At 38.5% G+C, this 72089-nt stretch overlaps 1 protein-coding gene across 2 annotated transcripts; it reads right to left on the reverse strand.

Moving 5' to 3' along the window:
• Positions 1-31316: 31316 nt before the first annotated feature.
• Positions 31317-43212, reverse strand: LOC149205533 (formate dehydrogenase 1, mitochondrial-like). 2 transcript variants are annotated; one of them, XM_089395098.1, is made up of 3 exons: positions 43024-43212; positions 33366-33570; positions 31317-31774 (listed from the first exon to the last, which is right to left on the reverse strand). In XM_089395098.1, the coding sequence occupies exons 1-3, from the start codon at positions 43140-43142 to the stop codon at positions 31577-31579; spliced, it is 522 nt and encodes a 173-aa protein (XP_089251224.1). In that variant the 5' UTR covers positions 43143-43212; the 3' UTR covers positions 31317-31576. The 2 variants fall into 2 exon arrangements, with proteins under 2 accessions (XP_089251224.1, XP_089251223.1); XM_089395097.1 differs by having other exon boundaries at positions 33366-33575.
• Between the last annotated feature and the right edge of the window lie 28877 nt (positions 43213-72089).

Raw genomic sequence — 72089 nt, forward strand, 5'->3', positions numbered from 1 at the left:
TAGTCTCCTCATGTTCTGATTGCTTATTTTTACAGTTTTGAGTGAAGTGACTATATTCATGATAGTTCCTGCATTTGAAGGGAAATTTTTCACAATCCAAAGGTTGCAAGTGAGGCAACCCATTTAGACAGACTTTGATTTTAGAGGAAAGCCCTTTTTCTAGGTCCATCTCCACATAGATTTGTGTACATGAAAAAAAAAATTCAGGGTTTTCCATTTCAACATATTGTTCTAGAGAATTCCCTCCTTGTTCCACAAATACATAGGTCAGTGCGGAAGTTTGACCCAAATTGAAACTGCTTTGGGGATGTCCAGATTTAGATCAAAGTCAAGGATCCATTTATTCAGATACAATCCCCATGACCCCATAAAATAGGGTTTGTTTCTGAAAACCAGATCTTTATCCTCCTTAAAATCGAATAGAAAAGTAAAAAATCCTTGTTACAAAAGAACATATCGATTCTACCTTTACAAAGCGGGATCCAATTCTGTTGCACTTGGATCTCCATTGTTCTTAGCGATGGCCAAATACCCATGAATTATCCCATTTTTCCTTGATCCAGCAATGTTAGAGCCTTCATAGTTGATGTTGTTGGATGTAACACCAGCTCTGAATCCTCTTCTAACCTTTTGACGAATGTTGTCGGTCCTAATTTTGGCCTTCCCTGGCTAGAGGTTATGACCCTGCGAAACTCCTCGATCACAACATCCTAAACATCATGTGCTTCCTCCATTCTATCGACAGTAGCATGTGTTAGGCTTCTCCAATCTTGGAGAAAAGAACCCCAATCCTATCAGGTTTAAGCTTCACGTTCCTCAGCTTGCCCCCCTTTCCTTAGTCTTCAGCCCCAACCTCAGAGCTCCTCTTCATCATTCCCTGAATTATGTATGGTTCATTTTAAATTAATATTATTATTATTACTTCTAAAAACAATTAATATATAAGTTAAACAAATACACACTAAAAATAACATAGAACAAGATTCCTAACCATGGAGATTTACCCCCACTTTAATATGGAGATTTGTAAATATTCTTTATTACAATATCATGAGCTAATACCATGGCTAATTAATGCCACATGCTGACAAAACCATAACTCATTTCATATGTCACTTGTTCATATGAAACTTTTTTAATGAATCAAAATAATTAAAAGGAAAAAAATGGCATAACTACTTTGGAGATAAATCTCAACCTTTAATTTGTGTATACTATAAAGAATATTCTAAAATATTTCATGGAAGTTAAATTCCTACTATACACCTAATAATTATTGATAATCAAATTAGAATTCTGAAAGCCTTATTCCAAGATCGACATACTTATCAACATGATTAAATTCTTAAAACCCTATTCCAGAATCAATAGGTCAAACAACATAATTAAAAGTTAAGAAGGAATTAATAAAGATGTCTAAAAATATGGCATAATTTATTTTTCGTTATTATTTTTTTAATAGAAAAGAGTATATTTGTATTTCATTTAAAATATGCGCCTAGTCATGGAAACTACCCAGGAGTTACATTTATAGATTGCTCCTAAGAGTGTAGGATGAGATTTAATGTCTTCGTGTGGATTACTACTCTCCACAACATATTTGACAAATACAAAATCAAGGATTTTACAAGGATAAAGCTTGCAAAATTGTCCCAACAATAGCTTAGAAAAAAAGTAAATAGTACTTACCTGCTGGAAATTTCTTTGTCTTGATTACCCTGAGGTTCTTCTTGTTCAAGAGCTTGTCCCTGTGCATTTGAATCTTCTTGGAGGGGAATTTGTTTGACTCTCTCCTGTGTGATCTGATGGCACACCCATATCATTAATTTTGCAGGTTGTAACCTCAGAACACAAATTTCAACCTCCTGCTGCACTACTCAAATATTCATCTAATTATTTTCCTCTCTCAGAATCTCCAGTGGCTTTGTTAATTCATAAGGAGGATTCCTTGATGGCTCTCCAATTAGATAGCAAAGCCATAATGTAGTGCTCAAGATGTCAAGTCAATATGATATTGCAAGCCCATATATATTTTAATAATACGACATTGATCATCCCCAGGTTGTTGTGACTTACTAAACAGAGCTCACATAGAGCACATGATCTCTGTCCTATCCTCACCTTGAGGTGTTCATCGCACAGGGGGTTCCAATCTACATGGGCTCTCAAAAATCTGGAGAAGGAATGAAGCTGAACATGAACCAAAAAATTAAGACTCGCCCCTACATGACATTGTGAGAAATGGGACTCCCATTGTAGAGGACTTCTCTGCTCCAACAACTTCCAAGCTTCCCGCCTTATTGTAATAGCTTGTTTGTTCCTTTCTTGATTTTCCATCCCACATTCAATCCATTGGAGCCTTTCTTCCATTAACTTATTCCCCCATGGATTTGTCACCTTCTATGTATAAAGAATGCTTGGGATAAATATCTCAATGCTTAAGCATTTTGTCAGTTGGCATAGATTGGGCTTCTTATTTAATGTGAAATGATCATGGTGGATTGTAGGGTTGATCACATCTATGTTTGTCACAGGGAAATGGTCTCTTTCCCAACAATTTTTTCCTTTATAATAGTCATCTTTGGGATCAAGAAAGTTCATTTTTTAGGGGATGGGAGAGTGCTTGGGTTTCCCATTGAGAGAGATCCCCCTGATTCATTTCACATTCTTTGTTGGCTAGTTTGTCAGCCTCTGCATTATGGATTCGAAGAACATGGTAGTAGTATTTTGTCAAGAAAGTCCTTAAAATATTCCACTCTTTTCATAATTTTCTCCAAGATGTTGTCCTTTGGTAGTGTATTCTTGATGAGATGTTAGATTATGAGGAGAGAGTCCAATCGGATGATGATGTTGGATTATGAGGAGAGAGTCATGTGGGATGGCGATGGTGATTATGAAGAGATGTTGGATTATGGAGCTCGAGTCCCCATGCAAATTTGATTGATAAATTTTTGTAAAAGCATAATAGTATTCCTCCCCCTCTTACCACCCTTAGATTACCCTTTGAAGCTCTGTCAAAAAATAGGATCCATCCCTGTTGAGAAGAGATCCAAGTCTTGAAATCCCTTTCCATAATTTTGAGTTTCCATTTTTCTTGTTTCTTATGATACTTCAAATTGTTGAGCTGGTTGAAAGGCTTATACATTGACAACTTTTGGAGCCACTCTAGTTCAAGGTTTTCAAGATCTGGAGAAAGGGACATGTTGATCCACTTTTGATCCAAGTATTTTATGCTGAAGGTTGTATGGTTCATGGTTGTGCTTTGAGGAGGAGGTATCATTTCATTAAATATTGCCCCATTTCTTGCCAACCAAATTTGTCGGCAGAGGAAATTCGGTAGGGTGTCCCAATACATCTTAAGAAATGGTTTTTGAGTGAAACTTCCCCTATATCAATTCCTCCACGAGAGAAAGAAGTCTACTATTTCTAATGGCCACAAAATTCTTTCATACATAGGAGTAAGAATTGCTTCCCATACCTGTTTAGAATAGTCACAATCTATGAAAAGATGGTGTATATGTTTTGCCTATTCCTTACATAATGGGCACTAATACAGACCAACTAATCCTCTCTTGGTGATATTCCTTGGGGAAATAATTTCTTTTTGCACCAACAACCAGCAAAACACATTGACCTTTGGATTTTCATTTAGATTCCATACTCATAGACATATGGAATGTTTGGGGGGGATTGCATAATAGAATAGAAGTTCCTCATACCCTTTATTCACAGAGTACTCTGAGGCTTACCGGCCAAGATTATCCTTCTCTGTTATAATTTGAGGAGCACACCCTGAGAGAAGGTCACATAGTTTGGATGCAACCTAGATGAGAAATCGGGGAGATGTTCAAGGTCCCAGCTGGTCCAATTTCCATCATCATGTCACTGCACGGTGTATGATAAAGTGAGCTTGTTCGGTCTGCTAAGGTATTTAGAGAGGGTGTAGTTATTGGCATCTTCCAAGGGGCTATTGATGAATGATTTTGTCAGACCAGAGAATAATTTTTGCACCATTGCTTGACTTCCAATAAAGTCCATCGTGAATCAAAGAGGATGATTAGATAATTAATTTCCAAATCGACGAGCATCCTTAACCATTTGGATGGATTCCATGCATATTTTTCTATCCCCTGGTGCATATTTGGACTTCAATATTGATTTCCACAGGTCTTCCTCTTCTGTGACAAATCTCCAAAATATTTAAACCCCAATGGCTTCATTCATAAACAACGAATCTCTAATCCATAGTCCCCCATGTGATTTTGGGGCCTTCATCGCCCACTAAACCAAAAAAAAAAAAAAAAAAAAAACTCGTCCTTGGCACCTTCCCAAGACATTGAGGGGAGCCAATAACATCAAGAATTGGTAGAGTAGAAAGGTAGAGAGCACTAGGCTTGATTAGGATTTTTCTACTTGTAAGATTGGGCCACCTAGCCCCCCAAGAGGAGAGTCTCCCTCTAAACTACTCTAAGGCAACAACACATGCTTGAGGAGAGTGCATTTTAAGGGAAACAGGAATTCCTAGATAGTAGAATTCCTTCCATGAGTTTGCTATCGAAAATCCCAATATTCTACTTATTTGATGCTTTTTTGCTATTGTGATATTCCAAGTATAGACTTGAGATTTCCCTGAATTTATTCTTCCACCCATGGCTTCCATGAAGTGTTATAATACCTTCTTGAACATGTGAGCAATAATGGTAGATGCCCCCCTAGCAGCAATGTATCATCCGTGAATTGTGAGTGAATGATGTGTTTTATTTATGAGGAAAATTTGATTCTTGGTAAGGATCGACATCTTCTTCAAACTCCAACATACAACTAAGATAATTTTCCATTAGAATGTAAAGAAATGGGTAGGGGGTACATCCTTGTTGGAGCCTTCTTAAGGCCCAAAAGAAACTAGCAACCCTTCCATTGACTAGAGGGTAAATCCAAGGCGATTTAATGCATAATGTCACCCAATTTATATTAGAGGAAATTTCATCTTAAAAGTGCCCATGAAATTTTCATGTAATTTCCATGTTGTAATATGTAAACCAATAAAAACATTTTAACTTTAAAAAGAGGTACATGTAAATATTTTAGAGGGAAAAAAAGAAAAGCTACTTTTTTAAATTGTATTTTTGACTTATCTCCGTATAGGTTTACTCAAATTTCGAGTGTATAAACTCGATGGATGTTGAATAAAATTCCACCCAACAAGTACCCATTATGCATATTTTTTAGAAGACACGCATTGATAAAAATTTAAGATACATTAAAAGAACATGTTGAACACATTTTTTGAATGTATCTTCAATTTCTATCATTCTCGGTCTTCTCAAAACTATGCATAATGGGTAATTGTTGGATATGGAATTTAATTTTGTATCCAAAGAGTGTCTACACTCGAATTTTGAGTAAACCTATAAGGAGATAAGCCAAAAGTATAATTAAAAAAATTAGTTCTTTTTTTCCCTCCAAACTTTATATCTCTTATTTTATTCTTTTAATTATTCTTTTATTATTTTTCCTTAGGAGGCCACTTTTAGGCTGAAATTTACTCTAATGTAAATTTCTAATTGAAGCTAAATTTTGCCATGACTTGGAAAAGGAAATCAAGACTTAACCGATCAAAAGCATTCGCCATATCGAGCTTGATGATCATCCCTTTGTCCTTTCTTGGCTAACTAGAGTTGATTGCTTCTTGCACCAATATGATATTGTCAAAAAATTGTTGTTGATGTACAAAGCCTCCTAGGTTATCAAAAATAAGCCTTGGTAAGAGAGGTTTGAGTCCTATAGCTAGAATATTTGAGATCACTTTATAGGAGACATTACATAATTATATTGGCTAGAATCTTGAGAAGGTTATCAGATTGGACTCTTTTGGGATCAGTGCAATAAATGCATTAGAGAAATTTCAAGGTATAAAATGAGCCTCAAAACAAAAATGTATAGCCAAAATCACCTTTATAAGAACCAATATGATTCAAGATGATGATGCCAACCATGGGCGATGATTCACCATTTTTGGAATAAAAAAAGTAAAAAGATTAAAAATAAATAAATTACATTTTCAACTTATCTCCCTACGGTTTTAGTCAAATTACGAGTGGGGACACTCATTGGATGCATAAACTAATTCCTTATCCAAGGAATATGTAATACCCTCCTCCCACATTTACCCAAGTTAATTGATTCGTTGGGGTAAACATGTGACTATAGGCTACTAAAATCTGATTCAACTCCCCATGTACACTTAAGGAAGTGGAACAGACGGAACACAGATAACCTGACCTTCTACACCTACAACAGAACCCAAGGAGCCATCCATCCCATCCAAGTGACTAGCCCCTGAGACAAATTGACATTTCACTACCCTAGAGCCTCAATTTCTCCCATGCCATGGGCATGCATGCGATTGGGGCCCTCCTGTCACTCTCACAGCATGGGCATGCAAGCGACTAAGGTCTTTTTCAGCTAGTTCTGCACTTGTGACCTTGGATTTTGTGCCACTTTTTCAAGCCCAGGGTTTAAGCCACTACCCAGAACTCCATGAAACTTTCAGGAATGAAAAGTAACATCGAAACAATGATGCAAATGAAATTACTTGAACAAAGAATTGGTTGGAACCCTACTGGCCATGACAAGCATTTCGTCAAACATGTCACAAATATGCATTCTAGAGGTCATAACAACAAATATGAGCATAGGGGTCTCATATTTATCTGAGAATCACTAAGAAGCATTGATGCCTTATCACATTAGTTGCATGATCATATATTAGGTCATATATTCATTGTACATTCATTTACAAATCAAAACATGATGAGATCCATACATCATCATTGTCATAAAACATGCTCATAACTAGCATATAACCAACATAAATAAAAAGGATACATTAGCCATAAAGGCCTCATATGAATCAATACATTTTCTCATCAAATTATAAGGAGAAATTGTTCCTATTTAATGAATGATTAGGCCAACTAGGTTCGGGACTTCCACATACCACTCGACCATAGTTGAACCAAATATTTCTTGCAGCCAATCATCCTCGTGCCATATTCCAAGCATGAATGTGGAACTTATAACCAAAATCGATCAGGGCTTATCGAGGCTACACCACCTCACCCTCAACAATAGAAATAGACTTTACTACAATCCCCATTGTATCAGTAGGCCATAAACAATAAACATACAATACCAGGACTTACCACAATCCTCACTGGATCACTAGGCCAAAAACAAGCATGGATTCCATTGGATCTCTCCACCAATACCATGAGGGATTTATCTGTCCCAACCTCTCGTCTTTACTATGTATCCCTCCATTACCAGTCAAGGGATTCCTAGGCCTATGAGGTCTCCACCCTCTGGCCTTTATCGTGTATCTGATCCCAGGATTCCTAGGCCAAACTGTGGTGCAAGTAAATTCTCGGTGCAGACACAGACAATTCCTCTAGCCCGAGAGAGCGGGTCTAGCCACAAAAAAACAATCTATGGAAAATTTCCTTAAGCTAGAATCAAATAAGAGGACCTAACTCTTAGAACACTATTCCGCTTGGTGATGATCCTGTTTCCTTACTCTAGCTACTTTTCGTTTCCTTCCTTCGAATACCTGAAACAAGAAAACAAACAACAACAACAAACGTGATAGCATACAAATTTCATTCAGCCTACTTAACAGGTCAAGGAACATTAAGCCATCAAATGTAAGATAACACTTTAATGTAGGAAATCAATCAATAGTTGTATTCATATAAGTTCAGAAAGAGATTACAACCAATGCCTTGACATTGCTGGTCTCCTCCGACGTATCTGAGTTCCCACACTTCTGCTAGCATCTCATGGATAACCCCAACAATGGAATTTTTAAGGCTTCTTCCCTTTAGTCTCAAACCAAACCAAACACACTATTCTCCCTCAAACATAAACTAGAGAGCTACAAGCTATAGATGTCTTGCTGATTATTCAAGCTCCAAAAATACTAAGACTGAAACTAGTGTAGCTTGAAAAAGGAGGGCTTTAGATAGCTTTGATGGAGGGGAGATGGTTCCTCTTATCATGGGAGAAGGATTTATCTCTTGGATTGGTTCCATCCTAATAGGGGAAAGGAGCCTAAACTGACTTCCTCGACTCCATCCAGCCCAACCATTTACCAGACTTCCGTTATGAAGCTTCTAGACCTGGAAGCTTCGACTCCATATTTAAAAAAAACTTGCCAAAAGAGGATCAGCGCGACTGAGAAAAGGCTCAGTAGTGTCATACGACGCTAGTCCTGGTTTTAATCTCTGAATATCGGCACGAGAAGGAAACGGTTCATTAGTGCTAGTCTTTTAAACTAGGGTAAAAGGAAGATTCTTGGGAAATGATGAAAAAGGGAATTGTTCTGCTCATGAAGATGGACATGATGGGAGTTTCTTCATGATGGAAAAGCATGTAGGGTTCACTCTAGAGGTCCTCCAGGATCACGGAACGAGGAGTACAGGGACAATGATAGAATGTTGTGTAACAGATGCCCCCTAAAGCGTGAAGGCCAAACTAGAGTGATGAGTGAAATGCTCTACAATTAGATGCGAGGAACCAGAGTTCGTCATCGGAAGACCTACAAGCAAGCATAGATACATATACATCAGTGAAAACTCTAACAAATGATACATGAATCATGGTATGGACACAACCATCCAGAGAATGATCATGTAAACGGATCCAAGGCATGGGCACAACCATCTAATAAGGAGGATCATATCAAAACCAAGGTATGGTCTCAACCATCCAATAATGAGAAGGATCACATATGAAAACTCATGGTATGGTCGTAGCCATACATATGAAAGAGACATGTATACCAACATGATCATGTCACATCACTTTGTAACCTGGACTTTTGTAATCTGAGCCCAAGGTCTTGCGCTCCAACACGACCTGATCAAAGTACAAATTCTAACATGTGAATAAATGTGTTGAAGTCGAACATGCTAGAAATTCACTTGATTACCGGTCAATTATGTGAACCATTAACAAGCGTGAGAGAAACCACCAATAATGACAATGGCTCTTAAGGTACCAGCAGCACAATTCACGGAATGAAGATAAAGGAACTGAAGTCGAACACCTGTGAAATCACCTGATCGAAAGCCAATGATGTGAACTTGTCATCAAGTGCGAAGAACTTTCCATTAGGGCATGCAAGCTCTAAGGTACTGGAAGGGAGTCTCTCGACCAGCTTCCTGGATAATGAGCTGAAGTCGACGGGAAGTGACTGTGTCGAAGGAGGGCCATGATGTATCCCACATCATTGACACGAGACAAAGGGATGCAATGATTATGGATGATACAGAGAATCAGGAATGAGTGTAACTATAGAAGGACAACTCTTGAACATATCGGTGACACGACTCTGGAGTTTGGCAGCTTTTGGATCCATAGGATCGGAGGTCATGATGACATGGCATAGATCAAATGGAAAGCAATAATGAGCATCCCAACCCAAGAAAGTCAACGATGAAGTGAGGATATCCCAACCCGACACGAAGCAGAAAGTGTCATGTTCAAGAGTGAGCTGTTGACAAAACTGATAAAATTTCCCATTTTCCCCCACCATTTCTGGCACGTACCCCAATTATTTTTTAATTGCAAGCTTAAAGGGGATAGCATGTGCTTGCATTGTAAGTTCATCCTTCGGATGAATCTGACCTAGTAAGTTTAATGAGCCCTAGGAAGGAGAAGCTCATTTCCGTCATGGTGACGAATCCGATGTCGTTTAATGTTTTAACGAGTCCGACAAAGGTGTAACTCAGTATCTTTTTCATGTTTAGAGAGTTTGAAAATGACACGGAAAAGAAAACTCCACGTGGTCCCTTTTCGTACATTTGTGTCTCTCGAGCATGAAAAGGTAGAAAATGATACTTTAGAAAACCGCTTGAACATTTCAGTCAAGGAATACCTTTTTCGTAAATAGTTTATCCCAGCCCAAAAAAGGGGTAAACGTATACTGGGTAAACGACATTTCGTAGCCTTTAACGAGTTCAAAACGATAAGAGCTCGGCAACCTTTTCATGTTTAAAGAGTCGGAAAAGAGCTTAAAAGCGGACTCCCCATTTTTATTCTCTTTTACGAGTTAAAAAGGGAAAAATACTCGGCGATCTTTTCATTTGAGTTTTACGAGTCGAGAAAAGAGCTTAATCATGACTCCATTCAACAATCCGTCAGTTGCAGGTAAGAGCTGAGACATTTAGCTTCATTTTAATTCTTATTTTTCTTGTTTTTGTCCATTTTTCAGATTCCTTGAGGAGGATTTAGCAAAAAAAATCGACCTCGGTCGGCGCGATTTTTGGGCATAGTATCGCGCCGATCGAGGGTTATTAACTTCGTGAATTGCGGCATCAGTGCTATTGTTTTTAAAACAGTCGCACTCGCGCCATGAACACAAAAATTTCGATTTTTTCCTGGATTTCTCTGCTTTGATCCAAATTTCTTTAGCCAAGGATGATTGTTGACTTGATTTTATGGTTTTTGCAGGGAAAACACAGCGAAAAATGGTTGATTGGAGGGAACATGAGCATGAGGACATTGATTCACAGGAAATGGGAAACGCAAACAGCTTAAATGTCCTGAGGAACTGTGGGCTCCTCAAATTCTTCCTCACACCAGGTCTTCAAGCTCAACTTGAATTGCCGCAGTACTTGTTCAGTCTTTGGGATGTCAACCGGGAATTTTTTTATGATCCGAGACCAAGAACTAGAGCTGGAAACTTTCGACATTTATTTCATCACTGGACTGTCCCGAAGAGGGGAACCATTCAATCTGTATGGGTCCAGGCCTATTAGGGCAAGTGTGAACATGTTGCTCATAGAACACTACCCAGAAGCACTAAAATCAAAGAGTGGCAAGATAGATATCATGATTGTTCAGGATCTTCTACTGAAAGTGTTGTTGTTGACCATAAACAGAGTGGCTGGGGCTCAAGCACAGCATGAGTCCAACAAGTACAAGTTTCAGTATGCTATAGATTGTACGACGCCGAATATCTTCAATTGGGTGGAAGCCATGAAGGTAAACATGAAGCACCAGCTATCCAAAGCCAAGGCAGGAAACCTGAAGCAGTTCTGTTATGGTTCCATTCTAGTGACCTTCTTTTTGGAGCGGATCCCGCTATTTCACTACTAGCTTGCTGAGGTGGATCCGCCATTGCCACGAGACCCATGGATGGTTTGTTGGAGTGCATTGATGCCTAGAATCACCTGGGGAAAACATATGTCATATAAGCCCACCTTATTTTCATGGTTGTGGCATCAGCTGATCATAGTAGAGGATTGGCCCTATAGCAGTACCGACTTCAGCGGTGATCCAGATATGCCGCTCCCAAAGGGAGAATATTATGACGATGGAGGTAAAAACAAACATTTTTTATTTTTTATTGTTTTTGAAATACATGTATTCATGACATTTCAATTTTGTAAATGCAGATGTGGGACAAGAGCGTCCTTTTGGGATGCCCCTGATTATGAAGTGCGTTTCTCGGCAGTTCGATATTGCTCCTTATCAGGAAGGAAGCAATAATGAGGAGGAAATCGCGTAGAACCTCAAGGGATTGACCAGAGGTATCCTAGAGTATGCCCGGGTGGGTGACATCCCACGCCAATATTAGAGGCACACAGTGGGGGTATCGGAATGGATCTGCCAACTACTGACTCGTGTAGTTCAAGCAGTTACATGCTATCGTGAGCACAATGCCGAGTAGTCCATAGGATTAGCATTTTACATTTTTGAGGCCTGTGAGCCACGGATGTATTTGAACACATATATTATTTTTTGGGGTTTTGATGTATGAAACTCAAACATTATCGACATATATATATATATATGCTATATATCCTTGCTTACTATGGTACAAATGTTTTGTTTTTGTTTTTCACATGTTTTGCAAAGGTCTATCCAACACATAATTAGTTATTGCATTTATCAATGTATTCATATGTCTAGGAATATGATGATATGTAATGTAATTAAAATTTCTTTCCAATAGACGAATACGCACATACATTCTCAATATCTGAGGGTTTCTGACGGAATATTGCCCGTTGAGTTGAAGAACAACAAGTTGTGAATCAAGGTTGACAACTAATTCTCGAATGTCAAGAGCAATAGCTTTTGACAACAATTCGACAACTGTGCTATACTCATCAATGTTATTAGTTGTTCGACCTAAAAAATATCTTGAATATCAATCAACTCACCATGGGGGCCATAAATGGCCCATGCCACGGATGATAGATTCCGGGTACTACGGCAAGCACCATCAACGAAACTAATGTGAGGAGACATAGACATCTGCAAAGTAGGTAAAAACATAATAAGCAGGAAAGCTGCTTGAAAAAAAAACACACCAAACCACACTGCAAAAAAATGAATAACACATTATTGTACAAAAGTAGCCATGCAAGATGACCTAGGCATAGTACTTTTTGAGAGAGTCCATGCTCGAACTCGGGTAATCAATCAACACAGATGAAAACCAGAGTTTTACCATTGACATGACGAGTAAGCATCGACTCGACCAAATAATAGAGTAGAAATCATATAAGGTTATGCCCCCATGCCCCCTAGGCGAGGGAGGGTTATGAGTCATAAGATGACAACCCCATTGCAATAATGGGAAATGGAGAAAAAACCTGAATCTACGAGGAGATAAAGGTGACCCTAGTTGAAATATCTTGACAATATCAGGAGAAACTGACATGTCAATAGGCAGCGGAGAAGAGAACTTATCAAGGCACGTATACATGACCGCAGGCCAAAACCAATCCACGGGGAGTGAGAATACGTGTCGACATATGTACTTGAAACAGATAAATCAGAGGATACTGAAGTCAAAGCCGAAACAACCTCCACATAACTAATTTTGGCAGGACTCAACAGCATAACCTCGCCCCATGTATCAATGAGATCTGGTGAGGGAATGACCAGAGGATCAAACTTGACCGATATCATGTTGACAGAGGCAACATGCGGAGGGGGGAGCGGAAAAATACCCATCAAGGTGGGATCTTTAAAAAGACCTGCCCCCACACTCTCATAAGGAGCACCGATGTGCTTATAAGGAACATTTCCATCCTAGGAGGAAGAGGCAAAGAAGGACAGTTGGTCGACTGTGACTATCTTCCCTTGATGAGGAAAATGAATCACATGGAAAAGGGAGGAGGCTACAACATGCATGGCATGGATCCAGCTCCATCCGAGTAGGAGATTATAGTTAATATTTGCGTCAACAATCTCTACTTCGATGTTTACTGTCTTTCCCTCCAAAGTAACGACAAGGTTGGGAAGGACACCGAATGGCCGCGAATCGCGTCCGTCAAAAGCTTCCAAAGTGTTAGGGGACTATTTCAAAGTATGAGAACCAATTTCCTTCGAACAAGCGACAGACATGATGCAGGTAGAAGCACCTTCATCAATGCCAGTCCTATGAATGGTTTTCTCATTTATGATCACCTGAATGAGAAAGGAAATCTGATGAGGTAAATACAGAACGTGGTTTTCCATATCAAAACAGATGATATTAGAGTCAGTTGGATCAATACCTCTAATAGCCGACAATAATGATTTCCGCTGAGAAGGACAACTTTGAAGGACCTCAAGAGCAGACATAGCTGATGGTGCTTGAGCCAAATCTTCAACAATGTTATAATGTTGCGGCTCAAGCGTTTGGATTGTATGAGGACTTTCGTAGCACACCTCGAGATGGTGGTCGAATGGCGGAATCAACATTAGGTCTCTCTATATGGAGAGGACCAAAACTTGACGAGGCGGAAGAAGAAGGGGTACCTTATTACTCTTTCCCTGTTTTCGGGGTAGGAGTTTGATAATCTTTTGACCTGGTAGCCACGTTAATCGGTGTATTCATCATGAACACTTATGAACCTGAGGAAGAAAATGACTGATGATGGTCTACCATTTGGGTCTACTAGGATGGAAAGGGATCTTTCAGGACAGTTGGGGTCCCTTTGAGAAAATGATTAACTTCGGATCGTCTAGGACAATCCTTAGTATAGTGATCCTCTTCACATATGAGGCATGGATATTTGGGCTTCCATTGGGAAGCATCACCAACAGACGACTTAAGAGGGCCCTGTTTCGGGGCATCGACTTTACCCTTGCCTTTTCCTTTCTTCTTACCTTTAGAGGATTTTTCCACTGCGGTAGACTAAACAGCGTGAACCTCTGAGGTTTTACCAGGGCCTGGTGAATTGCAAGAGGAATCATTGGAAGAAATGTTGGAGACCGACTTCTATTTGGAAAAAGATTTGGCGGGGCTCTGAGTCACTAAACCAATTACTCCATCAACAGGAGGTGTAGCTGGAGACTTAGATGTCGCCAGATTAGATGATGGTCTAGGCGCATCAGGTAACATATCATATAACGTACCAGATTGTGAATAGATGAGGTCTAGATACTGGGCACGCACGATGGCTTGTTCCTCAGTGACGCATCCACCCATAAAAATGTCCTCAGCAATTTTGCTGACGAATGAGTTGGTGAACCACTCAGTCAACAACTGATCAATAATCTCAAAATTAATCAGGCAACGCCTACATCTCCATTCATGGATGTGATCGGAGATGTGGGTCATAGTGTCTTGCTTGAGTGACATTAGAAGATGGGTGCCAGTTTCATAGCAAACCAGAAACTGGAAATGTGTGAGAAAGGCCATGGTGAGAGTGTTAAAGTCATGATAGGTATTTCGAGGTAGCTCGATATACCACTTGGTTGCAGCACCTGTGAGAGTTCGTTGGAAAAGCCAAAGACGAATGGAATCATCAACGTAGGAATTCGAGGAGCACCAGAGGTGATATGTCATCACATGGGCTTGTGGATCCTCTTTCGCTTTTCCTTTAAACTTCAAAAAATCGCTCGGGATCTTGGATGGAACTAGAGGCTAGTAATGCAAATGAAAAAACAGGTCATTCGTGAGCCTAGACACATCTGGCAACTCCAGTGTAGCCAAGAACGAAAATTGGGTATTGAAAGGCATTTGAGGCCGATAAGCAGACCCAGCCAGCGGAACCCATCCCTGCTGGTAAGGATTATGTCCCCATAGTGGAGGGTTTTGTCCATATGGAATTTGATTTTTCCCCCACTGTAGGTTACCTTACCCGTAGGGAGGATTCTGACCTTGAAAGCCTTGAAACTATCCAGCCATAGGCTGTTGATAAGCAACATATGGGTTAAAAGGTTGTTGAGCTTGTTGACCTTGGACATATGGATTTTGCACCTGATGCCCCTGAGCATAAGGATTTTGAACCTGTTGCCCCTAGAAAAAAGGGTTTTGGACCTGTTGCCCTTGGACATAAGGATTTTTCACTTGCTACCCTTTAGCATGAGGATTTTGGACCTACTGCCCTTGGACAAAAGGATTATGAACTTGCTACCCTTGGATATAAGGGTTTTGGGCCTGCTGCTGCAGGACTTGACCCTGACCCTATCCTTACAAAGGTTGACCCTGTTGATATGAGTATAAGGGTTGTTGCTGCCTGGGTTGACCTTGTTGCTACAAGGGCTAGCCTTGCGGCTATAAAGGTTTTCCCTGTTGCTGCAGAGGTTGACCTTGTGAGGACATAGGCTGGGAGGATTGTTGAACATACTGCATTTGTGGCTGCATGGTTTGCTGCAAGGGTTGCCCCTGCGGTTGTTGCAGTTGTCCTTGTTGTGGCATTATCTGCCCTTGCTACTGCATGGATGGCCCTTTCTGCAATGAAGGTTGCCTTTGTTGTTGTAGAAGCTGTCCTTGCTACTGCAAGGATACTTGAACAGTTCTCGGGGTGACACCTTGAAAGTTCCCAAACTCTATCTGGCCATATCCACCAGGCGCAGCGTATGGACCAGGCTGAGGGACATAAGGCGGATTAACCATCGCTTGTGAACCATATGGAACATAAGGAGGTTGGTAGTGAACCTAAGCCACATTGAGATACTAGTATTGGACCTTACTTGACCCAGATGGACCAACAGAGTTCGGTTGTAGGTACTAGACATTACTCGATCCAGCAGGACCAGTAGGGTTTGGAATTTCACCCAAAGAGGGTTGGTTCATCCCAACCATGTGAGTTTGTGAGCCAGTCACATTGGTTGTGCCAAACATCATAGAAACATTCGGACTTTGTTGCCCAGGTAGCGGCACAACCTGTCCACTTACTGGAGGGATCGAAGAATTGATAGAGACATGACTTGAGACCGTCGATTGAACTGGATGGTTACTTGGAATGACGAAACAAGAGGATTCAGAATGGTGGGTTGCACCAGAACTGAAGTAACTGTAGAATGCACCATTGGTTGGGAGGTTGAGTTCTGAATGAACGGACCTGAGGACTTGTTTTGGGAATTTTTAGTGTCTACGGATAAATGCTTAAACCCCTAGACTAGTAGCTAAGTCTAGAACAACAGTACAAAGCATTCTCTACTTTTTCTATTACCAATAGATTAAATAAGAGGTAAAGAAGCCTACATGTAGCTTTTGCTTACTCCTTATCTCCCTTGACCAATTTTATCACTCCTTTCCATACTTAATCTGCTTGAAGAGTACTAGCACACAGACAGAAGACAAAAACCGATCAAAGCATATGATAACGATCTATTGATTAAACATAGCATGGAATCAAGTACATGATACACATATGAAAGCTTCAATGGACAATACAAGCATATGGAAAAATCTTTGAACACTTTATTAGTAAAAGGAAGAATTACAACCCAGTTTGCTTGATTCGGCATCACTCCTTCAGTTCAATCCCATCCTCTCCTCATAACAAGCAAGACATTTTGACATCATTACAATACTTGAAATCAACTCAAGTCTCATACTAACAACATCTCCCTATAATTCAATGATTTCCAGCCCCTGATCACTTAGATGAGTGGTCTTTTTATAGGTGAATGAAGGAAGTTATGTCATAAATGGTGATAATGAGTGCCCTCCCAAACTTAGAATTTAGTTCGATAGAGGAAGGGATAAAGGGATTGATGTTCCTTAACTCCCTAACTCATCCAAATTCGAGCTCAAAGGAGTAGATAAACTTGGGAAACTTCTAGATGCATCCAATGGATAAGAATATTCCCAAACCCCAATGCAATTTCGCTCAAATTCGCCCAGCAATGGCCAAAGAGGGCTCAAGTGCATTGCATAGCACCCTATCAGTGTATGGACTGCATTGCAGTGCACCCTAATGAAGGCTTGCCTACGCTGATCTTCTTAGAGGCAGTTTTTGGATGATTTCAGTCATGGAACTTCTTGGGAAGCTAGGCATTCTGATGATTGACTTCTTTAGGGAATGTTAACAACTGAATTAGGGTTTGATGGGCCCTAATCATACTGATTTGTAGGTTGGGGTTGATGTGCCCAAATGGATCTATAGCAGTTGCCCCCTAAAGCATGAAGTCCTAAATATGTATGTTGAGTGAAATGCTTTATCATGTGAAGAGGAGGTTTCGAAGTGGAAGGTGACCTGCATCAATTACAATACATATATCATGATAATTTGATTTTTCTCATGAACTTGCTGAGGGAAGGCATGCCCATGCTCAACATATAAACTTTCATTAGATGTACATAAATCAAATAGTCATTTACAGATATAGACTCATGTTTCTACAGATATAGACCCATGATTAGGATGACCATCGGTGTATGGCATGTTTGGTCTAAAATGCGGATGCAAATCAGAGTTCAATTAATGTCAACCCGAGAAGGTAACTTAGAAGTACCACCTATAGGTCTAGAAAGATTTCTAATTTGTCTGAGATCTATTGGTTCTCTCACAAGAACACATTCGACAAGATCTCTTCCAATAACTAAACAAACTAGAGAGATTCCTAATTTGTTGGAGATCTTATGGTTCCCTTACAATAACACATGAATTTTAAGATTTCTTCCAACAACTAAACAAACTAGAGAGATTCCTAATTTGTCGGAGATCTTATGGTTCCCTTACAAGAACACATGAATTTTAAGATTTCTTCCAACAAGTAGAATATCTAACAAGAATTTAAAAGTTGAAATGAAATAAAAACATAAATTAAATTATACCTAAAATAAGCATGCAAGTGAGGCCATGGGGGCCCTCCATAACTCCACAAGCACACCACTTCAAAGGAGACTCACATGTAGAAGTAACAAAATCAAAGTATGATTATTTATTTCAAAATCTCCATCATGATGTACAAACCAACTTTAAGATTACAAATGGAACTCTAAGATTACAAATGAAGATTCTAATATTACAAATGAAGGATATTGTACTCCTATTTATACAATGGGATGAGATAACAAACTCATAATGATGATCCACTAATCTCTCTTTAGTTCTATACATCTCTCAACCATCTAGACACATAACCCCCTTTTGTCCTTGATCTTCTCCATGAGGCTTATCTTATCAAATTCGAGTTTGATCATTCAAGGCCACATAAAGGTGTCTTGGAAGCTTCCTTGGAACCTACACATGTCACAAAAACAATCCACTTTCCATATATGAAGTAAAATATATTATTTTCTAATATTTAATCAAGAATTTCTCTTAAAAATGCTTGAAAATAAATAATATTTGGAAGATATAAATGAGACCCATTAATGATGAACAATAGGGAAAATGAAGTGACATGGTAGTGAATAATGAGTGATATAATGGAAGCATAGGTGAAAAATGTATGGTAATGAGTGATATTTGTATGACATTTTGAAGCCCAACAAGGCCATTGTACATTTGATTTAGTACTCTTGAAAATATCGCAGCTCGGATGGATGAAACTAGATCTGAGGTCTTCATTCTCGTTCAATCTTTTGCTCAAGTACAAGTCTAACCTTGTGAATAGATGGTCTGAAGTCGAACATGGGAAGACATCGTCTGATTACCAGCCAATGATGTAAGCCGTTAACAGACGTGAGAGGAATCACCGATAATGATAATGACCCTCAAGGTACTACAATACATTTCGCATGGTGTGAATAAATGATTTGATGTCGAACACCATACAAAGTCTTTCGGTCAAAGGCCAGTGATGACACCCTATTGCCAGAAGCGAGAAACCTACCATTGATGTATGCAAGCCTCAAGGTACTGAAGGGGTGTTTCTAAGTCAACTTCTTGGATAATGTGCTGATGTCGACAAGAAGTGACTCGTCGTAGGAGGGCCTTGATGTATCCCACATTAACGACATGAAATGAGGTAAATGATTTTGGAGATGAAAAAACCGACTGGCGACAGAAGGTTTAGGAATGGCGGTCATGAAAATGAAGGTTTACGATATTGCAAAGAATGAAGTTTGAACTGAATGACTTCTCTTGAACATGTCGGTGACGCTAAGATGAATTGGTAGCATTGACCAAAAAAAAAGTAATGGATGCTGTGATAGACCAATGATGTGATAACCATCAAGCTGAATGACCCAACACACAGAGTCATGGTGATGAAGTGAAAGTATCATGTTCAAGAGTGACTTGTTACCATAAAGTGTTTTCCCCTTTTTCCAATTTTCCCCAGTCATTGTTGACCAGTACCTCTTTATTTTTAATCAAGCTTGAGGAGGATAACATATGCTTGTTGTATAATTTCACCCTTCGAGTGAATCCATCGCTATTTGATGTTTTAACGAGTCTAGCGAAGGTGAAACTCAGTCTTGTCTAGATGGACAAGTTTGTCGCTATTTGATGTTTTTAATGAGTTTAACGACAAAGATAACTCGGTCCTTTTCATTTTTAGAGAGTCTTAAAAGGGACAAAAAGAAAACTCCACAAGTTACTTTTCTTAAATTAATCTCTCAAGTCCGCAAAAGCGTAAAATAATACAAGAGAGATATCTTTTCCAATCCGTTAACGCGCTGGAAAGGACAAGCGCTTGGCAATATTTTCATATTTAGAGAGTCTGAAAAGAGATTAAATAGGACTCCATTTTGAGAAACGAGTGGTGTCTAGGGTAGCAACTGGTTCTGGTGATGTTGGAACTTCTCAAAACATGTTGATTTATGTGAAGAGGCTAGTTAATAAGACCACTCATTGCAACTGTTCCTCGAAAAGGGTAAAACAACCAAGTGAAAGCGTATGATTGGCCAAAGGGATGGTGGCGATGGGATGAAAACAACCAAGGCTCATCTAACGAAAGAGGCTGATAGAATGGAAATCACGAGGGTTAAAATGGAAATGGGTTCATTTTTAGACAAGCTTGAACCATATGGAACTATGCTTGGATTCTATTTCATGTTTACACAAGCTTGAAACGAAAAACTATGCTTGAATTCAGTTTCATTTTTACACAAGATTAAAATGAAAAACTATGCTTGAGATTGGTTTACATGCCCCTAGCATGATAAAAGGGAGAGTCTCCTGTAACCAGATGGAAGTCGCTGCGGTGAAGCAGGATAGTTATCCAACACCTTTTTGGCTTCATCCAGATAGGGACAAAGGTGAATGGGGTGATTCCCTTCACATAACCTACAGGGAAACTTAACTTTACCATTAGGTGCATTCCCCCAAGCTTCATTACATTCACCTAAGTAGAATACTCGTGGCTATTAAGTGGATGGAATGAAGGTTCTTTTACGAGATCAAGTGAAAGACTCGACTGCGATTTTACGAGATCTAATCAAAGACTCGAATTGGAACTTTGCTCCAGAGCTCCTTGTTTCATTTTTTAATGAGCTTGACACAAGACAAGGAACTCTTCTCATACCCTTAGTTTCATTTTTTAACGAGGTTGACACAAGACCAAGGACTGTCCTCGTATTCCTTGTTTCATTTTTTAACGAGGTTGACACAAGACAAGGAACTCTCCTCATATTCTTTGTTTCATTTTTTAATGAGGTTGACACAGTAAAAAAATTATCCTCATGGACCTGTTTCAGTTTTTAAATGAGGTTGACACAGTAAAAGAACTATCCTCATACCCTTGGTTTCATTTTTTAATGTGGTTGACACAAGACCAGGAACTATCCTCGTATACCTTGTTTCATTTTTTAACGAGGTTGACACAAGACAAGGAACTATCCTCATACCTGTTTCATTTTTTAACGAGGTTGACATAGTAAAAGAACTATCCTCATGGCCCTATTTCATTTTTTAAATGAGGTTGACACATTAAAAGAACTATCCTCCTACCCTTGGTTTCATTTTTTAACGAGGTTGACATAAGACCAGGAACTATCCTCGTACTCCTTGTTTCATTTTGTAACGAGGTTGACACAAGACAAGGAACTATCCTCGTGGACCTGTTTCATTTTTTAACGAGGTTGACACAGTAAAAGAACTATCCTCATGGGATCTATTTCATTTTTTAATGAGTTTGACACAGTAAAAGAACTATCCTCATGTTCCTTGGTTTCATTTTTTAACGAGGTTGACACAAGACTAGGAACTATCCTCGTACTCCTTATTTCATTTTTTAATGAGGTTGACACAAGACAAGGAACTATCCTCGTGGGAGTTGGTTTCACGACCCATACGAGGTCATGAAGGATAGATCTGGTTCCAATGCCCCCAGTACATGATGTACAACATCACTGAATTGATAGTCAGTTGATGTAGGTATGGAACTAGTTGCCACATAATTAACCTGTGGCGGGGATGATACCATTGGTACAAAAGGACCATTTAGGGAAGATGGTTGATTGGGAGCCATATTTGGACCGGGAAATGAAAGCTAGTCAACGGTGACAATTATGCCTTCATGCGGGAAACAAATCACTCGAAAAAGTGTTGAAATAATAGCTCCCATGTCATAAACATAGTCGCGCCCTAGAAGTAAATTGTAATCTAAAGGGCTTGGGACTACCATCACATTCAGATAAATGATTTTTCCTCCCAAAGTAATAGGTAACTAAGGGAGGATCCCTAATGGTCGATTGGTTCCTCTGTTAAAAGCCAATAGATTCTAGGTAACAGGCACAAGCGGCGGCGAACCAAGCACTTGCCAAGCAGTTGAGGAAAGGATACTCACAGATGCACCTTCATCTATAATAGTTCCAGATACAATCATATTACAAACTTGTACTATGATCTGGAAAGGCACATAAGAAGGAAGACAGAATCCTGCTAGTCGATTCCAATCAAAGGAAGTGACTAGACTACTTGGAGGGGGTACCGTAGAAATAGGAGAATTAACCCCTTGAGTTACGAGAACTGGAGGATTTCCCTCTTGTCTTGATGTAACAAGAGGACTACCCCCAAGCTCATTAGAATCTGAAGAAACAAAAAGAACTTGAGTGGTATCATATTCACTCTCTTCGGGAAATGTACAATTTACTAAAGGTGAAATCGAGTCAACTGTTACCTTGACCTGTTGATTTGGGTCGGGTATAGACTCATAGGATTCACTTTCAGAGAGAATGAGTTTCACCGACGGTTGATTTTGGTCAGTCAATTCATCAACTAGTGAACGATTTAGGGAGAGTTTCCTGTAACCAAATGGAAGTCGCTGCGGTGAAGCAAGACGGTTATCCAACACCTTTTTGGCTTCATCCAGATAGGGACAAAGGTGAATGGCGTGATTCCCTTCACATAACCTACATGGAAATTTAACTCTACCCTTCTTTCCATGAACTTTACTACCACTAGTTGATGGTGTGTCACCAACATGATCTCTAGAAGTTGATGACACAGGATGATGTGAACGAGAAGACCATTCTTTTAAGATCTAAGGAATATTAGGACAATTTCGAAGAAGATGGTCTCCCGCACAAATTTTGCATGGATATCGAACTTTGTGAGGCTTGACGGATGGTTTCTCATTAGATGTTGCATTCAAATCAATGGTTGCTTGATTGCCCCTCTGCTAAATTTGCTTCTTCTTCTTCTTCTTCCCTTTCTTCTTCTTCTTAGTCACCTGGTTACTGTTATCACCCCAAGAAACTCTCCTAGGTTGTATATAGGAGATGCTCGGGAACATTACAAACTCAACAAAATGTTGGAAACGGATGAATGGAAGGTATGATGCATATTCAAGCCAGATAACCACTCCTACTATGCTTGACCCCAGACATGGTGAACACCCTTAGACTACAAGGCTTTTAACCATCAATTACTTCACAGTTTTAAAGAAAATGTGATGATGGAGAAGACTGACCACACCAGCAGATGCACACGACCCTATGATGGCTGGCCACAACCAGTTAAAAGGTCTGCAAATTCTATTTCCTAATGCACAGATAGGATGACAGCTCTCTGGTATTAAGCAAACAGAAACCTGAATAATACACTCACAGAAATAAACAAGACTTTAACACAGAGGTGGGATGACAGCCCCTCTAATGCCAAACATCAGGAATTCAAGACAAATGCATAACAGGCACAACCTAGAACAGAATAGAAGTGGAAAGTGAGTAATTAACAGCAAAAGAAGCTTGTATTAGCTGAAAATGAAGACCAGACACTGCAGATATCACAGTAGTTACAGTCTCTAGAAGTTAAACCTTACATCAAAACCAAAACCATCATCGATTACATCTGTTTTCTGGGTATATATATAGAGGTTGATTAGAAAAAATATCTGCTATGCTATGCGTGGAGGTATCTTAATGGACCATCAACCACATTTACAATTAGACATGGGCCTCTGATACAATCTGCTAATTCTAATGGACAAAATCGACTCTTTTTGGTGCTCTGCAATCCTCCTCGGGCAGATGAAGTAAATTATGGATGAAATTCCATGCCTGATAAATGCTTTTCACTGCTCGAGGTCGTCCTTTTGTCCTTCAGCCATTCTGTCTTTAAATGCAGTTGGTGAGGAGTAATGGCGCAAAGTGCTGGATCTGGCCTTCTTCCTTCTCCGGGAGCACAAAACAGGTTAAAGGCGTAAAGACAGTATGGAAGAGGCGTGCACAGGGTGAGAAGCAAGACGAAGATAAATAACAATCGTTGGATCGCAGAGATCAACGGCGGAGATCGCTGGCGGGAGGAATCAGGAAGAAACAGGCAGAGATAAACAAGAGTTGTCAAATTAGAGAGCAGTGGATCCAACGGTCATCGCACGCGAAAGATGCGCGGACGATATCGGGTGGGGAACAGTGGCTTCACGGGCAGGTGGTAAACGTACAAAGGGGTGCGATCGCAATATCGCATCGACAGAAGTCAGGGGCGTAGCCTTAACACACAGGGATGCGATTTGCAATAGCGATCACATCGCATCGATTCGCAACGCAACATCGCATCGCAATATCACAACGCGGAAGGCAAGGGCGGAGCCTTAACACACATGGCTGCGATATGCGATAGTCATCAGATCGCATCACAATATCGCAGTGGCGGAAGGAGGCAGGGGGGCTAATGTGCGATTGCGATTAGATCTCATCGTAAGGGAAAAACGGAGGCAGTGGGGTGGAAGGGAGTAAGTGAGGTGAAGGAGAAGGAGGAGGAGGAGGGCCAAAAGCTTTCCTTAAGCACAAACACACCACCAGACCCGAGTTATACCTTCCAACGCTGAAGCTTGTAGCAGAGCTAACACTGGATCCTTCTGGGGATGAGATCCTCCCTGCGAGGTCTCAAGAACCTACAGACCAATGCCTTCATGCAAAAACAACTATAAAAACGCTTGCCTAGTGTCCATTGGGCATGGAGTCAACTAAGCCTACAACAGGAAACTGTAAAAGAACTTTATTACAATCATTAAAGCCTGAAAACTTAAAACTTCAAAAACTGCCCATCTGCTGGGCCATCAAAATTGCTGCCTGTCATCTAGTTCATCATATATCAGCAAGACAGGATTTATTTGATCCTCCACCTCAAACAGCTTAGGACATTTGAGCTTGATAGGTGGATATGGATCAATTTTCATTTCCCTTCTGTATATTTTCCTCCTTGGATGTTCTTCATGGGAGCTTCTGTACACCTGCTGGATAACAATGAATGTTGTGTACTTATTTGTGATATCTGTGGCTTGCACCGTTAAAATGAATGGCAAACCAATGTACTATTGTGTGGAGGACACACAGACATCACCTACTCCAGCATCTTCTTTAGAACAGTCCTCATCCAAGGAGGATTCCCAAAACTATGCACCCTCTTCCTCTGTCATCTGGCAAGCTGCCCTTTCATTCTGTATGGAGACCATCTGAGCAGGTATCAAAATATCAAGACTGAGATGATCAACTTCAGCCTTGAGCATTGAATTATGTTCTGCCTCAGTGTTTAAGTGGCAACTGTGAGGGATTGTCATTTGATCAGACAGAGAAACAAAAGATGATGGAGAGCTTTCCTCTCCCTTTTCAATCACTGGACTGGGGATGATAGCAGGCTGGCTAATTTGCAGATCTGCATAGCCATGTGAAGATGAGCTGGCTTCGGGCACCAATTCTTGGAGGATGGAGGAAACTACTGATGGCTGCCTTTGCTGATCAGCTTGTTGTTCTGTAGCTACAAAAAACTTACGAGCAGCGCCTTTGGATAACGCTTCTTCATATGCAGCTCTGGTTAGGAAAGGAGCACCTTCCAAACCATGGACCTCCCCCTCTTCTTCGTATAGCTCTTCCTTCATGACTATATTTTGACAAAGGGTCTTCACCCTTTGATCTTCGTTTGAATCTCTTTTTCTCTGCAAAATCTGCAATTGCTCCTGTGCTCCTTTATATGGATTTGGAGCTGGAAGAGAAATGGAACAAGGAGCTCCTGCTTCTTCAGAATACTACTCAGCTTTTAACTTGGAAATTTCAGAGGCTAAAAACTTAATCATCCTGGCTAATTCATCCATCTCAGGCTCTGAGGATGATGAGGACTCACCTCCCTGACTTCTCCTTTCAGCATCTCCTTCGAGTCTCTTTGCACCCAGAATGTTCGATTCAACTTCAAAAGCTGCATCTTGCATGTCAGCCAAAGAAGTGCGTCTTCTTTCTCTTAACAGCGGGCAGAACTGAGAATCGAAGGCATTAGCATAAGTGAGCATAGCAGAAGTAGGGGTTGGTCTTATTTCAACTAGCAGGCTGTTGTACATTTGATTGAATCTGATGTTGAAATCAGACAGCAGCTCACCATCTTCTCTCTGTAAGTTCCCAAATTCATCATGATAAAAGAGCAGATATTTATTATTTCCCCAGTGCTTTAAAAATACATCATCTAGGGCCTCAACGTCTGCAACAGACCTAGGGGGTAACTCTCTAAACCATTTTCTAACTTCCCCATCTAGGCTTTGGACAAAAACCCTCATCCAGACATCCTCTTCATTGATATCCAGGTTATCAGCATAGCTGTAAAAAGCTTCTAAGTGCTCTTCAGTTGTTACTCCTTTTGCACTAGTAAACTTTGGCATAAATTCTTGATAATCTCCTGCAGGCATGGCATGTAATGGGACAGGCAAGACCAGGGGTCCATACCTAGCAGCAACTATTCGTTCTATCTTTGTAAGAGCTTGCTGACTTTCCATGGCTGAGCTATACGAAAGGGATACTGGTGGACTGAGTGGAATGAATCAATGAAAAGAATGACAGCAACAAAGGAATACGATGGACAACACGGGATGCTTCTTTCAACTGAGGTTCGAAAGGGAAATGAATGGAGAAGGAGCTGAATGAATATCTGATGGAAATACTTCACTAACAGAGATACATGGGACTTTCACGGCTTACCTAATCCTGATGCTCCTTCTACAATGTTTTCTTCTGCTTACGATCTTCTCAGGGTCAGGCACTGGTTCAGCTAGTGATTTCTAAAGATTTGTTTGAGCATGCCTCACAAACTGCGCCAGAACTTCAATGTGGAGTCGCCAAAGGATGGCCTTCCCCTAGTGGAGTCGCCAAACAGATGATTACAACCAAAATATGTGTCCAGACCTTGTCTATCATCAAAATCTGGAATTGTGTCATCTCCCAGGGAAGCTGAGCTTCAATTCTTCGATCCCCGGCAACGACGCCATTTAATGTTATCACCCCAAGAAACTCTCCTAGGTTGTATACCGAAGATGCTCGGGAACATTAGAAACTCAAAAAAATGTTGGAAATGGATGAATGGAAGGTATGATGCATATTCAAGCCAGATAACCACTCCTACTATGCTTGACCCTAGACATGGGTGAACACTCTCAGACTACAAGGCTTTTAACCATCAATTACTTCACAACTTTAAAGAAAATGTGATGATGGAGAAGACTGACCACACCAGCAGATGCACAGGACCCTGTGATGGCCGGTTGCAACCAGTTAAAAGGTCTGTAAATTCTATTTCCTAATGCACAGACAGGATGACAGCTCTCTGGCATTAAGCAAATAGAAACCTAAATAATACACTCACTGAAATAAACAAGACTTTAACACAGAGGTGGGATGACAGCCCCTCTAATGCCAAACATCAAGAATTCAAGACAAATGCATAACAGGCACAGCCTAGAACAGAATAGAAGTGGAAAGTGAGTAATTAACAACAAAAGAAGCTTGTATTAGCTGAAAATGAAGACCAGACGCTGCAGATATCACAGTAGTTACAGTCTCTAGAAGTTGAACCTTACATCGAAACCAAAACCATCATCGATTACACCTGTTTTCTGGGTATATATAAAGGTTGATTAGAAAAAATATCTGCTATGCTATGCGTGGAGGTATCTTAATGGACCACCAACCACATTTAAAATTAGATATGGGTCTCTGATACAATCTTCTAATTCTAACGGACAAAATCGACTCTTTTTGGCGCTCTGCAGTCCTGCTCGGGTAGATGAAGTAAATTATGGATGAAATTCCGTGCCTGATAAATGCTTTTCACTGCTCTAGGTTGTCCTTTTTGTCCTTCGGCCATTCTGTCTTCAAATGCAGTTGGTGAGGAGTAATGGTGCAAAGTGCTGGATCAAGCCTTCTTCCTTCCCTGGGAGCACAAAACAAGTTAAAGGCATAAAGACAATATGGCAGAGGCGTGCACAGGGCGAGAAGCAAGACGAAGATAAATAACAACCGTTGGATCGCAGATATCAACGGTGGAGATCGCTGGCAAGAGGAATCGGGAAGAAACAGGCGGAGATAAACAAGAGCTGTCAGATCAGAGAGCAGCGGATCCAACGGTCATCGCACGCGAAAGATGCGCGGAAGATATCGAGCGGGGAACAGTGACTTCACGGGCGGGCGGTAAACGTACAAAGGGGCGTGATCGCAATATCGCATCGGCGGAAGTCAGTGGCGTAGCCTTAACACACAGGGATGCGATTTGCGATAGCGATCACATCGCATCGCATCGCAATATCGCAACGCGGAAGACAAGGGCAGAGCCTTAACACACATGGCTGCGATATGCGATAGCGATCAGATCGCATTGCAATATCGCAGTGGCGGAAGACAAGGGCGCAAGGAGGCGGGGGGCTAATGTGCGATTGCGATCAGATCTCATCGTAAGGGAAAAACAGAGGCAGTGGGGTGTAAGGGAGTAAGCGAGGTGAAGGAGAAGGAGGAGGAGGAGGGCCACAGGCTTTCTTTAAGCACAAACACACCACTAGACCCGAGTTATACCTTCCAACGCTGAAGCTTGTAGCAGAGCTAACAGTTACTAGTACCAATACTTTCACTAGGCGAAGAGGAAGAAGGGGAGGAAGAAACAACCGAGGAAGAAGGCAAAGGGTCAACTTTAGGATCAACCGAAGTTTGATTTTGTCCAGTTGGAGGAGTACACGATTGCAGAGAAATCACAAAATTTTGAACCAAGGAGGTTGAAAACAACCATACTAGAAAACCAATGGTAAATCTTGGAAGGGACAATGTAGCCATATATGGAGCACCAATATTTCCAAAAGGAGGAAAAGGACTAGGATTCCCATCAAAAGTAATTCCTTGATCGGTGGACTCAGATTTGTCGCCATATGTTTCAAACTAATATCAACTAAGGAGTGAGCATGGAGGATGTTATCCACGGTCAATTAATTTAATTTTAATCAAAGTAAAAAAATAAAACAAAAGAGGGATGTTATAGGCAAAAGGATTACCAAGTAACTGTGAACTGCAGAATACCTCCTGGCAAACCAAGAAGTACGAGCAGGCAATCTCCCTGAATGTTGTGTTCAGTGTATCACAGTGTACAAGGTGGCCGACTCGGTTACCTAAGGATGGATAGCAACCTAGTGTTGTCCTCCCATATATACCCGAAAGTACGTGGAGGCCCAATCCGTATAAGCATTGTCTAATGCAAAACCACACAGTGAGAGCATTCCCATATACTTTACGTACTATAACACTGCCCTATATACCCGAAGCTATGTGGACGAGCTATGATATAATCACGTGCGTGGAATGAGGTATCACACTCGGGATGTATTGCAGACAAGTTAGCGACAGCCTCTTTGTTTTACAACGCCGGAACACGTCTCTAGCCTAGACCTCTAAATGTTTTTCGTTAGGTGACAATGCTCCATTAGGTAAATTTAGATAAATTTTAAGTTGATCTTCTTTAGAAGTTTCCTTTCAAGGTTCACCACGTGATGTATGTTTGCAATTCCTAAAATGCAACTAATATGATAAGCAAACTTTTGATTTGGTTTGAACGATGAAAACCTTAGCTAGTAAGGGATAGAGCAATCAAATCTTTGACAAAGAGCAAAGAGCACATCTAGTGCAATTTCCATAGCTATTCCTTTCAAGCATTCAGAAACTTTTTCAATGCAAAATTCATGTATTTGTTTTTTATTTCCCTTAATGTGAATGAACAAAAACACTACAACAAAACCAGCGATTTGCGCCAGATTTAGCGCCAGATTTTAGTGCATTTTTTTTGTAATTGTGATGAGCAACCTGGCGCTAAATCTGGCTCTATTGTACAATTTTTAAAGCGTCCTTTTTTGCACCTGATTTTGCATCCTTTTTCACGCTAGATTTTGCATCATTTTTTACACCAAACTATGCATCATTTTTTGCGTCAAATTTTGAACCAAGATTTGCATCTTATTTTATGACAGGTTTTGCTTCTAGTTTTGTGTCATTTTTTGCATCTATTTTTCATTCTCTTTTGCTTCCTATTTTGTGTCATTCTTTGCTTCCATTTTTGCACCATCATTTGCATCAAGTTTACACTGTATTTTGAATCCAATTTAACGTCTTTTTATGCATCCATTTTGTGTCAGTTTTTGCATCTAGTCTTACGCCAGGTTTTGTATCTAGTCTTACACTAGTTTTTGCTTCTATTTTTGCACCAGCTTTGGTGCCTATCTTTGCACCATGTGTTGAATTTGATTTAGCACCAAATTTTGCATCCATTTTTGTGCCCATTTTTGCATCTTTTTTTGGACCATTTTTTACATCCACATTTACGTTTGATTTGTCTCCATTTTTCCCATCTCATTTTGCACCATATTTTGCGTCATTTGTTTCATCCAATTTGCATCATTTTTAACACCATCTCTTGCATCTAATGTTACATCATTTTGAGCATCCAAATTTGCATTTATATTTGCATCTTATGTTGAGTCATGTGTTGTGTCCACCTTTGCATCTTATTTTGTGTCTAATGGTACATTCAATTTAGAGCCATTTTTTACGTCTACTTTTGTATTTGTTTTTGCACCAAGTTTTGCATCCAATTTTAAGCTATTTTATGCCCCTTTTTGCACCATTTTTTTGTGTCTACTTGTGTCCAATGTTGCACCATTATTTACACCGACTTTTTCATCCAATTTTGCATTTTTTTGGTGTCTAGTTTTACATCGTTTTCACCATCCAAATTTGCATCTTTTTTTGCCTCATTTTGTGTCCACATTTGCATATAATTTTGTGTCTGAGTTCGAGCCTAAATTTGCATGTGATTAGGAATCATTTTTTACATCCAATATGGCATCCTTGGTTTCACCTTTTTTCAGCCCCATTTTGCATCTTGTTTTATGTCTTTTCTTACATCTTTTTTTTTTCCTTTTTTGCACCCAAGTTTGCATTCCAAATTTACACCATTATTTGCATCATCATTTGGCATATTAATTTGTAACGTTTTTTGCTTCTTTTTAACGCTCAACTTTGCATCTTATTTTACATCTAGTTGTTGTCTTTTTTTGCATCTAATTTGGTGCCCATTTATGTGTCCTTGTTTTTGTCCAATTTGATATCCTTTTGTATGTCAATTGTTTGCATTTTGTATTAATTCCTAGTTTAACATCCAATTTTACTTTCAATTTTGCATCCATGGTTACATCCGCATTTGACTTATATAGAGTATATTTTTCTTTACATATATGACCCCATTTATAGATTCATAGTAAAATATATGATAGTTTCTAAATATCATTAAAGCAGATATCACAATTCAAAATCATTTGTAAAGAAATTTAAGAGAAATTGACAACATCCATCCAAAAAAATAACAATGTGTCATTAACAATTTTCAAAACATGTATAAAATAGCAACATAATACTAATAAAATCAGTATTATTTTTAATCAAAACAAGTAAAATTCAAATATGATTAACAAATCAAAATATTTCATGAATATCGTTATTCTACGATAAATTAACAACATACATAAATCAAACTCATCGTATGATTACAAAATCAAAATGTCTCATTGATATAGGGTAAATTCACAACACCCATCTAAACATAACAATGTCATTCTACACAATAATTTCTTCATAAAAAACAATGCATGTGCATGCCTAGCTACCACCACCAAGATCATCCTCATGATCATCTTGACCATCCTCATTACTCTGATCCACATCATCACCAACACCGCAACTATCATCATCATCTCCTCCTTCACCACCATCATCCTCATCCTCATCCTCATCATCTCCTGATATATGTTGAACATAATTTGGATCATCGTCTTGGCAATCATTACCTATAGCATTCTGACAAAAAAAATCAATATTACATGTTAGTATTAATTACATAACACAACGCATGTTTTTGTTATACAATGTTAACCATAAAATGAAGTAAGATATACTAGCATTTGCACCAGATGTTGCAAAGGAAACGCCGTAAGGCATAAATTGAAAAATACAAATACAACAAAAGAATACTTTGATAAAGAATAAAAATATATTGAATGCTCAAATCAATGCCCCATTAACTGGAAGCATTTAGTAGACATATCTATCAACATTAGGATTATACACAATGATCAAGAAATTTTCCATATACAAACAACAACTTCCACAACAACCTTTTGTCACATCCACATTTTAAGAAATGCCTTGGAACGTGATCAGAATCTTCCATATTGCCTTTTTCATTATGCAGATAAATCTTCCATATTGCTATTTTCATCATGAATATTGTTAGTTCATTGTTGTAAAGTGTTAGTGTGTTAAATTCAATACTATAAGTTCGACAAGTGAAAAACATTCCTCAATTAGCATAATATACATTTTTCTCTCACCGTGTATTTTTCAGTCAAAGAGCACAAGTAACATATTAACATGTATTTTCCCTTCATTATTTTCATCATAGAGCCAAGAAATCTACGCCTTATCTATAAAGTAACAAAAACATTTTGAAATAAGTTTAATATTTCAAGCCAGTGTCTAACCTATAAAGTAACAAAAACTTTTTGAAATAAATTTAATATTTTAAGCAATTGACTAACCTACTTTAATAATTGAAAAATTCTCAAAGATGAATTATACTCCATAATAAGAGAGCCAACATTGGAGCCCATACTTTCACTAAAACCAAAAGAAACACAACCACTTGTTAAGAAGAAATTCAAGTAATAATAATAAAACAAAAATAATAAACATTAAAGTATAAAATGGTATTTCCAACGCACAAGTATAAATATACATGCTCTATGTCCATTGTTAGATTAAATGGGTGTGGAGAAAATTAGTAGAGAACCCAAAATTGTATTTCTAATTAGGATGGGTGGAGAAATGCTTTAAATGCGGGTTGTTGTCATTCTAATGAAACCCTTTGCAAAGGGGATGTTAAGATTCTGAGAGAAAAGCTAGGCTTGGTAGAGAACACCTTCCTTGTTAAACATTCCCCTACTGTAACCAAAAGGAAAGGGCAAGAGAAACAATAATTAGGTTTTTGTTCACAAGTTCTACAAAATATATAGGTGCTATTGATGTTTGAGTGAATAATGGGAGAGATTATTTATGAAATTGTGATAAGGCGCACCTAGTTTTGTCAGAAAGAGGCATATTAATGACAAGTACATCACATTTAGGTAGCATTTCGTCAAGATTTGTCTCCAATGTTGCTCCAGTTTCCTTTTCCAATTCGGGTCCAATAGAAAGACGGTCGTGGTAAAGAAGCTTACAATTGAAGGGTTGTACAAAGGAACGCAATTCAATTCAACATCATGTAATGTTTATTATTATTAGATTGAAATTTTGAAACAAACAGCATGCATGCGTAAGAATTATGGAGCACTGATTTTTGAAAAGAAGTTTGCAACATCATGAAGTAGTACTAGATCCTAAGAATGAATACCTTCAAACGCTTAAGTAGTTCTTTGCCAATACGCCCTACACCAATAGAACCAATAGTTTTCCCTTCTAGATCATATGACCTGTAAGAAATTGCTGCCACTTTCCAATCACCCTCAACAATTTGCTTATATCCAGGCACAAAGTTTCGCATCAATATGAGAATGCGCATTAGCTCATCTTCTGCCACGGACACCACATTACTTTCGCTGATCTTCAACCAATGATGATACAAACAAATCAATGGAATTAAAAAATATATCCAATATAAATAAAATGCGTTTTTTTAAAAGTAACTCCTAAAGTGAGAAAAATAAAGTTAAAAAATATAACAATGACAATTGTGTAGTTAAAGTGTAACCAAAACAAAAATATATATACAACAATAGAATAAATAAAATGCGTTGTTTTAAAAGTAACTCCTAAAGTGAGAAAAAATAAAGTTAAAAAAATATAACAATGACAATTGTGTAGTTTAAGTGTAACCAAAACAAAAATATATATATATATATATCAATAGAATAAACCTATCAAGTGTGGATCAAGCAGTTTGTGTCGGATTTAGCCCATAAAATGTCATTTTCAAATTTAACAATAGAATAAACCTATCTAGTGTGGATCAAGTAGTTTGTGTTGGATTTAACTCATGAAATGTCATGTTCAAATTTAATGGAGAGGGGTCGATTTAATGGAGAGGGGTTGAGAGTGGGAGCCACTTGTGAAGGGTAAAAATTATTCCGTAAGGCACTTAGTGAGACAGAGCCTTGCACAAACCTATTGACAACATCCTACAATTAGACAAATCATTCTTCCATCAACCATTGGAGCTGATCTCAACCTAAACGTAGGTCACCACGGTTAAAGAGAGGACATCATAACGAAACAACGAATTAAACATGGAACCGTCATTTCTAAAGGAAACAATGGTACCTAAAGCTATTCGAAACGTTCGAAGGAAGGAGCAAAATGTCATTTATAAGAAAATAGTAAACTTCGTCCACAACAACGCTACTTAGGGTGGAAATTGTTGGGAAAACCACCACAAGAAAGGAACAAAAAATGGGAAGGCTAGAAATGCAATTATCTTTGCCCTTGAAATGTCTACTAAAAGGAGAGGAGAGTTCGAAGGAAATTAAAGAACTCAAAAGGCAGTCCTTGGAGTCATCATTGCCCGATTTGAGAGAGCTTCCATTTTTTGAAAGAGTTGTTTTACTTGCACCTCCCCTCTCCATTTTGTTAAAGAGTTGTTTCACTTGTTATGATATATATGAATGTTACAGTGTGCAGGAGTATGATTCAATTCCATACGAAAATACAAAACATCTGATAGGATTTCCTTATACCTCATAGGCAAACAACCATTGTCCCTTCTATAGATGAGCAGAATAAGTGCTTGGTTCTCTACACTAAATAAAGACAAAGTATAGTACTTATTGCTGACAAAATAGGATTTAAATCGCGGTTCAATTGCTTGACATTCAGCTGGTCACAGAATTGTAGAGTGCATAATCATAAGTGATGTTGCGAGCCTCATTGCTCAAAGTCTAAGGGTCTTGCGAGCCATAATCACAGCCATGTATGGCATATCTTGTGATTATGGCATTTTATGAGGTCAATTCTTGTGAAGACATTTCAGTTTATAATAAATTTTGAACCTCAACAGAGTTTTGGAAAGACCTGGCTGAGCTAGGACATCAACAACACAGCTGATATGAATGACATAATCTAGCCTCAAGAGGGAGCCTCTTTTGTTTCATCACTCTAACAATCTATGAAGTGGTGGAAAGCATAACAACTTCCCCTTGAATATGACACCTAAACTGAGTACAAATCCTAAATGATGCAGCCCTTGGTGCATGTCTCTCAAAGTATGGGACTTTTTACAAAACTCTTTGTTTATTTTAGTTTTGGATGACAGACATTTACAGTTTTTGGTTTTTTCTGGGGTTGTTTATCCTTCTATGAAGGTGACCCCAGGTTTACTTATGTACATGCTCTTATACTGTTTTTTACATCCTCTGGGAGGAGACTCCAACAGCTTTACAAATGACAGCAGAATAGCTCCCTTTGGGTTGAGCAGAATGTGTTCTTATTAAGCCTCCTCATGGCTTTTGAACTATATGTACAAAAACTTTTTACAGTATTAATAAAAAGTTGTGCTTTTTTCCTCGGAAAAAAAAAAATGTCTCTCAAAGTATCGATATTTCAAATGTTGAAAGCTCTTGTGCCCATTTGATATGCATTCGATTGCAGTTCCCCTGAAGAAAGAATCTTATAAAGGTGAGGCCATGGCCAATATGTTAGCCATATCCATTGGAGTTTCCATTGCTTGACAACTTTAGTGTGATCAGTCCCACCATGATTCACATGGGCTTCTACTCAACACTGGCTGTTGCTATTGTAAGAGTCTTCAAGCTCGTTGAACCCATAGTATTGATAAGTGTATTCTTTGGGTCTCTGGTTTTCAAATTCTGCCTATGTTTTCCTCTCAGTATCATTATTTCAAATGCTGAAAGCTCTAATTCCCATTGCTGTGTATTTGATTGTGGTTTCCCTGAAGAAAGAAGCTTATAAAGGTGAGCCCGAGGCCAATATGTTGGCCATATCCATTGGAGTTACTATTTCAGCTTATGGGGAGGCCAAGATGAATGCATGGGAGGTGATTCTCCAGTTAAGTGCAGTTGCATGTGAGACTACCCAATTGGTTCTCATACAAATTCCACGAACATCAAAAGGGATTAAGTTGAATCCCATCACATCTTTGTTGCTCCTTGTTGCCTTGTTTTTCTCAGCACCCCCTGGGCCTTAGTAGAATACCCATTTCTGATAATCAGGGTCTCTTCCTTTGATTTGGATTACATGACATTTCTGCTTGTGCCTTGGCTCTTAATCTTGCAGTGTTTTTTCTGATAGGAAAGACTTCAGCCTTGACTATGAATGTTGCTGGTCTTGTCAAGGACTGGCTGCTCATAACATAATCTTTGTCTGTAATAAATGAAAAGGTTACAGTCATAAACTTGAGTGGGTGTGGACTGGCTTTTCTGGCTGTCTGTTACTATAATCATTTGAAACTTCAAGCTCTCAAGTCCAATGACAACCAACCAAAGTACCTCAGCAGTGCAGCTGATGCCAATGATGAAGGAGAAGGTTTGATAATGACGAGTGGGAGATCCTCAATCAGAGATTCAGAACCAGTAGAGAAAAATCAAACTCAAGCTTCATGATTAGGTATTTAGATCATTAATATTGTCTTGTGCTAGAGATTACTGTTCTTGGATTGGCTCCTCTATGCCCAGATCTATTTGCAGGGAACAGGCCAGTCATTCACAGTGAAGAAGATAATGACAAGATTAGTGTATAATGATGGACAGGATGGTGCCATGGTGCCAACCTAAATTTCAAGTAAGGAGACATCTGTTCATCAATTTGTCAAGAAGCATGGCCTACAATTCAATTGCTCTAAGCCTATCACTTCTTCCACCTGTCAAATAAATTGTTTCCTGTTTGTTTAGTTGACTATGGTTCTAATAAATATACTATTGTTTGATGTAAAAAGACAAAACAAAACAAAAAATATGGAAAGTTGTGACCCCATTTTCTAACTACAAATTGAAATCGGATTACCATAGTGACCACCTCTGCTTATTGGAATCAAAAAGGGGGTGGGTTATGCACAATCCTCCGTATCATTTGCTATTACCAGAGATAATTAAAGCCACCCTAAACTCAAGTCTTAACTATGCTGATAAGTGAATAAGTGCTTGGTTCTCTACACTAAATAAAGACAAAGTATAGTACTTATTGCTGACAAAATAGGATTTAAATCGCGGTTCAATTGCTTGACATTCAGCTGGTCACAGAATTGTAGAGTGCATAAAGTTATAATTCCAACAGATACCTACCAAATTTTAGGCAAAATTAACTGGAAAATATACCCAAAAAAAAAACTAAAATGTAAAACAATTAAACTATGCTTATGTTTGGACATGAAGCTATATAACAGCTACATGTACCCTAGTGGATATATACATGATTTGGACTTTTATTGTTTGGTCAGCAAAAAGAATTTCTTCAGGGGACGTCTTCCTGACTCTGCCATTTTGTCATATCTTCTTTTAATAATAATATTTCAACAGTTTTCTATAATAATCTTATTATCTTATTTATATTTCTACAATGTGTTTTTTTGTTATTCTTTCTTTATTTTGGAAGTTTCTCAGCACAGTCATTACTCCCATGACGCAGTAGAACACATAATTACTATCACTCAAGCAGATGAACCATAAAGCTTTCAACAATGACTGTGCAAATACCAAGAACATTTGACAGTATTCCATTCCATACATTAATTGGATAACTTGTACATGACAAGAAAACCCATGTACATACTACAAATTAATGTATAACTTGTACATTACAAGAAAACCCATGTAGATGACTTGTCAAGCCAAAAAAGCAGCTAGGTTTAAAGCCAATAGGTTCACTAAAATGAAAATTTCCAAACTCATGGACTTTGCAGAGGTATCTTCGAGAAACATAAACACAATACCCTTCTCTGTAGCTACTACGCCAACAAGAGAAAGTTGAAACGTTTCCCAAAGGTCACAAGCAGTTATGTCAGATAAGAATAGAAAACTCACAGGTAAAGAAGAGTTTAAAGGCTATAAAAAGATGGAGACAACTCCGTACGTTATATGTCCATCGTAATGCTCTTTCAAGCTAGAATAGGCTCCAGGTCTGTTAGTAAAAGGCAAGAGACCAGCTAAAGGCAACAGGGGCTGATGGAAGCTTTCATTGGTTCTCTAGGCAAATCCATCAATGATATAAGTGTGAGGCATAGGAACCAGTAGACAATTGTAAAAATAAAAATCACAATCATAGCACTGTACCTAAGTCAAAGGTATAGTTGTAAGTTACTGTACACTGTTTTCCAAAAATAAACTAAAAATTTCAAGAAACTATTCATATCCTGATTAAAAGAAATGGCAAGCTACAATTTCTCATTTAGAAAAACATTCCAAAAATGTATCAATTAATGACTAAGGATACAAAAAAAATGTTCCAAAAGTTGTTAGGAAAGCTTTCTTGGGATTTGGCTTGTCTGGAGCAGGAAACATGGGCTGCATATATCTTTTTTTGTAACTGCCTAATGTAAGACATTTTGAAAGGGAGATTCAAGATGCTTCATCAAGGGGCTTGAAATTTTTCATGTATGGCCATTTTGAAAGGGAGATTCAAGCTCGAGGGGCTTCTAAACATCATGGTGGGCCTCTTCATATTTGCAGTCAATCTCCATTGTTCATTTCATGAAGCTTCAAGTGCCTAGAAATTCAAACCTATGTTATCACTGTAATTGGTTCTTACTGTTTTCGGATCAAAGGCACGAGTCTCTTTGTTTGTGGAATTTGATACATCTTCGGATCTTCCTCTAAATCAACGGCCTCATATAAAATATCTGGGCTTCCAATAGATTCTGATATCGGGTAGTGATCGTTAAAACTGTGGGCTGGGATTTCTCCATTAAAACACATTGAAGATGCATCAGAAATTCCAACCCGAGGTGAAGGTCTAATAGAAGACCTAGGAACTGTGGAAGAAGCCAAAAAAGAAACACGGCAACTAAATTGCTATGTTACAGATTACCTCAATATAAATGAGGATCTTCTAACACTTGCCCAGCGGAAAGAGGAGGAGGTAATTTTGAAGCTTAAGAGTTTTATTTTGAAGGATTATTTTTATTAGCATCAATGGTAGAATACATCATGTATTAAGCCCTTTTATACACGTTGCAGATGAGCTCTTTAGCTGAAAGAGTGGAAGGCTTGCAGATGGTACTTTCCAAGAATACAGAGGATAATATCATTATGGGTGGAACATTGAGAGCTCTTAGAGTCGAAATGGCTGATCTCAGACAGCAACATCTGATACTTAGGCAGCATTATGATGTTACTCAAATGAAGCTTAGGAATAGTGAATAGTAAACCATGGGCTTGCTTCAAGGCAATATGAAAGTACTGGTAGGGTGAAATAGGATGAAGCTCTAGAAGCCTGGAATCTAATTCAACAAACACAGAATCTCGCAGGGCATTATTTGTTCTTGATGCACTATTTGCTAGAGAACATTTGGTGCACATGATCCACAAAATCCCACAACCCTGATGCAGAAACTCTGCAGGGATGCAGGATTGACAACCTTAATGATAATCTGTTAAACTAGAATAAAAGAAAATTTTATAAGCACAAGGCACTTGTATCGTTCTCTTGCTTAAGAGAGAATCTGGTTCAAGATCATTTTCCTCCTTTTAACAAGTGCTCAATAGATTTCCTAGAATCAGAGGTCTGAAAAGAAAAAAACCAAGAGAAGAAATAGACGAGGCCCCAAAGCTAGTAATACCACTGGGATTCTGTAGAAGTTCAAAATGCAAACATGCAAATTAAATATAGGGTCTGTCAATGGTGTGAAAAAAAAACCAAAAAGAAAAACCATCTCCACGAGGTCTTAGATTATATGAAAGTCATCAAGATATAGAACTCATTCTCAAAGCAGAATGTGATTATGAAATTCATCTCTTTTCTTCCCCTTGAGCTTGTAACCAGTCGGCACTGTCCTGGTAGTGGTTCCCCTGAAATGAACACAAGGTGGATAAAACACTGGTCTAAGAAAACATGGATATTATACTAGGAAGTAAAGAAGATGGTATAGTAGCAGTTCTTTGTCAATGGAATGTACAGTTTAGCAACAGGTTATTTGGTACATAAAAGGCCTCTGTGTACCATTATCTCCTGCAGTCTTTTTTTCCCAATTGTATCCAACTTCGGGTCATCATGGTTTACGAACAAATTATAGATAAAGGAAAAGAAAGAAGAGAATATCTAAGAACAAAGAACATGGGAATGCATGCTACAAAACACTATTTTCATGAATTATGTAATTTCCCAAAAATGCCACGAAAGATAGGCAGCTCGTTCCATCACAGAATGTCAAGTTAGATTTATTTAAACCATAATAATGTAAAGATTTGAGCGTTTAGAACTTTTAGTCAATATGATGCATCATTTACTACAATCTTCCATCGTACTGAATACTGAGATGGAGATTGCAAAACGTGAAGAGTCGATGGGAAAGTTAACCCGAAAGTTAACAGCCATTGTTGCAAACCAAGATTTGCTTTTTGCAGAAACTGAACACCTGCAAGTGCATAGACAATTGCAAAATGCCAACTACAAAAAGGTTGAAACTGAGGCTGAATTGATACATTCCAAAAATCTGATGAATGATTTGAAAGGGAAAATATGTCATATGCATGATGAAATGTGCAGACTAAGGGCCGAAAAGAGTGATATGATCAAGCAGAATATATTGCTTAAGCAAGCAGCAGAAGCTAAAGACCAGGTTATTCTAAACATCCGGAATGAGGCAACTGACTTGTGGCACAGAGTACAGGTTTTAGAAGATGAAGTCATGGAGAAAGAAGGTCAAATTTCTATATTAAAGGGATCATTCTCTGAAGAGTATTGGTATTAACAAAGCATAAGAGCATGGATTCACCATCAGATTGGCCTTTTCTGTCAGGATGTTAGTAGGAAGAGAAGGAGATACTTGTTTTTGACCGCTTGGCAATGCAAGTTTCAGGTTCAAGCACCCCTCTTGATCCATATGGAACTGAACAGAGAACTGCTCATCCTCTGCAGATTGATTTATAGTCATAGTACAGTGCTTGAGGACATTACATTACAACATCTCTACCACACTGAGCTTGCAAAAACAGTCTAACGATTACAGAGCCCTACAAGATATCCACTCGTGTCAAAAAGGATTTAAGCTTGTTTGCAGATATTTTTGAGCTTTCAACTGTTTAAGTTTTGGTGGCAATGAACTCGTTGAATTGAACTGAACCTTTCAGACTGCCCAAAAAGAAGTCACGTGAACATCAAAATTCTCAGTTAAACTGCCCTAAAAAACAACAAAAATGTCACATGGACATCAATAACATTCTCAGCGGAACAATTGTGTAGAGATCTATCTCGTATTATGATGCTGATCTGGGGAAACTCAGGTGTCAAAGGAAAGCGCTTGTAAGGGAGAAAAGAGATACCAGTCATTCAGGGAATTGACAGCATCGGAGAATATAACTCAATGCTTACAGAAAACCCATTCTCACTATGCCTTGAAAGGTTTGCAATGGCCTCTAATGCATAGTCACTGCTATAAGTTTGGCTGCCAGCACATGATGATACTCTCCTAAGTGTAACTGCTACTATTTCCCAACAAGTGTCTAAGTGCACTCTCCTAATCACTCCCTAGAATGATTGTTAGAATGATTGTTTAGCAGTTTAGTGAACAGGAAAAGGCCATTAGGGAAACTGGTGGATTGAATTTTCATTAAAGCCATCAAACAACTAAGTTACTAACAACTGGATCAATTGAGTGTAAAATATGGTTTCGTCTTAACCTCTGATATCAAAAACTTTGAGGTCTGGTCAATAAATTTGTGATTAATGTGGATATATGCAACACTAAAACGATATTCCCTCCACTCAAATACGAAACCAAGGGGAAGCGCGAAGAAACAGACCAATAATCAAAGAAGAATGCAATACCCCAATTATCGCAAAAACATTTGACTGTCACATCAATTATAGAACGCTAACAAACTTATGCAAACGAGGGAACTGGTTGCCACTAAATTATATTTGAGCTGAGGTATATATACATCAAGTACACACCAAATTGCCTTATCGGCCTCGGACAAAATAAAAGGGCAGGTTGCACACGGCTATTAGTAGCAGCAACTAAGGCTGGTTTAGTTTTCGGCTCTCAAAGAGCCCAATACTCAAGGTAATGACCTAAGTGGGCGTTGAATATTTCAATCCATCTTTTCTACTGCTTCCCCACCACCGTTCCTGACAACAGTTGCCGCGATGTTTCATAATTACTTAGTACTCAAAAGAAATATGAAAGTTTACAGGAGAGGCATATCACAGTATAAATGAAACAGTCTAGGTCGGTGGCAGTCGGAGTTGGCTTGTGAGAGTTTTGGGTAATTTTGAAAGCATAGATGCTCCTCTAATTGCTCAACTCTGCTTCTATATTAGTACAGATCCCGGATAACAGACCTTTTGCAGAGCTCGTTCAAGGAAGACCTTTAAAAACCAGCAAGTTCAAGTAAGAAATCCAAAAATTCAGTGCAGCTCATGAGGCATACGTCAATTGAGTTATCTCGGGCAGTAGAGTGGAATGGCATTTGTCAATTGAGTTATCTCGGGTAGTACTGCTTACAACAGGAGAATGACAAGACCGTATAGCAGAGAGTTCAAAATCCGCATACATGATACAAACAAGGATTAGAAGAGTCTAAGAACAGTGCTCACTGTCTACAGAGCCAAGACGAATGCAGAAGAGTTCTTCCTTCAGTTCCCCATCTGAGAAATCAGTTGCATGCCAGACCCAAGTTTTATCACTACCTGCGTGCTCCTGAAGTGACATTGGGGAATGAACTGCAAGGCAAAAAGTTGAAATATTTCCAGAAAGTTGAAATATGGCAAATTTTTCCAATCAAGAACTCTAAATAATTTCATTAGGACAAGGCGTAGAGGATTCATGACGGCGACAAGAAAATAATGGCGCTTTGCAATTTTAGCACTCTCTTGCAGAAAAATACCTTTTCTGAAATCGTTTTGACCACGAAGAAACGCAGATGAACTGTTGGAAGTCGTGCAGAGAGAGATCTGGTGGCTCGTGGATCGATTCTGGGGCAATGTTTATGCGATTGCAAACCATGATTGTTCATATGCGAGCTACTGAGCTCGTTGAGAGGGATACGCGCAATGGCGCCAAACTACCAAGAGGATTTGAATTTAAAAGCGGGATAGAATATCTACCGTCCGATCATGTCATCGACAGCCATATATTTGTGTTTCAGTAAAACGGATTTTCAAAGAATTTGAAATATTATACATTTTATAGAATGTGAAATATTATACATTCTATTATTTAAGTTGAATAATAGTTTTACTTTGGAAAAATAATTGGGCACATCAAATAAAATATTGATGCGACGGACATAGAACTCCGAAACAATAATGTACCCTTCTCTTACTCCAAAACAATAATGCACCCTTCTCTAGCTGATGTGTCAATGCTTTCTTTGAAGTGGAACTTAAAGAATTAAGTAATTATTCATGATTAAATTGGGATTTTATATAAATTAATTGATTATTTATTAATGTTAATTTCATTTTATAATTTTATAGTAATTTTTAATAGATTTTTGTTAAAGATAATTATTTGAGCTATTATTGTATCAAGATTTTTGTTGTGTCTTTTATTATTATATTTTAATCCACTTTAAACATGCTCAAAATATGTTTTCATCTTCATTTGTGGAGATTATCTACTTGCATATTCAAAAAGTTTTGATGTAGTTTTTGCCTTGAAAAATGATTATTGTGATTGTAATGGTGAGAAATTATTCTATAAACAGTGTTAAGTGTTATTTACAATAAATGAGAAATTCTTTTTGAATATATAAGACTAATCTTTGAGAGAATAGATATATATTCCCTAATTATCACATAAACAAGGGGTTAATCTTGCATTTAGTGCTTTATCTCTGTAGAGTTTCGCTAAACAAAGGGAATACCTCCTCCTGCGTGACTTCGATTGTCCCTCCCCCTTACAGGATTGCAAAGCATTAAGAATTGAATCTTCTTTATTTTAAAGATGTAGTCTTGTCGAATATACCAAAAACATAGTAGGATTCTTTCATTATTGACAAAATCAAGCACATGTGCAAGGGAAGTATTCATCTATGGATGGTTAACAAGTTCATTAATAACTACAAGCAAACGCTTCAAACTATGTATTTAATGATCTCTAGTCATCATCTAAAGAGTTCAAGAATCAAATCAATTCCAACCTAAGTTCTAAGTATATGGTAAACCTCTACTCTAGAGGTTCTATTATTGTAAAATTTCACAACTATGGAAGTTGTGGCAAGGTCTCAAAGGAGGGACTTTCTTTTTGGGGCAAAACTAACCTTTTTTCAAAAGATAGTTTCTATAATTGAATCCATCTTCAATATCCATTTCTTCAACCCCACTCTGTCGGATTTGAATATTGAATCCCCCCTACTTATTTTGGGATGAGATGATCTTTCAAAAGCCAACATAAATATATTGGGGACTTACAACAATATACAAACTAAGCAAGGAAGGGTATACACACATGTGTTAGAATTTGAATTGAAGTTGACTTGAGCAAAGGTATAACAATGCATATTTAATTAAATAGTGGTGATTTTAACAACCACGTCCATTAGATTAAAATAATGATACTTTATGTGTATCTATATGCAAAGACAAAATACTTGAAAGGCACCTTCCCAACAACAAAGGTCATTATAAGAAAAATGGAAAAATAACAAGTTGATGGGTGGTATGATTGAATGAAGAATCAAAGGGCAAGAAAGAAGAGACATCCAAGTTTAGTTCTAATAAAAGATTTTATGGCCCCTTCCAAGGAGTGCATTATTAAGAGGGACACAAACATGATCATGGAGTCTGTGCTAAAGTCTTATGGGAGAAATAGGAAGCATGTGAATGAGATATTATGGATTTCAAAAGAGAAATCATGTTATTCAATCCAATAGAAGCAAGGGGATTGGTGCTACTTGAGACTCCATAAGCTCTAAATCAATTGGTGAAAGCAAGAAGTCTAAAAGATAAATGCAAAGAAAGGAATATCCATCTATGTACAAATCTACAATAAATAAATTCAAAATTATACAGTGTTTCCATATAGACAATGTTAGGTCCCTATAACACTAGTGATTCCCCCATTACTAGTGTCATTGTGGCCCTTACTGTTATTGTTGTGCCCTTATTGTCCCCATATTGTTATTATTGTGCCCCATAGAAGCCCACTATTGTTATTTTTGTGCCCTTATATTATTATTGTTATGTTGACTTTGATTATATTGTGACCCCTTAGACTCCTATATATAGAAATGAGGCTTTGTCATTTGCATCATCCAATAATTGTTCTTTTGTGTAATGTAAAGGAGGTTTCCCCCTCGAAGAGGCTGATTTCTAAGTTGTTGATCTATCTTTTCTATCTTTTTGTGAGTTGGTTTCATAACAGACAACCTAGGTTCGAACCCTAAAAAGTGTAGGGTCTTTGTGAGTGTTTGTGAGGGAATGTGTTTGACATCACATAATTGGATTCCCTTCATCATCAAAGAGACATGTGTCCCAAAATTCAATTTGGTTTAAGTGGATGTTAATATGATACATTGTATATTTTCTGAGGGTAGTAGCACAATTGGAAAAAAGCATGTTGGCAAGCCCTTGTGTATCCAAGTGATCGAAAGTTCAATCCCCCAGACATATCTCACCAATTGAACTTAAAAAAAATATGATACATTGCATATTGCAAAGCCATTAAGTTAAGTAATGACCTTGGCTAACCCAAATATTTAATTAGAATTTAAGCTCAAACACAACATTAGAAATGAAACCTTCACTCTAGATCTAAGGATATAGGGGTCAACATTGGATATTGGATACAAGACAAGGTGATCAAATGTATCTCTTGGACTAGCATTTTTTACAAAGGAATACAAATTTTAATGCTTATATTAACATGTATGTATAATATAATAATGAAATAGTCACTCTTTAGTTCATGGATAAAAGTGTTGGTGTGGAAGGAAATCTTGAGGGATGTGTCACTATAGTCATAAAAATTGCATTTATTGTGGCACATGGAGAACTTATTAATTGGGTGTAGCTTTAAAAATGGATAGGAGTGTTATCCTCCCCACCTAACTGCAATTCCTACAAATGACATATTTAGTGATTAATGAGTATATTGTTGTAATAATTTTGAACCCTGTGTTAAGAAATCCCTATGCAATCCAATTTAACTTAGGTACCATCCTCAAAATGAGGAGAAGTCATTTGTGGGTTTCCTTAGAATGTGTATTTCAAGGAAGAATGTGTACTTTGTCGATATGTTGAAAGGTTTTACGGTCTTTGTGTTTTAGTGTACCATGTCGTGTTTGGCATTGAGCGTTGGGTGTGTTGGAAGCCAACTCTTGGTAAACTCAAATACACTTGTCCTAAGGAGGGAGTTGGGGTTTTAAGGTTCTCTAGTTGTAAAAGCTTTCAAAGTCAATGTTTTTCATCCTCTTCTTGCATATTGCAGCCTCAAGGCCATTCGATGAGTTGGTGGTCATGCTTAAGGTTTTCATCCTATTCTTGCATTGTGCTTAAGGTTGATTGGTACCTTGTTCCATGAATTATGATCAACTTTGGGTCCTCTTTCAGTAGACACCTCCTAGCCACAGTATTAAAGGCAACATATTGGTTTCCTTTACTAATTTTAGCTTGTAATAAATTTAGATGTAATGGTTGTCACACGCGTTCATATACAACTACCTCATAACAAAGCTAACACAAGCACTTCTACCCATGCCTACATCACATCACAGAGGAGGAATCAATCAATATTATTCAAATCCCGCATTCGAGTATCCCTCCTTTGAGGATTCAATCCAACATTTATGGAGATCAGGTCATCCATTTACAATAACTAGCTTTGCCATATAGCATGTTCGTATTCCTATTGTCATGGCCGAAAGTACCACCGACATATATCTTATGCAATACGAATAAATAATTAGAACGCCTCAATGGATGCAATTCATCCTATAATGCATAATGCATATATTAGATAACCCGAACCATAGGCTCTACCGTTTCAAAACAAAATCATTTATCATACATAATCAATAATCCGTCTGCCACAGTTGCATGACACGTTAACATGTGTATCTTAGGGATTATGCACAATTAATCAGAAGCGCAACATTGGATGCATAGCACAAATAACTTGTACCATAGTTTATACAGTCGAGCCTTAACCATAGTTAACAAATTTGCATAGCGGCTCAAGCACGACTATTCACTATCTTAACAAAAGACAGGTTAACACCAATTCTACATAAGATCCACATACTGTGACTGTAATTAGAATTTCATTTGTGTGCATCCATAAAATCATCTCATTAACGCCACATGCAGTGCATTTAAAACTCAAGCAAATTCTCTCATATGCTAAGGAATTTATAACATAGAGGGTAAGAAACCAACATACAGAACAATCCACGCAAGTGAGTCAAACTAGATCAAAAGAGAGAACGACACTTGGAAAACAGAGCACCGCTACCCAACCTAGAGATGACTCTTCAGTTCACCACCGAGTCGAGGTTCTTGCCATGGATCAACTGCCTCCAATTGATCTATGCAATGGGTATTTAATACCTTCTTTCATGATATGGTTTCCATTAGCGGTGTCTCGCTTTTATGGATCTTTTTATCCATTTGCGTAGGCTTATCTCATAAAAGCTCACCTTTCTCTCCCATGAGGATTTTCCTCATAGAAGATTGTCTTTCTCTCCTGCACAACTTTTATGTTTTTCTCAATGGATATTTATCTCCAATCCATCCAACTTATCTAGAATTAAATCGAGAAGCTTTACCATGAAAGAATTATCCTTTCCCATTCACCAATGTGATTTGGCAAGAATCTCATCTCTTGGTGTCTCGCTTTTCCAAGTGATTAATTTATTAATAATGTATTTACTTTTTATATTACACATCATACCTAGCTTTTCTCAGCTTAGGTTTGCAAAGTTTGACACACAAGGGAGGGGTGTTACATTTTGGATCCTCTCTTTCCTTAAGATCCCTCCAACTGCAGCTAGAGTTCTTAGATGACTGTAAGGAGGAAGCCCCTATTGGAAAGGGACATACAGTTTGAAGGTGTCTATCTTGTTGGTAATTCCTATATCGAAAAGTTGTATTTTCATAGTCCAGGGGTTGGGAATACACAATTCCCATCCACTTGAGCTCAATTTTATCTCGCAAAACTTCATTGGGATCTACCTAAACACATATGCAAACATAGGTGAAAATGCCTTTCAAAAGTCTTTCCCTGTCTACTTTGACGAATCATCCAATAAAATTGCCCACTTTTTCTAAGAGATCTAGATGGGTAAAGTGAATGGGAAAACTGGGAATCTTACCCATACTAGAGTAGTCATTGGCAACATAGTGAGAGGATTGAAGTTGGGAAACCATGGCTTCACTAGAAGACCAACTCATCCCCAAAACCATGGACCTTGGTCAAGGATTTTTTTCTTATCCTCAAGACATTTGAAGATCACCACAAAAAAACATGGGTCTACATCCACCCAAACCGGCATTCATCCAATCCTATCATAATCGAACAGAAAAACACTACTTTTTCAATAGAAAATGGGGAATAAAAGTATCACCCAAGGATAATGACCATCGCATCAAGTGCTCAATCATAAGGGAGGAGCAATAATTTGACAATCACACGTCCTTTATTTCTGTTGATTTGACTCTGAACACTCACGTAATATTCTCTTGCTTGGCGAATTAAACACCACTGCATGGAATGGACGAGGATTGAGCCGAACCCTGGATGAAGCCCACTTCATTCTCATCTAAACACAAAACTATATATATGTCAAAGCTATTACAATAGATTCTGACTGTCAACACCTCGAGGTTCTGTTTATATGTGGCTACCTTTTATGGTTACTATTGAATATGTGATTGGCAATAGTAATGGCAACTTAGGGCTGCCAAATTTCCTTCGATTCCCTCACTACATCCTAACGCAAATAGTTGTTCAATGCCTTGGTTGTCTTTCAAAACTGGTAGGCAACGTCTTCTTTGATATTTCTCGATGGTTTTAATTCCACTACAATCACAACTTTCATTTACATAAACTTCGTGTTTTCGCACGAGCGACGATTGTTCCAAGGTGAAATGTCACTTGGATGGTTTCAATGTTGTTGACCCATCATAACTAACTAACGGATATGCCCATTACAATTTTATACCACCCCATTATCAATATCAATTATGCATGGGAACCAATTAAAGCAACTTTTCACATTAATTTTATATGAGCATGAGAACATGTGTTAGCAAGCAGCCCATAAAGCCTCATTTTGAATGCCATAGTCACTTAGAAGGAATTCCTCTTGTAGTAGCATCCTCCCTACTAAACTTTGTTAGTGCTAACATTAGAACCACCATTACAACAAGATATCTTTCTAGTGTTGACAACACCATTATAGTAAGATACCTCAAGAGAGACAGAAAAATTAAAAAGTATGATAGTAATACGTATCCAAAAGATGGTATTGAAACTAGTAATTGTTCACGAATCCATAAGATTGTAAGGTCATTCTCATTATCATAATCATTGTCATCATCATCACCATCATCCTTGTCATTGTTATTGCCATCATTACATTATCATCATAATCACCATTCATGCCATCATCATCATCATTATGGACATTGTTTGCAATTGTTCACAATTGTAGATGTTGTAAGAAATATCATCAACCCAAAAAATGTGATCAGTGCTAGAAAAGGGTTGTTTAGGACACATTGATATACGTAAGAGAAATAACAACTCTATTTTTGACAGATGATCGATGATGATGATCATCACCACCATTATCATTGTCATTGTCATTTTTATCATCCCCATCATCATCATTAATGTAATTTCTATCGACATTGTTGTAATCATGCATCATCATCATTCATGCCATTATTGTTTTTGATGATGACCTAGATGAAAATGATGATCATGACACCAAAGATAATGCTTATGATTATGACAATGACAACATCTAAAATTGGGAAGATTCGCCAACGTCATTAGCATCATCATCATCATAATCATTGCCATCATCATCATTGTCATTGTAACCACTATCGTCTTTATCATCATAATCACAATTCATGTCATCGCCATCATCTTCATTTTCATCATTATCAATATTATTGACATTGTCATCAATTGTTCATAATTGTCAATGCCATAAGGAATATCATCAATGCAGAAAATATGATGAGTGTTGGAAAAGGGATGCAAAAGCGAACATAGAAATGGGGGCAACAATAGAAGTAAAATTGGATGAAAAGTGGATACAACATAAGTAGATGCACAACAACATGAAAAACCTGACACAAAAGTGGATGCAAAAGTAGATGCAGTTGTCAATGCAAACTTGGATGCAAACATGAAGGCAAAAGTGGAAGCAAACATGGGTCCAATGGTAGGTGTAAAACTTGGCACAAATTGTGGTGAAACAAATGTGGATGCAACAAAGGAAACAAAAGTATATGAAAAAATGGATGAAACAAAAGTGGATGCAATAGGGGATGCAAACGTGGAAGCAAATGTGGTTGCAATGGTAGGCGCAAGATATGGTGCAACAAAAGTGGATGTAACAATAGACAAAAAATATGCAAAATAAGATGCAAAAATGGATGTAAAAGTGGAAGCAAACATTGATGCAACAGGCAAAACAAAATTGGATGCAAAAAATGGATATAATGTAAGTAGATGCAAAAGTAGATACAAAACGAGATGCAAAACCCAATGCATAAACCTGACATAAAAGTGGATGCAAAAATAGATGCAATATTTGATGTAAAAGAGGATGTGAACATGGATGCAAAATTGGAAGCAAACGTGGATACAACAGTGAGTGCAAAACATGGTGCAAATTGTGGCATAGCAAAAGTGGATGTAATGATAGATGCAAAAAAAGAATCAAAGTATGATGCAAATGAAGATGTAAAAAGGGATGCAAAAAGTGAAATTTAAAATGGGTGCAACAGTGGATGCAAAATTGTGTGCAAAAGTGGATGCAATAGAAGTCGATGCAAAAGTAGATGCAAAACGAGACACAAAACCCGATGCAAATCCTGGTCCAAAATTGGATACAAAAAGGGATGCAAAAATAGATGTAGTAGTTGATGAAAACCTAGACGCAAATGAGGATGCAAACGTGGATGCAAAATTATAATCAAAAGTGGGTGCAAAAGGAGGTGCCAAACTAGGCGCTAATTGTGGCACAAAAATATTAGATGCAATAGTGGGTACAATAATAGATGCAAAAGAGGATGTAAATATGGATGCCAAACAAGAGGGCAAAGTGGATGCAACAAAAGTAGATGCAAAATTTTATGCAAAACTAGACACAAAACACGATGTAAAACTTGGCGCAAAAGGGATGCACAAATGGATGAAAAAATGGATGCAAAAAATGATTTAAAAAAGGATGCAAAAAAGGATGTGAAAGTCGATGCAAAAGTGTAAAGGATGACACAAAACTTGGCATAAAATTTGGTGCAAAACGTGGTGCAAAACCTATTGCAATACCTGGTGCTAAACTTGGTGTAAGATTTGGTGCAAAACTTGATGCAAATTTTGTGTCAAGTTTTGCACCATATTTGATAAATGGATGCAAATAGCACCAAAAATGGGTTCTAGATGCAAAAAAAGAAGTAAAAAGGGACGCTAATCGCTGGTTTTGTTGTAGTGAAAGGAAAATTAATGCACAATCGATCAATAAACTCTTTTCATAAAAATGATGATTTTGCGACAATTTCCTTTCAAGGAAAGGAAGACTTTACGACACTTTTGTTTTCAAAGAAAAGAGAAATTATGACACTTTCAATGAAAAGAGTAATCATATGCATACATCAATCAATCGATCTTTCATGAATGAAGATTTTACAACAATTCAATTTTTGAAGGAAAAGACGATTTAACAACACTTTCTTTCGCTAAAGATCAATCGACCAAAAGATAACTTTCAACTATAGATTGAAAATGACAAAGTAAATACATAAGAAACATTTATCAATCCTAGTCTAAGTAGGGCCAGGTAAGGAGATGGAAAACATATTTTCAGAGACAAGACATCGTTGACATTCATCAAATCATTCAAATAGGAGAAAATTGGCAAAAAAAATCAACTCCTAGATGGGAAACTGACCCTCAAGGGATCAGTGCAGGCAGCAGTGAGAAACAGTGCGCTGAAGCACACTGGATCTATGTAGGAAGTGCACTGCAGTGCACTGTTTCCTTCATTGGGCTGCGCTGGTGAGAGTAAACCATTTTGAAGGCAATTTTGACACAGTTTTGGCTCAATTTTCAATGAAAGAAAACTGAAATTAAATCAACGACCACAAGTACATTATGTAGAAATGTCTTAAGAGGTTGATAAGCTACTAAGATGGATGATCGCTCCCCAGCAAAGTCTCCAATTTGTTTTGGGAAGTTTTATTGTCTATGGATAAACGCTTAAACCCTTAGATTAGTAGTTAAGCCTAGAACAACAGTACAAAGCATTCTCTACTTTTTCTATGACCATAGATTAAATAAGAGGTGAATAAGCCTACCTGTAGCTTTCACTTACTCCTTATCTCCCTTGACCAATTATGTCACTCCTTTCCGTACTTAATCTGCTTGAAGAGTACCTGCACACAGACAGAAGACAAAAACCGATCAAAGAATATGATAATGATTTATTGATTAAACATAGCATGGAATCAAGTACATGATACACATATGAAAGCTTCAATGGACAATACAAGCATATGGAAAAAGATTTGAACACTTTATTAGTAAAAGGAAGAATTACAACCTAGTTTGCTTGATTCAGCATCACTCCTCCAGTTCAATCCCATCCTCTCCTCATAACAAGCAAGACATTTTGACATCATTACAATACTTGAAATCAACTCAAGTCTCATACTAACAGCATCTCCCTATAATTCAATGATTTCCAGCCCCTGATCACTTAGATGAGTGGTCTTTTTATAAGTGAATAAAGGAAGTTATGCCATAAATGGTGATAATGAATGCCCTCCCAAACTTAGAATTTAGTTCCATGGAGGAAGGGATAAAGGGATTGATGTTCCTTAACTCCCTACCTCATCCAAATTCGAGCTCAAAGGAGTAGATAAACTTGGGAAACTTCTAGATGCATCCAATGGATAAGAATATTCCCAAACCCCAATGCAATTTCGCTCAAATTCGCCCAGCGCAGGCCAAAGAGGGCTCAAGTGTGTTGCATAGCACCCTATCAGTGTATGGACTGCATTGCAGCGCACCCTAATGAAGGCCTGCATGCGCTGATCTTCTTAGAGGCAGTTTTTGGATGATTTCAGTCATGGAACTTCTTAGGAAGCTAGGCATTCTGATGGTTGACTTCTTTAGGGCATGTAACAACTGAATTAGGGTTTGATGGGCCCTAATAGTACTGATTTGTAGGTTGGGGTTGATGTGCCCAAATGGATCTGTAATAGGTGGGTTGCACCGAAACTGAAGTAATTACAGAATGCACCATTGGTTGGGAGGTCGGGTTCTGAATGAACGGACCTGAGGTAGGCATAGTGCCAGATGACCAGATAGGGTTATGATATAGCGATGAGGCACTAGGCATACCTGAAACCAACTGAGCTAAAGTCACGTAATTATGCGGTAACTCAGGATGAACACTGGTCGGAATGCTTCCTGTGTAAGGGAAACCTTCAGGAGGGAAAGGATATTTTTGCTCATCGACAGTGTGTGGAGTGGAAACCTCTGAGTGACCCGGAGAGGAGACTGGGATTTCACCTTCTGATTCCATGGATGGAAACAAATGATGAGCCCGAAGATGTTCAAGGGGATAATTCCAAAGGAATACTCGGCTGATCGTACGGACTGTATGGGCGCTGCAGTGATATCACAATAGGATCGAACAAAGGATTCGGAGAATAAACAACCAGTCCTAGCTAACCTTCAGAAGTTGGTGGAATCTCGGGAGTCTAAATAGGATTATCCGGAGATTCTGGGCCAATGTCAGAAAGTGACCCAGTATCTGAGGGAGGGGGAGGACGAGATGACAAAGGTTGAATGCTCAGAACAATTCCAAGTTCAACACCTTGGTCCTCAAGTGACTGCGGCAATTCAAGAAAAGGCTCCTCAGATGATCTTTTAGACGGAGGAGAGGAAGAGGAACTAGGCGAACCTGATGTCTCAACCACGATGAATTTGTATCAATTAACAAGAAGAGAGAGATTGATTCCAAGGATTTTAAAATGTATTTAAAGGTATACTCACGATGTGGTATAGAAAAATACTAACAGGAATGTTATATGATCATGGGCAACAATTTTTTAAGATGCAAAAACAAACTGGTGCTTTTTCATGTTTTAAGAGTCGAGAAAAAAGCAAAGGTGACTCTATCACTTTCGATTTGAAACGAGCTCGAAAGGACAAGCACTTGTATGATATTTTATATTTAGGGAGTCAAAAAGATCAAAATGACTACTTAGGATAATCAAGGCAAAAACGATTCCCAGGTAACTGTGAACTGCAGAATACCTCTCGGCAAACCGAGAAGTACGGGCAGGTAATCTCCCTGAATACTGTGTTCGGTGTGTCACGTTTACAAGGCGGCAGATTCGGATTCCTATGGATAAAGGATTGCAACCTATTGGGGTCTCCCTTTATATACGCGACGGTATGGGGAGCACAAGTCCATACTAGCGTTGTCTAGTGCTGAAGCGAATGACAGATGCTAGGTTTAAAGACGCCGGAACACATCTCTAGCCTAGACCTTCTAAATGTGATCATTAGGTTTCAAATGCACCTTAGGTTAATTGAATACATTTTAAAGTTTATCTTGAAATTATGTCTCGGTTTTTAGGCCTTATCGATGTGACTCGAAAAACTCCTATATGTAGCTAAATGAGACAAGACCCTTTTAATTATATGAATGTTTACACTAATGAGAGTAGAAAACACAATCAATGCAACAAACAAGCAATTGAAAGAAAAATGACCTTTTCACTACTTCGCTTTTGAAAACAAAATGATGAAAAACTCTTTCCAATTCCTATCTTTCCTATCAAACGCACTTCAAGTAGTCCTTTCAATTGCAAAGAGAATTCATTTCTTTTCCAATGCAAATGATGATGCAACTCTATTCTTCAATGATGCTAGCTAATGTAACATATTGATTCAACAAACTAGAATTATGTATTTTTCAATCAAATGATAAAACGAATCTTTCACAACCACTTCAATGAATTTTTTTCAAAACAATCAACTTCAAGCAAATGCAAAGCACAAAAGAGAATTCCTTCCAAACTAATGATGCAAAGACTCAACCAAAAACAAGATGACCAATGTGATCTATGCCTGAAAGGAGACGCTTAATCAATAAATGAAACTTTTCAAACTTGTTAAATGGAAATCAAAGCAACAAAATGACTAAAAACAAAATGCAAGGAGCAACATAACCAACAACTTGACTTGTTGAGCACACAAACAACTGAATGGATGATGACCTAGATTAGCTAGGGCCACAAACCATTGAAGGACTCAAGTAACCAAGTAAAGAAAAGGAAAACCAAACAAGCACATAAACCAAGGTAATGAAGCTTTCCAGTCATGGAGAACATATTCAGAACAAGCTAAGAGGTAGAAATCAAGAGGGCAAGACACACTGGTTATGATTTAGGGGAAATCCTGATCTTCACCTACAAGAATCGATGCGATTAGCTAACTGAAAACAAGTGCCAGAAGGGGTTCAGTGTGAATGTTTTAGAAAAACTCGCATTGATCGGCGCGAATGTCAGAAAAATAAATGCGTTGACCGAGGATTCAAGGAAAAAAATAAAAAATTTCAAAGGCTAAAACCATACTTTCCACTGTAAATTTCAGACTCAGAGCAGTAAACTAGGAAAAGCAGAGAAAACTAAATGGAAATGGTGATACTAGAAAAGTTCACACAAAACCATAAAATGACAATCAATCAAACAGAAGGATTGACTCCCTAGTATGGTCGCCAATTTGTGGTGCAGGTAAATTCTCAGTGTGGACACAAACAATTCCTCTAGCCCGAGAGAGCGGGTCTAGCCACAAACAAACAATCTATGGAAAACTTCCTTAAGCTAGAATCAAATAAGAGGGCCTACCTCTTAGAATGCTATTCTGCTTGGTGATGATCCTGCTTCCTTACTCCAACTACTTTTCGTTTCCTTCCTTCGAATACCTAAAACAAGAAAACAAGCAACAACAACAAATGTGGTAGCATACAAATTGCATTCAGCCTACTTAACAGGTCAAGGAACATTAATCCATCAAATGTAAGATAATACTTTAATGTAGGAAATCAATCAATAGTCGTATTCATATAAGTTCAGAAAGAGATTACGACCAATGCCTTGACATCGTTGGTCTCCTCCAACGTATTCGGGTTCCCACACTTCTGCTAGCATCTCATGGATAACCCCAACAATGTAAGTTTTAAGGCTTCTTCCCTTTAGTCTCAAACCAAACCAAACACACTATTCTCCCTCAAACATAAACTAGAGAGCTACAAGCTATAGATGTCTTGTTGATTATTCAAGATCCAAAAATACTAAGACTGAAACTAGTGTAGCTTGTAAAAGGAAGGGTTTATATAGTTTGGATGGAAGGGAGATGGTTCCTCTTATCATGGGAGAATGATTTATCTCTTGGATTGGTTCCATACTAATAGGGGAAAGGAGCGCAAAATAACTTCCTCGGCTCCATCCAGCCCAACCATTTACCAGACTTCTGTTACGAAGCTTCTAGACCTGGAAGATTCGACTCCATATTTAAAAAACTTGCCAAAAGAGGATCAACGCGACTGATAAAAGGCTCAGTAGTTTTGTACGGCACTAGTCTTGGTTTTAATCTCTGCAAATCGGCGCGAGGAGGAAATGGGTCATTAGTTTGGTCTTGTAAACTGGGGTAAAAGGAAGATTCTTGAGAAATGATGCAAAAGGGAATTGTTCTACTCATGAAGAGGGACATGATGGGAGTTTCTTCATGATGGGAAAGCATGTAGGGTTCACTGTAGAGGTCATCCAGGATCACGAAATGGGGAGTATAGGGACAGTGACAAAATGCTGTGTAACACGAACTAAGGGTACTCACCACTGAGCTTTACCATGTATCCCTCCATTCATCGGTCAAGGGATTCCTAGGCTCAATTGAGGTGTTCACATTCAAGATTTACCATGTATCCCATCCTGGGATTCCTAGGCCTTGTGAATAATCCTAGGACCACCCCACTTAGCTTTGAGTCCATCCGACAATCTAGCTCAACCACATACAAAAGAACCCACCACACCATGGTTATCCGGAAATGGCAAGGCTAAGCTGAAAAACGTTGTCACACCTGGAAAAACACATGCCCATGACAGTAAGAGAACCAAGAATGCACATTCATAACCATGCATGTTAAATCTAGCAAGGAAATAACACATGCAAATCAATACTTGCAAATAATGCCACTATAGCTGCTAGATCCTGCTCTTCCTTGCTTGATCTTTCCTTCTTTTATTTTCTTGATCCAAATGTTGAAGTGCTCCAAGAAAACTCTAAGTGTCCAAAAGTATGAGAGAGAGAGAATAGAGAGAGATCCAAAACTAAACTAACAAAAGGTACCAACTGATCCTCATAAGCCTTTTTTATTAATGAGGCATCTATTTTCTTCAATTTTCCATTATTTTCTTTCATTCTCCTCCTCGCATACAACCTGTGACCTTTCACCATCATTTTATTCTAATTTCCTTTATTTTCATATATAAAATTCCAAATAATATCTCATGCCTTTACAAAGCCTTTATCATTTCCTTTTTCAATTTCCTTAGCCATAATAAACCAAATGAACACCCACACCAGGATGTCTTACCCAACATTCAACTTGGAATAAGTGTCTCATGTCGTGGTTATTAGTTTGCCTTTATTAACTTTTATTACATGTAATTTTCACCAAGGTTGTTACAGAACCCTCCCCCTTGGGGGAACACCATTCTCGGTGTTCAACGACACCAACAACCAACAAGATTGTTGAAAGAAAAACATATTACCTATGGAGATTTATAACTTAGCTCAATGCAGTATTTACAATGATCAACCTGCTGAGAAGCAAACCAACATGACAACATAACTGCATGATAACCATAATGACATGACACCCATACTACTTATTGGAGCTTTATAACACATCTCATGGCGGTATTTAAATCCATAGACATATGTACATATAACAAAAACATCATACCAAACATATACCAAAAATATTCGATCAACCAGTGAATATAGAAGGATACATAGCCCGCATCTGATAGACCATCTCCCATGTAGCTTCATCGGGCCCAAAGTGCTTGCACTGCACTTTAACCTTCTTGATTGCTCAGTTCCAGAGCACGAACATCTTTCTCTACAATATACACTATGGTTCCAGCATGAATTCTCCTTCTGGATCCACTTGCAATACAGACCATTCAATCAAATGATAAATATCTTTAGCATACTTCTTAAGAAATGACACATGGAAAACATCATGGAATTTCACTGTCGGAGGCAGTGAATCGTTAGGCTATTGGTCTGATCCTTTCAAGTATCTTGAAAGGTCCACAAAATCGAGGTGTCAACTTGGCACATGATCCAATCCTCAAGGAACTCTTCTTGGGCTTGATGCGCAAATACACTTGTTCCCAACCTGAAACTCCTTAAACAACATGTTTCGATCTACATAACTTTTATGTTTGTCCTATGTTGTCTTCAGATTCTTCTTGAGAACCCACATTTCCTATTTCATCTCTGCCAACATATCTGGTCCAATCAATGCCCTATTCATTGAATCACTCCAACTGATGGGAGTATTGCAACTTCTCCCATAGAGTTCCTCAAACAGACTCATCCTTAAAGACTCCTGGTAACCATTATTATAAGTGAACTTGAGCAATGGAAGATACTCCTCTCATGTCCTATGTTGGTGCATCACATACATCCTCAACATGTCCTCCAATATCCTATTGACCCTCTCTACCTATCCATCTGTTTACAGATGATAAGTCATACTGAAGGCCAACTTTGTCCTTAAACCTGCAAACAACTCCTTCCAAAACTTGGAAGTGAACTTAGCATCCCTATCTGACACAATCTTCTTCAGAACACCATGCAATTTGACCACATCTCTGATGAATACCTATGCTACATCCCTGGATGAATAACTGGACTTCACTGGAATGAAGTGTGACACCTTTGTCGACATGTCCACCACAACCATCATGGAATCATGTTGTCTAGATGTCCTTGGCAAACCTGTAATGAAATACATGGAAACGATCTCCCATTTCTACTCTGGAATCAGTATTGGTTGTAGTAATCCACCTAGGTTCTTACACTCTGCCTTCACCTGCTGACAATCCAAGCACCTAGCCATAAACTCTGCAACATCCTTCTTCAGATTCAGCCAATAATAAAACTTATTCACTGTTGTCAATGTCTTTTGATATCTCGAATATCCTGAATATGGTTTCGCATGAAAATTCCTCAAGATAATCTTCTTGAGCTCACTACTATCTAGCACATATATCATGTCCATAAATATGATCAATCCATCTGTTGAGAGATGATAATCCACATCCTGTGCACCTGTACCACTACCTTTACATGTACCTATACCTGTACCTATACTCTGTTGTAACATGTGCCTGATCTCCATGTACCTATTATCCTACTGACCTACCCATCAGATCTAAGCCTGTAAATATGTCCCATAAGAACTCATAGATGCTATGTGGTTTACATGTACCTGCATGCTAAGAGCATATGCAACCATGTTCTCTTTACCCTTGATGTACATGATCCCAAAGTCAAACTCAGTAATTTTGGCTGACCATCTAGCTTGCCTGGCATTCAAATTCAGTTGGTCAAATAGGTACCTCAACCTACTGTAATCACTCATGAATACAAACCTCTTGCCAAGAAGATAGTGCCTCCACATCTTCCACACATGAATGATCACTGCTAATTCAAGATCATGAGTTAGATAGTTTTGTTCATGCTCATTTAGTTTTTGTGACTTGTAACATACTACTTGTCCCTCCTGCATAAGGACTCCACCAAGCCCTATCTTGCAAGCATTTGTACACACTACAAACTCTTTGTCTAGATCTGCAATCTTTAACACTGGAACATGATCCACATCTCTTAACCTTCTGGAATTAACCAAAATCTTTTACTTCTATGATGTTAGCAGAATTGCATATGAAAGAGCATAAGACAACCACATGTGCATACTGTAAAGAAGATGAAACATAACAACAACCATCAAATCAATGAACATGGACACATTAATAATGGAGTTCACCTAGTGTGGGTTACGTCTCTGGGCCCTGGTGTCAAGAGTCGGGAGGTTGCTTCATTAAATTTTGCAAATGATGATGATGTACATAGCATATTCTTTGTCATTATAAGGATGAATACCCTCAACTAGAGTGGAATTTCTCTCCACGAGACGTTCTCCCTATAGAAACGCTCACTCAAATGAGCATTCCTTAGCATAACAAGCTAACAAAATCTCACAAGATGTGGCATACAAGTATCCCTCAACATAATAGTAATCAGGGATCTCAACAACAAAACATCATCTCAATAAATCAGAAGAAAAGCATGACATAACTACATCATATACCTCCACTTTTGGGGATGGCCGAAAAATGCAAAGCTCAGCTGCTAATTTAGACACCACCTCTGGATTTGTGGCATGAAATCGTGTCAGACAACTATAAACTTTTCCCCTTTTTGACACTGTCAAATTTTGGACCCTCAGGAATCTTGAAGATTCCCCCAAAGATTCCTTCCTGAAGATGGCCAAAAAATCCGCTACTCGGATGAAGATTCTGAGCACACCACTACACTCCTTGTGAAATTCTGTGAAAATTGACAATAAATTTGGCATCATTTTTCCTCAGTAAAAAATCAACATCCAACAGAATCTTTTAGATTCTACAAGATTCTCCAATGATTCCTTGTTGTTGGACCCCTGAATTTTTTCTGCTCAGATGGAGGCTCTGACTACACGGTTGGACCCCTGGTGAGAAAACATGTAAAAATGACTATAAGTTTGTCACGTTCTGACACTGGCATCTCTAGCTCTCAAGGGAATTTTTTCAACATCTTAAGATCCTCCTGGTTTAGTGTTCCACACCCTCTGCAAATCATGGTTCCACCAGATCACGGTTATGCCATTCAAGGTTCCGACCTCCACCTCCTAGTCATTCTTCTGTCGGTCCACTTGAATGAAGGGGAGGGTTTAAATATTATATGGGTGGTGGAGCCACCAAAGAACGAGTTGTGGCTCGTTGGTGGTTGAGTCTGCTAGCCCGGTGGTGGTTTCGAGTTCGATTCCATTGCTTGGTAGTCGTTGTAAAATTTATGGTTGTTTTGACCGGCGGTCATATATAGTTGGCACTTACATTAATAAACATATGCGCTGGCGGGTGGTCATAACACACGGTTTTGCTGGAATTTAATAGTTTTTTGTCGCGGTTTGTTGACTACAGTGGTTATGGGGCTGCCCGACAAGGGCCGGCCCATGTGGGTTGGGGGGGTTCGAACCTCGTCTGATCCACATTATTTATAACACATGGTTTCGTTACATTGGATTGGTCATGGGACGATGTTTGTTGAATGTGTGGCGAAATGGGTGGGGTGGGCAGGTCCAGCGGACCCATTTCGCCCCCCTTTTAATTTTTGACTTTAATATATATATATATATATATATATATATATATATATATATATATATATATATATATATAATGGGTGGGGTGGGCAGGTCCAGCGGACCCATTTCGCCCCCCTTTTAATTTTTGACTTTAATATATATATATATATATATATATATCCCCATTGGCTAAAAACCACCGACTGGAAAATAAATAATATTGGACAAATTAACCATCCTACAAATTTGCCTGTTCAAGTGGCCGAATTCCATGCACTAGGTCTCAGTCAATTTGTTGTCTCGTTAAGCCTGCAACTTGGCAAAGTTTGACCAAAACTTTTACCGCAAATATTTGGAGCAGACGAACTCGAATTTGAGCGTCGTTCACACTATTGGAATCAGAGTGACGAGCACTACGATCTGGTCCTGATTTGGGACCAATCCGAGGAATTTTATTTTTGAAATTTTTCTGGATTCTGAGCATCTTTGGAGCCACCTAGATCATTCCTCCCCACTGAGGAGATTTTGGTCCTCCAAAAGCATGAACATAATCTGCAACTGTTGTGTACATTGTCTGCACCACAAGTGTCCTGACAAGTCACACTTCCTTCTCCTTCACCCTTGTCCTTCAGAGCCATAAGTGATGAACTGACACTTGCATCCTCTACAAACCTGTAGTACATAGCTACAAATTACATGCTAAATTACATGACCAATCATGACCCAAGCACCCCCATACTTTCCAAGAGTTTATAAGACACACTCTTTGGTCAAGTTTACATCATAATAGAGATTAATACCCCAGCTATCAATAAAAGGCCAAAACATCATTTTTGTTGTAATAAGCGATGGATAACACATAATCACTTTTACATTTATATTGAAACACATGATTTACAAAATGTGGCTATGACAAGCTACCATATCTAAAAAAGCCATCTCTCACTCATAAAAGTGAATGGGTTATCTCCCTGTGGTGGATTCGATCGTCAAACAACTTTTTCAACTAGTTATTGCACGAGTGTTTTGTCCTTGAGACGCTACTCTGGATGGAACCTCCAACACATAGTTCTTGGATGTCTACCTCTGTTGCAATGACTACAAAAAGTCTTCTTCCTCTAGACCCGATTAACCTATTTCCTTCCTTGATGTGGAGAAGGCATTTTCATGCCTCATCCTCTTTCTGGTTGTCATTCTCTTCCAACACTGAACAACCACATGGTTATGTAAACCACAAAAACTAAATGGTTTTCTACACCATGATTTATGTTCATCATTAACATGCTTGTAATCAAAATTAACTTTAGAATATTGGGACTTTTTATACCTCTCTTGATTGTCTCTGGTGCAATTCTGGTGATGAGAGCTTGCCTTAGCTCCCCCTTTGCGATGTGCTCTGTCATGGGAAGTTGGTGATGTGTTCCCATCATTCTCTTTCGTTAATGGTTTCAACAACATATTGGAAGCTTCTGAAACCTTTTCTCTCCTTCAGTGTATCCCAAACCTGCAAATAGAGGTCTATGTACCAACTCCAGTGGCTAAGTCATTCCTTGGCCATTAACACCAATTCCTCCTCATTTATACCCCATCTTGGTAAGGAGTCTCATACCAGCTCCTAAAAAAGGGTACCTCTATGTTTCTAATAGAAATAGTGTCATGTGAAAAATAAACTAAAGAAATATCATCATTGTTTACCTTAGCTGTCAATTTTGAAATAGGTGATGATGGCTTCCCTAAGCCTTCCTTGCGCTTCAATTTTTCCAAAGCCTATTTTGTGGCTTGTAGTTGAAGCTGCAATCTCTGCTTCTCCTCTTTCTCTTCTCATAGAAGTATCCTCAATTCAGCATTCTCTTCTTGAAGGCTCTGATTGATCTCCTCATCTGAATGATGAGAAGACGATGAAGAAGATGAATGTACACTCGAGTGGGTAGATGGAGCATCATCCTATGCTCTTTCTTCCTCTCTTGCCATCTTCTCCTCATAATTTGCATACATTATGTCTACCATTTTTGACATCCTATAGAAGGCCTCGTACATATCTCTATCATCCTCCATTTTCTTTCTTGTTGCATGTTCAATCATTCACACTCACAATTCACATCAGCGAGAAGACTGCTCTGATACCAAACTTGATATGGATCTCTTCAGCTACCAGAATTAACCAAGATCTTTTACTTCTGTAATTTTAGCGGAATTTCATATGAAAGAGAATAAAACAACCACATGTGCATATTGTAAAGAATATGAAACATAACAACAACCATCAAATCAATGAACACAAACACATTGATAATGAAGTTCACCCAGTGTGGTTTACATCTCTGGGCCCTGGTGTCAAGAGTGGGGAGGTTGCTTCATTAAATGGTGCAAATGATGATGATGTACATGGCATATTATTTGTCATTACAAGGATGAATGCCCTCAACCAGAGTGGCATGTCTCTGCATGAGCCATTCTCAAGAACTCTCACTCATATGGACAAATTCCCTCAACAAGAGTGGCATGTCTCTCCACGATACGTTCTCCCTATAGGAACTCTCACTCAAATGGGAATTCCTTCAACATGACAAGCTAATAAAATATCACAACATGTGGCATACAAGTATCCCTCAACATAATAGTAATCAGGGATCTCAACAACAAAACATCATCTCAGCAAATTAGAAGAAAAGCATGACATAACTACATCATATACCTCAACTTTTGGGGATGGCTGAAAAATGCAAATCTCAGTTGTTGAAACGGACACCACCACTAAATTTGTGGTGTGAAATCATGTCAAACGATTATAAACTTTGTCCCTTTTTGACACCGTCAAATTCTGGACCCTCGTGAATCTTGAAGATTCCTTCCTGAAGATGGCTGAAAATTCCGCTACTCAGATGAAGATTCTGAGCACACCACTGTGCTCCATGGGAAATTCTGTTAAAAATGACTATAAATTGGCATCATTTTTCCTTGGTCAAAAATCAACAACCAAAGGAATATTTTAGATTCCACAAGATTCTCCAATAATTCTTGCTGCTGGACACCTGAATTTTTGCTACTCATATGGAGACTTTCACTACACAGTTGGACTCCTGGCAAGAAAACGTGAAAAAATGACTATAATTTGGTCACATTCTTACACTGGAATCTCTGGCTCTCAAGGGAATCTTTTCAGCATCTTAATATCCCCTTGGTTTAGGGTTCCACACCCTCTACAAATCATGGTTCCGTCATTAAAGTTTTTGACCTCCGCCTCCTAGCCACTCTTCCATCAGTACACTCAAATGAAATGGAGGGTTTAAATATTATGTGGGCGGCGGAGCCACCAAAGAACGAGTCGTGGCTCGTTGGTGGTGAAGTCCGCTAGCCCGGCAGTGGTTACAGGTTTGATTCCCATGCTCGACGGTCATTGTAACATTTATGGTTGTTTTTACTGGCATTCATATATAGTTGGCAGTTATGTTAACAAACATATGCACTGGTGGGTGGTTATAACACGCGTTTTTGTTGGCATTTAACAATGTTGTGCCGCGGTTATGGGGTCGCCCAATGGGGGCCGACCCACATGGGTTGAGCGGGTTCAAACCCCGCCAGCTCCACGTTATTTATAACACATGGTTCCGTTATATTGGATTGGTTGTGGGTCGTTGTTTATTGAATGCGTGGGTTGTTGCGGGGTTGGTGGCCCGCCACCACGATCCTATATATATATATATATATATATATATATATATATATACCTTTTAATTTTTGACTTTTATATATATTTAGCCTCATTGGCTAAAAACCGTCGACTGGAAAATAAGGAATATTGGACAAATTAACCATCCTACAAATTCGCTCATTCTAGTGGCTGAATTTTGTGCACCGAGTCTCGGTTAATTTGTTGCCTCGTTAAGCCTACCACTTGGCCAAGTTTGACCAAAACTTTGACTGTGAATATCTAGAGCATACGAACTCGGATTTGAGATTCGTTTGCACTATTGGAATCAGGGCGACGAGAACTACAATATATTCCTAGTTTTGGACCAATATGAGGACTTTGATTTTTGAGATTTTTCTAGATTCTAAGCATCTATGGAGCCACCTGGATCAGAGCATTTGTCAATAACCGCTTTAACTGCTCAAAACTTGTTGCACATTCCTCTGTCTATTCAAATTTCATACCTTGCCTCTGCAGTGATGCAATAAGATATGCAATCCAAGAGAAGTTCTTGATGAACCTCCCATAATAACCTACTAACCCCATAAATGGTCTTATCTCTTCCACGTTTTTAAGAGCTGCCCACTCCATGATAGCCCTTATCTTCTTTGGATCCAGTCCTATGCCTTCCTTGGAAACAAAATGTCCCCAAGTAATGCACCTCTGTCTGAAAGAAGCTACATTTACTGAGCTTAGCATACAACTGATGCTTTATTAACAATCTCAATATTGTTGCTAAATGCTCAACATGATCTTCCTCATTCTTAGAGTATATCAAGATGTCATCAATGAATACAATAAAAAAATTGTGCAGATGAGGATGCAACACACTATTCATCAAGCACATAAAGGTAGCTGGAGCATTAGTCAAACCAAATGAAACTAAAACAAACTCATAATGCCCATACCTGGTCTAGAAAGTTGTCTTGTAGATGTCCTCTTCTTTAATGCGTACCTGATGATATCTGTATCTCAGATCAATTTTTGAGAATACTATTGCTCCCTTCAACTGATTGAACAAGTCATCCATCCTTGGCAATTGATAACTTTTCTTGATGGTCACCTTATTCAATTGTCTGTAATCAATGCATAACCTGAGAGTATCATCCTTATTCTCCACAAACAATACCAGTGTACCCCAAGGTGACACACCTAGCTTAATGTATCCCTTGTCAAGCATTTCCTTCAAATGCAACTTCAACTCTACTAACTCTGGAGTGTTCATCCTATAAGGTGCCTTTGATGCTGGTGTTGCCCCTGGTACCAACTCAATAGAAAAATCCACTTCTCTGTGAGGTAGAAACTCTGAAATCTCTTCTAGAAACACATCTTGAAACTACATCAAAACCAGGTACCTACGCAATACCTCTGCATCCTCATCCTCCTTACCTTTATCATTATAGATATGTATTGCAAATAATACACACCATTTGCTACGACTGCGCTTTTCCTGCATAATTTTCACCATCCTAACTGATGTTTCCTTCTTCTTACCCACTAAGATTATTTTCTCTCCATTGTCATCCAAGCATTCAATGGATTTTTCATAACAGTCCACCTTGGTCCTATGTAGATACAACCCATCCATACCCAACAACATATTTTATGATCCCAATGGCAATACATTCAAATGTGCTGATGTAGGCATGCCATTCAGTTCAAATGCACAAACTCTTACCCAATGATGAACTCTCTTCTTTGTACCTGTAGCCAACTATACTAAACAAGATTTAGCATGCACTTCTTTATTCAAACCACACTTATCCACTAGGTCAGGACTAATATAAATATAATTATATCTAGGTTCAATCAAAATAGAAACAACTTGATCACAAAGTTTACCATCCATCTCAATGATAAATGCCTGGTGATTTTCCTTCATGTTATCCAGTGCTGCATAGATACAAGGAATGCTCTGCCCGATATCCCCAACAGTCATTGTCTCCTGTGCACTATAAAGTTGAGGCCTACCACCCTGATACTGCAGACAATCTCTCTTGAGATGCTCTTTACCACATATCCAACACTCCAACCGTCTAGTACAAGCACCTCTATTATGTTGTTGTGACCCTGTCCCTATCTAGCTACATTGAGCTTCTTGTATGGCACAAAATTCTCTTTCTCTTCTGCATTCTGAGACCTTGTTCTTTTCGGCTTCCATTTACCTTTAGTTTTGTCTTTCCCTTTCCAACCTTCTTGAGATTTTGTCTTACGTTTTGACTGCTCATAACAGTGCTTCAATTTCCAAATAACTTCCTTCATTGACCGAGGCTTGTCATACTCAATTCAATCCTTAAATGCTAATGGAAATCCACTAACAAATATATAAAATTTATCTTTTCATATTTAAGATATGGCGCATACCTCAATAGCTCCAAGAACTTAGTTGTATACTCCTCATTTGTCATCAATCCCATTTTTAGCTCATAGAATTCCCTGGCTTTGTTGTCGTAGTACCTTTCCAACAAGTACATCTTTTTGAAGAGTCTCTTGAATTCATGCCAACTCAACTCTTTTGTCCTTATGTCTCTGACCTGCTTCACATCTTCCCACTAGATGTTCGCTTTACCTTTTAGACTGAAGATAGCTACTCTGGCCTTCATATTATCTGTGCAATTATGCAATTCAAAGAACTTCTGCATCCCAAGTAACCAAGCCTTTGCATCCTTCATCTTCTTCAAATCTCCATCAAAGGTAGGTGGCTTAGCTTTCTTAAACTCATCTCAAAAATATCCCTTTTCACTCCCGTAAGGATGATAACGATGACATTCATAGTGCATGTTAGAACCAGAACTAAAATAGTACCTGTGTCCATCACCTCTCTGATTTGGAGTATCCAAGAACCTACCATCTCTAACCATGTCAGCCCTATCTGACATGTGATCAACAAGAGATCTACTTCCATATGCCCCATTAGTCCTATTCTCCTGTCCATGGTTGATCCGAAGTGGTCCCTGTCTTCGCAAATATGAAAACCTCTGAAGGATTATTGCATTGACTTGTGCTTATTTCTCCTGTGTCTACATGATTTTGACATTATTTTCCTTGAAACTCCTTAATTCTTCCTTTAAGCTTCTCAATGTGTCTGCTAAGTCAAAAAAATTCCCAACACCACACTGCTCATCTGATCCATAGGGAGAGTCTTGGGAACTGTATTCTACCATCTTGCTAGTCATCTTTGTTGTTGTTTTTCCTGCAAAGCATACCATGTCAGCTAAACCAAAATATAAACATAATCAACATACCTTTGTATAGTTCAGGGAGGATATCTCATCTGCAAGATCAACCAAATTAGCACAATACATGTATAAACATAATCATAACATCATATAGATATCATCCTAACCATAATCTAGTCATCAATGCATAACCATATCAACCACACATCATGACCTCATGCATGACAACTACACCCATATCAATGTATGCATAATCAACATATGGATACATAAAACACTGACATGTATAACTAGTGCATAACTGAGCTATACTCATGATAAACACACCCAACAACACATCATCTACTTTCACATGGAAACATCACTATAACCATGACCAACACCATGCATGTGCACTAAGCACATAGACCACAAGTATAAGTAACACATATGAAACCGACATGAATTCATGACAAACTCACACCAGTCATCTAGTCCAAGGGGTGAACCATGCTCTAATACCACTCTGTAATACCCTCCTCCCACATTTACCCAAGTTAACCAGTCTGTTGGGGTAAACATATGATGAGAGGCTACTATAGTCCGATTCAACTCCCCATGTATAGTTAAGGAAGTGGAACCGACGAACACAGACAACCTGGCCTTCCACACCTGCAACAGAACCCCCAAGAGCCATCCATCCCATCCAGGTGATTAGCCCCTAAGACAAATTGACATTTCACTACCCTAGATCCTCGGTCGCTCCCATGACATGGGCATGCATGTGACTGGGGCCCTCTAGTCACTCTCACAACATCAACATGTAAGCGGCTGGGGTATTTTTCAGCTATTTCTTAGCCTGGGATCCCAAATTATGTGCCACTTTTTCAGGGCCATGACTCAAGACACTTTCCACAACTCCATGAAACTTTCAGGAATGAAAAGTAACATCGAAACAATGATGCAACTGCAATTAATTGAACAAATACTTGGTTGGACCCCTACTAGCCGTGACAGACATTTCTTCAAACATGTCATAAATATGCATTCTACTGGTCATAACAACAGATTTGAGCATAGGGGTCTCATACTTATTTGAGAGTCGCTAAGAAGCATTGATGCCTTATCACATTAGCTGCATTATCATCTATTAGGTTATATATTCATTGTACATTCATTTACAAATCAAAACATGATGAGAACCATACATCATCACTGTCATAAAACATACTCATAACCAACATATAACCAACAAAAATAACAAGGATACATCGGCCATAAATGCCTCATATGAACCAATACATTTTCTCATAAAATACCAAGGATAAATAGTTATTATTAATAAATTATTAAGCCAACCAGGTTCGAGACTTCCACGTACCACCCAACCATAGATTGCTTGAACTAAATCTTTCTTTCAGCTTATCACTCCCGTGCCATATTCCAATCATGAATGTGGGACTTATAACCAAAATCAACTAGGCCTTCCCGAGGCTACACCACCTCACCCTCAACAATAGAACCAGACTTTACTGCAATCCCCACTGGATCAATAGGTCATAAACAATAAACATATAATACCAATCTTTACCGCAATCCTCACCGGAACACTAGGCCAAAAACAAGCATGGATACCACTAGATTCTCCACATACATCGTGAGGGATTTATCTATCCCAACCTCTTGGCTTTATCATGTATCCCTCCATTACCGATCAAAGGGTTCCTAGGCCTATGAGGCCTCCACCCTCTGGGCTTTACCATGTATCCCATCTTGGGATTCCTAGGGCCAATCAAGGGTACTTACCACTGAGCTTTATCGTGTATCCCATCATTCATCGGTCAAGGGATCCCTAGGATCAATCGAGGTGTTCACATTCAGGCTTTATCGTGTATCCCATCCCGGGATTCCTAGGCCTTGTGAATAATCCTGGGACCACCCCACTTAGCTTCAAGTCCATTCAGCAATCCAGCTCAACCACATACAAAAGAACCCACCACACCATGGCTATCCGGAAATGGAAATGCTAGGCTGAAAAACACTATCACACCTAGAAAAACACATGCCCATGACAACAAGAGAACCAAGAACACACATGCATAATCATGCATGCTAAATCTAGCAAGGAAATCACACATGCAAATCGATACCTGCAAATAATCATGTTGTAGCTGCTAGATCCTGCTCTTCATTGCTTAATCTTTTCTTCCTCTTGCCTTCTTTGATTTTATTGATCCAATGTTGAAGTGCTCCAATAAAACTCTAAGTTTCCAAGAGTATGAGAGAGAGAGAATAGAGAGAGCTCCAAAACTGAACTGACAAAATGTTACACTAACAAATGATTAAACTAACAAAATGTACCAATTGATCATCGGAAGCTTTTTTTATTAATGAAGCCTCTATTTTTTTCATTTTTCCATTATTTTCCTTCTTTTCCTCTTCGCATGTAACTTGTGACCTTTCACCTTCCTTTTCTCCTAATTTCTTTTATTTTCATAAATAAAATGTCAAATAATGTCTCATGCCTTTCCAAAGCCTTTGCCATTGCCTTTGCCAATTTCCTTAGCCATAATAAACCAAATGAACACCCACACTAGGATGTCTTGCCCAACATTCAACTTCGAATAAGTGTCCCATAACCATGGTTATTATTTTTCCTTTATTAAATTTTATTACATAGAATATTCACTAGGGCTATTACAAAGTACCAATGTTACACAATTCCAAAGAACCCTGCTACACGAAAAATGAGAAATACATGAAAAATGTTAATGAAGTCACATTTATTTATGTATTTCTAATTTTTTTTGCATCAGGGTCCTTCAAAAGTATGCAACATGGGTACTCCTTGGATGAGGAATTAAATTATGCATCCAACGAGTGCTCCTGCTCAAAATTTGAGTAAAACCTTAGGGAGATAAGTTGAAAAAGTAGTTTTTCATCTTTTCCTCTAAAATTTGATGATGTAATCTAATCTTATTTTATTATTTCCACTATTATTTTATAATATTCCTTAAGAGGCCCACTTTAGACCTCAAAATTTCTCTAATGGAAGAGTTGATACCTCCTCCCATACAATTATTTTTAAAGGTGTATCCCACCATTTTGCAGAAATCGTACTTAATAGTGTCCTAGAATTATTGCATGAAATGTGTTGAGAATCCATCTAGCCGAGATGCTTTGTCCAAGTTCAATGAGAATAGAACATGGTGATTTTCCTCTTCTGAGGGGAGCTTGGTCAAGGCTTCATTGTCTTGATATGAAGTTAGCTCTCGAGTATGCTCCAAAAAGGAGCGCTCAACGTCCAAACAATGTCGACCGATATCCCTATAAATGTTGTTGAAGTGTTGGAATGCTTGTTCCTTCATTTGGGGGAAGTTTGTGGTCTTGACTCTGTTGGAAGAGATCTCTTTAATGTTGTTCTT

Source organism: Pinus tabuliformis, chromosome 1_2 (genome assembly GCF_031772625.1).
Source record: "Pinus tabuliformis cultivar Carrire ecotype Pingquan chromosome 1_2, CPIR1, whole genome shotgun sequence".
Classification (NCBI taxonomy): Eukaryota; Viridiplantae; Streptophyta; class Pinopsida; order Pinales; family Pinaceae; genus Pinus; species Pinus tabuliformis.

Excerpts from the sequence above, each read along its gene's own strand:
- LOC149205533 (XM_089395097.1), bottom strand. The coding sequence starts at position 43,152 with ATGAACAATCATGGTTTGCAATCGCATAAACATTGCCCCAGAATCGAT. Across the intron at positions 33,576-43,023 it reads TCAAAACGATTTCAGAAAAG|ATCAGCGAAAGTAATGTGGT; the intron begins GTATTTTTCTGC and ends CATTGGTTGAAG. Across the intron at positions 31,775-33,365 it reads AACTACTTAAGCGTTTGAAG|AATGCTATAGGTAATGATTG; the intron begins GTATTCATTCTT and ends TTTTTTTGTCAG.